General features: G+C 42.4%; 2 protein-coding genes and 1 long non-coding RNA gene across 4 annotated transcripts in view; 1 reads left to right on the plus strand and 2 right to left on the minus strand.

Annotated features, from left to right (window-relative positions):
* The first annotated feature begins 10,994 nt into the window (after window positions 1-10,994).
* On the plus strand, window positions 10,995-31,004 carry LOC137299100 (uncharacterized). 2 transcript variants are annotated; one of them, XM_067831601.1, is made up of 5 exons: window positions 10,995-12,810; window positions 12,914-13,037; window positions 13,394-13,471; window positions 28,355-28,450; window positions 28,811-31,004. In XM_067831601.1, exons 1-5 carry the CDS (start codon window positions 11,002-11,004, stop codon window positions 29,356-29,358), a joined length of 2,655 nt encoding a protein of 884 aa, XP_067687702.1. In that variant the 5' UTR covers window positions 10,995-11,001; the 3' UTR covers window positions 29,359-31,004. The 2 variants fall into 2 exon arrangements, with proteins under 2 accessions (XP_067687702.1, XP_067687701.1); XM_067831600.1 differs by having other exon boundaries at window positions 11,002-12,810; window positions 13,391-13,471.
* Window positions 31,005-32,302: 1,298 nt separating this feature from the next.
* On the minus strand, window positions 32,303-44,705 carry LOC137298478 (EGF-like domain-containing protein 2). The gene is made up of 12 exons (XM_067830761.1): window positions 44,651-44,705; window positions 43,074-43,140; window positions 42,457-42,526; window positions 40,923-41,048; window positions 39,912-40,043; window positions 38,828-39,018; window positions 36,711-36,853; window positions 35,839-35,987; window positions 35,035-35,128; window positions 34,077-34,245; window positions 33,203-33,326; window positions 32,303-32,655 (listed from the first exon to the last, which is right to left on the minus strand). Exons 3-12 carry the CDS (start codon window positions 42,494-42,496, stop codon window positions 32,429-32,431), a joined length of 1,395 nt encoding a protein of 464 aa, XP_067686862.1. The 5' UTR covers window positions 42,497-42,526; window positions 43,074-43,140; window positions 44,651-44,705; the 3' UTR covers window positions 32,303-32,428.
* Window positions 44,706-71,063: 26,358 nt separating this feature from the next.
* Window positions 71,064-72,089, minus strand: part of LOC137298546 (uncharacterized) — a 9,716-nt gene continuing 8,690 nt past the window's right edge. The window contains exon 3 of the long non-coding RNA XR_010957754.1: window positions 71,064-72,089. This exon is cut by the window's right edge and continues 65 nt beyond it. This is a non-coding gene — a long non-coding RNA (uncharacterized lncRNA).

The raw sequence follows: 72,089 nt of genomic DNA on the forward strand, positions 1-72,089 counted from the left end.
GAAAGTTAATGTTTAATGAACCAAACGGTGCATGAAGACACATGTTTGTTGATAGGTACATAAAAACCCATCTGATGTGTATGTTTATGTGTAACCAGGTCAACAACTACAGAATGAAACGTTTTTCCCCCTACAGGTAGCTCACATGTACTCGATAACTAAGTACATCTACGCTTCATTGGCTCCCACGGACGAGCATAGTTATGTGCCGTATGTGTGATCCTAGGTTCGAATCCAGCTTCGTTCCTATTGTATATAGTTTATTCACCACCACACCCTTGCTTCACTTATGAGGCAAACGTCCTCGAGTTGCTTCCCTTGGAGATTTCTTTCCAGGAAAACAGACGGCATAACTCTCAAATCGGAGTGCATCACATTAAGAAATTCTTGTAACGACCAATGGCTATGTGAAGATCCAGGTTAGATTTAATCTTCAGGACACCATGCTTGTTATTCGATGAGAATAACGGGACAGGGTGGCCAGGCTTATTGACTTGGCTCACACATGTCATCGTACTCCACAACGCTTAGATCGATGTTATTCACTGGATAGTCTGGTCAGATTCGATTGTTTACAGACCGTTGACATAGAGCATGACCACTGTTAAATGTGGCGTTAAACAACAAATATGATGTACACTGACTCGGTAACAACAATTCAGTATATCACCCTCTAACACCCTGTTACCGGGGATCGAACTCCCGACCTCCCGACCTCCCGACCTCCCGCTCTTAGAGAGAACCCTCTATCAACTACTCTGTGGACACAAGAAGTAGAGCACTGAAGCAAACGGGAAACTTTAAGCAGTCTTAAGGTATATTCAGGTCGACCAAACGCCATTACATAGATTGTTGCAATAGTTCACATAATCAATATCTATGTATATGCTCATGATAAGTTTATATTCTCAAAATGTGTAATATCCATGCGTACGGTATACGAAACGAAAAATTCGACGGTGACATCTTTTCAGGTTTTGCTCGCAAAATATAGATTTGAATAATTGTTTGGAAATGTCTGTGTGAACTACCATAGTACGACAGTCATTGCAGCTGGACCTCTTAATACATTACTCAGAGATATGACGCCACGATCATCTTGGATGATACCCGAACACGCCTGTTAACATTAGCATTTGTTTGAAAAAGTTGGCCACTTTAAGTCCACTGTAAGAAATCTAACTACCTAACTCACTTTCAGTGAGGTTCCTTATATGTAACGTTCGCAGCTTGTCGTTATTAACTGAAACAACCTTATTACCTCGTCGAAATATGAATACACGTGAAAGTGCGTTTAATCCTGTATTTGTATTTCGTTGCTTTTCTGCTCTGAACGTTTATAGTCTTACAGATGGACTAAACCCGTGACGATCAGTGTTACAATATGTCTTCTATACCTCATTTTTGTCGTAAGAGGCACCAACCGGATGGAGTGGTAAGGTTCACGGACTTGGCTGACATATACCTTATATTATCCCAAAATGCTCGGATCGATGCTCATGCTGTTGATCACACGATTGTTTGACGATTATTTACAGACCACAGGCATATAGCTGGATTATTATGCAGCATTAAACAAACAATGAAGCAAAAACCAAAGGACTAAAGTCCGAAATCATAAATCCCTTTGAAATTTATTAATCTGGACGATTTCACTACGGACAGCAATCTCCGATTGAGATATTGTTCCTATACGTGGATGTAAGCGGATCTTGGAGTAAGGCAATGATATAACCTTACGCACTGCAACTCTTTCATTCCCACTGAAAGATGAGGGAGTATATATACTAGGAAGCTCATAACGTTTTCATCACAACTTAATGTAAATGATTTAAGTCTTTGAAGGGCACTTAGAAATGAAATACATAAGAAGGAAGATTTTATGGATGTCAACTTCTTTATATGAGAACACAACGTTTCGGAGTTAATGCTTACTCCTTCATCACCCGATATCCATAAAATCTTCATTCTTATGTAAATGATTTGTTTTGTTATTAGTTGACTACAATGAAAGCAAGGACAGTGTCGCGAGAACGTATGCAGAAAGTGTCACCCTGATTCATATGTCAGTCTCCATGTTTCTATGACCTTCCCCGCAGCAAGCATTAGTCAATTATTGATTATAACCAAGGTAACCCATGCTTTCCAGATATTATGATCAATACTGCAGTTTTTTCTTTTTCAAGAAACGTTATGATCATTTGGTTTCGCTGTTATCATGCGTGGCTTTCTTGATTTCCCTTCCATCTTTTGAGGACTGTATTGGTGTAGATGTTGAAACGTCTCCCGGAGAATGGCAGGCCATACACATTGAAGAACCATTGAAGAACACAGCATTGAGGAAACAGAACAAGCATCTGAAAGGAAATCGCATGAATACAATGTCATCTAGTTGCACATATTATATATTGCAATAATTCAGTTTGTGTTATAACAATAAACCTTGAAAATCAAATGCGTGCAGATAGTTTCTCATTACCTTGTGTGATCACACAGCAGTGAGCAGGGTAGCATCTTACACTGTTACTATGTGAACATATCCATTACACTCGGTTAACATATCCCCTACATTGTTTTAATATCACCTTCATTGTGTCATATTTCACCCACTTTGTGTTAACACATAATCTACGCTGTGTAACACATAAGCTACACTGTGTTAACATATCCCCTACATTGTTTTAATATCACCTTCATTGTGTCATATTTCACCCACTTTGTGTTAACACATAACCTACGCTGTGTAACACATAGCCTACACTGTGTTAACATACCCCCTACATTGTTTTAATATCACCTTCATTGTGTCATATTTCACCCACTTTGTGTTAACACATAACCTACGCTGTGTAACACATAGCCTACACTGTGTTAACATATCCCCTACATTGTTTTAATATCACCTTCATTGTGTCATATTTCACCCACTTTGTGTTAACACATAAGCTACACTGTGTAACACATAACCTACACTATGCAACATAACCGACACTGCGTTAACATATACCCTACATTATTTAAATATCACCTTCATTGTGTTATATTTCACCCAGTTTGTGTTAACACATAACCTACGCTGTGTAACACATAACCTGTACTGTGTTAACATATCCCCTACATTGTTTAAATATCACCTTCATTGTGTCATATTTCACCTTCATTGTGTTATATTGCACCCACTTTGTGTTAACACAATATCTTCACTGTGTTAACATACCCCCTACATTGTTTAAATATCACCTACATTGTGTTACATTTCACCCACTTTGTGTTAACAATCTACACTATGTTCGTTCTTGTCACAAAATATACGTGAAACATTCCTACTCAAAGTGGAGATTTGTTAATCGCAAAATGACTAGCGGTCGATACCCACTGGACTGAATTCGCAAAACGGCGCAAAAGATCAACTCCTCTAGTTAATCCAGTATTTCCACAGAACGTTGTAAGATCGATAATCCAGATGACCATGGCAAAATATCGATATTATCGTGATGATCTTTTGGCCCTGCGAATATAGCTTATATTTAAAATTAGTCGGAAAAGATCAATATTCCGAAAGAACTTGGCCTTATATTTCCAATGTCGTATGAGATTCGTACTCAGAACGAACTTCGCCATTTGCTTATAAAATGTCTGATGAGATTCATACTCCGAGTGCACATATCCTCGGATTTAAAAAAAATCGTTTTAATTCGTTATTCTTATCATGTTTATTTTAAAAGAAACGTTAAAAATACGAACTATTCGAGTGGATATAATCCTGTGACAAAAACTGGAAAGGATGCTATCAATATTTCTCTTACATATCAATACCAGAACCATATAAACAGTCTCCGTGTAGACAATGCTGCTGTTCTTCATGTTCAAGCGTACACCGTGGAAGTGGACTGTGGGCGGCATTGTGTCGATCAATAACGTTAACGGCCGAATAACTGAAAATATTTGTCTGCCCGGGGGAAAGTTAGCTACTTTTGTACACAGGTATTGTAAGAATTGTGTAAATTTGGCATCCTGCCTAATCGAAATTTCATTGTTGGTATGAAAAATAGCCCAATGCCAATGTTGACAGACAATTACATTTTGTTTGTTGAGTGGTAACATCGCTCGGGCAATCGAAAGTGCAAAACATTATGCCATTTTCAATACTGACACGATACACCTCAGCTTTCTTATGGTGTTACACTTGCTCTCAACCCACAAAACGTATCCAAACATTGCAATGCTTTATCGACTAGTTTTCATTGCATTTCAAAAGACACGTTGCATAAACCACAGAAGAGCAGAGTGAAACAGTAACGCCATAGCAATGACTGGAACGTTGTTAGGGGGGGTAGACTATCATTTGAAGTGTTTGCTCGTCAAGTACGAATCCCCTTAACAATGTGTGAAGCTAACTTTTATTGTCTCTCGTCATTATATTGCTGGAAGATTGCTAAAGGGGCATAAAACAATACTCGCTCTCTTTGTCTTTGTCTTGTGAGTAAATGCAATATCACACGAACGTAACACTGTGCTTGATTAAAGGTTGTCTGAACGTAATTCAAGACAAGATGTTTCTTTAAGACACATTGAGAAATTAAGATTTGTTATTGTTACACATCAGTCAAATCCGACAGTGCATTTAAACTTGACGGAATGTTAACACCGACAAGACTTATACACCAAACAAAGCGCCTTCTGAGGGTAACGTAGCGAATGAAAGTTTTCGTTTCACTTGAGTGCTCGTCCACCTGCACTGACGGGGTTTGGTATCCTGGCAGCTTCGTTTCGAGCGTAGTAAACCCAACTACAAAATATTGCGCTTTCGATTTGCGATTGTATGCTTATAATTTTTGTTTTCTTTCATAATCAAAGCATATTATGTCATGAAGAAATGATAATTGTGTTTTAATTATGTTTATTTTTTGTGGCATCGAATCTTTTAAGAACAATCAGTAAATCATCTGTAAAACATATTTTATTATGTGTCATATCATGAATATGTGCCTTCCATAGTTGAATTGAGACATACATTTCCTACGATTAACATAATAAATGGGCTTATAGCATTCACATTTGTTTGTGGGATCATTGTGTTTCTTTTACATCATTTTAAACCTGTCCAAACAGCTTTAATGTTCTCTGCAGTGACCTTACAAATGCCACTGACGACTGATTAGACATATGCCGAAATAAACTATGTATCTGTATACTATACACCTGGAAATTAATCAAGCAACACCCCAATTTTTTCTATTGGAGCAACTTTGAAGTGTTCTGACAATCAAAATATGCCGGGTTGATATAGTTTGACACTTTTTTATTCAACAGACGATCTCTGACAAACAACTTAAAGGGAAAAAGTATGAAGACTTTGCTTTATTGCAACGAAATCCAAATTCTTAAAACTGTCTTAAATTCATGAAAAAATGGACACAATTTACTATTCATCCACAGACGTTGTTGTCAGGTGTATTAACACAAATGTCACATGGAAAGAAAGAACAGTCATCTGAGAGTCTGCACACCGACTTTCATCAATATCTAGTGTGTCCTCCCTGCGCACGCACCACCGATTCCAGACGCCTCCTCATTCCTTGGATGAGTCTCCGGATCTGATTCTGGGGGATCCTGTTCCACTCCTCATGCAGGGCAGCCGTCAATTCGTTGAGATTATGGACTGGTGGGTCTCTCTGCCTCACACGACGGCCAATAAAGTCCCACAAATGTTCAATGGGGTTGAGGTCAGGGCTCATGGCAGGCCATGGAATTCTGTCAATTGCATTTTGCCGCAAAAAATCATTTACAGCATGCGCCCTGTGAGGTCTAGCATTGTCGTCCATAAATATGGGTCTCGTTGCCAGAGGATGGTTCTCAAAATGAGGTACCACAGCCCTGTCAAGAACCTCCTGTTGGTATCGAACACCGTTAAGGTTGCCACGGATGGTAATGATATCCAACTTGCAGTTCATGGAAATGCACCCCCATACCATAACGGAACCTCCCCCAAAGGCCACAGTCTCCTGGATGTTCCGTGGAGCCATTGCTGTGTTCCTCTGCCTCCAGACCCGAGTACGACCGTCCACCATGTGCAGCAAGAACCGGCTCTCATCTGAGAAATGGACCTTCCTCCAAGAGGCAATGTTCCAGTGCAAACGGTCATTACACCAGGCCAGTCGGGCTGCCTTATGGGCTGGAGACAGTCTGGGTCGCTTGATTGGCCTCCTTGCCCGGTATCCTGCAGCTTTCAGACGATTCCGAACAGTCCTGTTCGAGATGGGTCTCCCTGGAAGCCACTCCTGTCTCAACCGAGAGCTCGAGTCGAAGGACCTGCGCCGTACAAGTCTCAGTAAAGCTCTGTCCTCCCGGACTGTGGTCTTCCTGGGTCTTCCTGGTCTAGGCAGGTCTTTAACTTCATTAGTGGCCCGGTATTTTTTCAAAAGTTTTGAAATTATGGAATGATGTCGTCCGATTTGAGTCCCGATTTGTCTTAGAGACATACCAGCATTCCTCATGCCGATTATTTGCCAACGAGTGGCCTCTGATAATTTCCTACGTGCCATGACATTGAAATGAATGAAAAACCGAATGCAATCGACAACCTGCGCTTGTAAACACCCCAGGGAAAAAGTGCATTTTTCGAAAGTTGAGGTTAAAGCAATGCACGTGCGCTGTGCAAGCTTCACGCGCGTCATATCAACCCATGAAAAGCTCATGCTGTATGTCAATACATCAAAATTGAATAATCAATCATCAAAATTACTTCGTTAAACTTTGTTACGTTTTTATGTGTCTTTGAATTTGGTGTTGCTTAATTAATTTCCATATGTATATAAGACGTATAAATTCTCTTTGTAACTTTAAGTTCACTGGTTATTTGGAATACGTATGCCACGGACTGCTAGGCTCACTTGGTTGATGTTTAATACGACCATCATGTCCATTTGCGTGCATTGATGCTCATGATGTCAATCACTGGATTGTTTGGTCCAGACGTTGTCATATAGATGAAATATTGCTAAATGCGGCGTTAAACGCAAAGTTACGCAAATGGAAATTTCTGTGACTTGTGACGCCAGCTTTTACAATATATCCATCACTAAACAAGCTTGTAAACAGTTCTCGCATACATGTTTGCAGATCGACCTTGTTTGCCATGTAGTGAATAAATTATTAACAGTATTGTGGTGGTTGTATCGCCCTTTAGGGAATATTACACAACTCGACATGTTCAGCATGCTGAATAAATTCACAACGGGCTGTTAGAACATAGGATATCGGAGACTATTTTTGCATGTGATATCACTGGTGAGAAACTGTGGGAGAACGCAGTCAACTGTTTCCTACAATTCGTCATTATCATGAAGGGGGGTTGAACGCCACGTGGTAGATATGAAGTCATTATATTAATGGTTGTCTATAGGCCGGATAAGCAAATCAATAAATCAATATTTAAGATGGAAAGGAAGTATCAACTGTGTCGCAGAAATACCGCTAACGTATTCACTTTTGAAATCCATGTTACTCTTGAATGGCATTTTGTGTAAACATGGGCTGTGTATCTTGAGGCTGTTTGCGATGCAGATACTAAGTGGCATAGTCTAAGGCAGGAAATGTCGCAACGATGTCCCAACGTGCACTCAAACTGTACATTATTAAATAAAACTATTCAAGAAACATGAAGGGTTGAAACAATTCTACTTATAAACTCGAAGTACCAAACTCCCTCTTGATGTTTTCAAATACTGACTGCTTGAAAGTCTTTAAGATAAGCAGTTTAAAGTCATAAATGTGAAATTTCCAAATTGGATGCATCAACGACCAACATGACGTCTGATTCACATTTTCCATGATAACTGCACTGTAGGTTTATGTTTATTCCGATGAATATTTTGATTATGATTTTGTTTGCCGTTGATGACACAAATTTAGCAAATCTTTCCTGGAACACCTAATGTCATCACCAAATGATAATGATTCATAAACGTACGCACACGATATTGTCAAAATCGTGCAGTGACGAATCCCTATGAATATAGGGGCTGATGGGTTGCCTAGTTGGTAAAGCGTCCCTTCACCACGCTGAAGACCCAATGCTCCACATAGGTACTATGTGTGATCACATTCCTGGTATCTCCCTCCGTGATATTGCTGGAAGCGTTAAAAGCGACGTCAAACCATACTCACTCCCACTCCTATTATTATGGGAAGATTTTTGTTGATTATTCCGTGCTATGCAATAGTGCGATGCTATGATATGCAATTATGCGATGCAAGGCTATGCAATTATGCGACGGTACTCTATGTAGTCATGCGACGCTATGCTATGTGTGCTATGCACATTATACAATGCTACGCTATGCAATTATGCGGTATTATTCTATGCAATGATGCTATGCAATGCAATTATGCGATGCGCTGCGCTGAGATGCTATGCTATATTCGATTCTGCTATATGCATACAAGATCCTGACATGACGACCCTTTCACTATTCCTGTCCTCCACGGCTTTTCGCATCTAGTGTTTCTAGGCTGTTGCACTGGAAGCCAAACAAACACAACCTATCCTAGATATAGCTCTTAGTTTAAACGACGCGATTGTAAGATGTCGATCAGTATGTGTGATTATGTTCCCGTAAGTTCGACTTTACAGCACGTGCTTGATGCGAGAGTGTCGTTGTGAAATCGGTTTCGATAACAGTTTAAAAAGCAGTGATCGATATAGTTTATTATGTAATTCCATTAGGTAACTTGCATGGATAGTAAAATCGATACATACGCATGTCGCTCATCACACAATATAATTTGATCAGCACAATACGAAATGCTTGCCGCACTCTACAGCACTTTCACAGTGTGCCTTTGCTTTGTTGTTTAAACGCTACATTCATCTCCGACACGTTCCATGCAAAATCGAATCGAGGCTAGGACATTTAGCGGTTGACACCGTGAGCACTTTGATACGTTTACATCTATCAGCCCGTTCGGCGAAACCTCCCTTTGATCCCGTTAGGCACTTCTTCCGACAAACATGTACGTGTTGCTGAACACCATTTCTGATCCAGACCGAAGGATGCCAAGAAACAGGCATGTAGAAAATGCTGAAGCTACTTGTACCTGTAACACGGTTGACTGACATACATGTTGTGAGTTGACTGAGACATATATAAATCCAAAAACAAACTTCACATTCTTTCTTCATGGCACTATAAAAGAACAAGAGATGCTAAGATGATAAAATTGTTAGTATTTCATTGCTGAGATCTGTGTGATGTACTCGATACACTGACAGTGTCACAATCAGTTCCATTAGACTACACCGCCGTTCCCAAACATGGGTATACAGAATGTCCAGTCACAAGAATAAAAATTCGAAATTTCTCGGTTCAGTGTTGTGTATGGCCGCCCCGCGCATATTCACCACTGCCAAACACCGTCCCCTCATTAACTGCCTGAAGCTTGTGAACACGTGGTTGGGGATTCTGCGCCATTGCTCTTGCAAGGCAGCGCCAAGTTCCTGCAAATTCTGAGGTTGGTTCCTAAGACCACGAAACCTTCTCCCAAGTGCATCCCAAACGTGCTCTATTGGATTAATGGCAAGGGACCTCGATGGCCAGGTTCAGGAGTGAGTACCTGGTCGCGGTAAGCAGCAGCTGTGCGATTTCCACGGATGACCAGAAGTCCGGAACGGTTGTTCCCACAGAAAGCACCCCACACCATGCAACTTCCGCCCACGAATCTGCCGACGTCCTGTACACAAACATTGGGCATGCTGTTCACGAAGTCGTCTCCAGACTCCATGCCTGCCGTCCGTGAATCTGAGGCTAAACCTGGATTCGTCGCTAAAGACGACTCGATTCCAGTCTCTCTAGGTCCATCTGAGGTAACGTTGGGCCCACAGCAGACGCTGACGTTGACGTTGACGTTAACGTTGACGTTAGTAAAACGGGGTCAAAATTGGCCCACGATATGGACGTCGAGAATGGAGATTGGCAGTCGATTTCGAAAGGTCTGTGAGGACAGTCGACCTGTAAACATCTCAGCCCTGATTCGTGTAGCCGGCAGAAATCTGCCACGTAGGTGACGTGGACGACCCGACCCGACCGTGGGAGATCAGAAGTTTGGCCAGTTTGTTGTAGACGACCTCGCAAGTCATACACTGTACGACGGCTGCATCCCACTCTTCTTGCGACGTCAATAACTAATCTTCCCGCTTGCAACATGCTAACGGCACGTTCACATTGCACATTTGACAATCGTGGCATTTAAAGTACCTTTAGAACCGTGGTTTAAAAGTGTTTTTTTCAGTTCTTGAGGCCAAAGCAAACACATGCAAATGCAGAAAACTTCGATGCGAAGATCACGTTATCGACTGCACGTGCTAAACCTGATTTGGCACTAACTTCATTTGCAGGACGATTGGGTGGGTTTGAGTGCTTTTTTCTAGGCAATGGTCAAAAGATCCCATTTCGGATACATCATCAGAGAAAAATTACTCATTGTTTTTAAAAATACATTTTGTGAAGTTTCTTTTTTGACAGAGTATACAATGTTCATCAATATGCCTGCTGAAACTACATGTACAGGGCTGCTGATTGACATACATGTTGAGAGTTCACTGAAAGAGAGACATACATAGCCCTTGAATAATTGTGATGCCTTCGCTCATAAGGGGCACATGCATTTCTTTATTACGTACGAGGGCGAACATATCGGGGTTCATATTTTTCATCATACGATGCCCTAGGGCAAGATACCCTATGAACAATTCCATGACGTTACGTTTTTCATGCGGCGACAGCGGGTAGCCAGCCCATGTTTTAAGTAGATTTCGGTTTATTTTGTTTAGTTTCGACTCAGGTAATAAACAGAATATTATATTCATGCCCATGACATGTCGTAAACATAGTATGACATAGGCACTCATATAATATCCTTTATTTAATCATATGTACAATTGTTGTAATATGCTTGGTCATAAATATTTAAGTGTTTGGGTTTTTCAGGTAGGACATCACGATGACCAACCCTGTGATTTCAACACGCGAGATCAAAGAGAACATTTTAAAGTGTGACAGATGCGAGCAGCAGTTCGACAGCGAGGACAGGATACCACGTGTACTGCCCTGCCAACACAGCTTCTGTTCCCAGTGCTTGGATGACGTATGGACGATTGGATCTAAACTGAGCTGTCCATCTTGCAACCAACAGTGGGATGTCCGAGAGTCAGTGGAGGAGACTTTCCCCGTGGAGTATGTTGCCATGAAGTTCGTCGTGTTTGTAGAACTGAAGGGGAAGAAAGGGAGAAGACTCTGCACCGACTGTTCCGAGAAGTCGCCAGCAACACACCATTGCCTTAACTGTCAGCTGTACATCTGCGAGGAAGGACTGCGGGCCCACAAACGATTTTACAAACAGAAAGGTCACAAGATCCTCTCTATTGCAGAAATACTGAAGCTGCCTGAGAACTACCTGACACAGACAGAAACGTGCCCTCTACATCCTGGCTCAACACTTGATCTGTTCTGTGAGAAGCCAGGCTGCATGAAACCCGTCTGTCCTTCATGCGCCATTATTGAGCACAAGGAGCGTGATGGACACGAGATTAGGGATGTACAGGATGTGGTCAAGGATGAGAAGAGGGAGGTGTCGGAGGCTCTGGAGAAGCTGAAGGAGAAGCAGGAGAGAACTGAGTCTGAGAAGTCCGAGTTGCAAAGGGAATTTATGTATTTGAATATTGAGAGCAAGAATTTGGAAGCACGAATTGAACACGCTTTTGATGAGTTCATTGATGAGGCTGAGAAACAGAAGGAAGAGCTGAGGAACAGTCTTCACGTTGCTATAGCAGACGAGCGAGATCACATGAGTGCGTGTCTCACTGCCTTCGAAACAACAGCTCGAACAGAGACTGAGTATGCAGCTTACTGCAGGAAAGTCATAGAGGAGGCTAAACCAGGCAACTTCCTCCAGGAAAACGAAAACATGAAACAGAAGCTAAATGCTCTAATCCATGCCCCGCTTCCTGCTAAGCCAGAGAGAAAGGAGATTTTTGTTGACCTCAACTCATTAGGCGAAATAACAAAAAAGATGGCCAAGGTTGGGGAGGTCATCGACCTGGATAACACGATGCTTGAGTGGAAGGTAGTCATTGAGATTACAGACTCGTTACTAGAAGGAGGGGAAACGGTGATTGTGAGAATCTTCCTCAAATATATGGGCAACTCCTTCGTCGCGCCTAAGCCTGCTAACATGAAGGCTGTGATAGAAGACTCTTCAGGATTGACTATCAATCGAGCACTGGAACAGCTTGGTGGGACTGATGACGGTGTATCAACACGTAGTGACGAAGTGGATTCTCCGGATGCCAGAAGACACAATTTTACAAAGACTAACAAACATTTCGACAGTAACGGCGACAGTGGCTACCATAACAGTGATTTGTCAGCTGATGGCAAGGGTACATTTCATCAGGAGCGATATGTAGAAAATACCAGTCCCACTGAACAGGAAGTAGAAAAGATACGGTACACACTAATAACCAGGGACACGACTCGTCTGAAACATACGGTGTCACAGAAATCTATCGGTGCTGCGTCCTCGGTAGACCTGCAAGAAGTAGAAAAGGGGAAACACCGCAGTAGGGCAAGCTATAGACAGATGGAGAGTGTGGAGTCGAAGGTCTCCTTTAACGACGACGTAATGACAAACGGCGTCCACACAAGTCCCCGAGGAGCAGGCGATCACAGTAACAATGGCTTCCTTCCGCCTGAGTCTCTACATGAAAGCAGATCTCGATCGGGAGCTACCAACAGGACTGGCAATTTCAAGGTGAATGACGTTCTTTGTCTCTTTATGCACTTTCGATCTGTACTATCTTTCTGCACAATGTAATGCAGTTGAATTTAACATGATGTAACATTGACCTTTCCAGGAGCAAGAAGCTACTTTTGAACTCCGCTTTTCTCCAAGGCATCCTGGACCACACAAGGTGAACTTCCGGCTTGGTGGATACTTGGTGGAAGACGATGCCTTCACCTTCGACAACAAGGAGCGCGGTAACTGATTTCAGTTTGTAATTGATACAGTGTAAGACTGTGGTCTATTTTCTAGATCCATTCCTTACTGGCTATGATTATATCGAAGACCAGCTTTTCATGTCATCAAATGCTACTAGCATCCAACCAGAGGTCTTCGAGTATGTGCTGTAAGCTGTATTAAACTTTAGTATTAAACTTTAGTAAACTTATGCTACCCACCTATGACATTTTAACTGCTTTCGTCAATCAACATGTACTTTATTGATCACCAATGAATCGTTCCACGAAAATATGGTGTCTGTTGAGTAATAAGCTAAATGCTTTTTTCCTAAATGAATAAATAATAATGGAAGTTTTTATCGTCTAATCAGCAGATGAGAACGGCATGGATCGATCTATTCACTTTCTGACATGGAAGGGCGAATCTGAGGTGCTGGTGAAGTCAGTCAACCGTGAGTAAGCTATTCTGCGTTATGTTTCACAGCTTATCAACATGGATTTCACTAAGCATTGTATGTCATCAAGTAGTATAGGGAATGACAGTTCTGGACCACTTTCAAGAAATGTCTCTACAAAGCCTTATTTACTAAATAAGGCTTTGGTTGGGTCATTAGCTCTTGCTACTATTACCCCTACTACTTAACGTGTGTTGGAGGTAACACTGTGCCGTACGGTACGATCAATAATTCTTCTCTTACAAATCCCCTACCCGGCCCATCCCTCAAGTAATACAAGTTAGGTTCGTCGGCTTTCATATCCACTTTATCTATGTTGTAAGTTTTGACTGACCATATAGGATCGGTGGCTCGCTTACGGCTATCGCCCTCGTGTTCCCCCGGCTGGTATAGATACCTCCCACTATAAAAAGTTGGCGGTCTATGTCATGTTTATATCGATGAAACAGTTTAACGTGAACCGCCTACGATCTCTTTGGTGTTCATAATAAAGGCTTGCTGGGCTTTTTGTATCCCCTGTTCTATGTACTTTTTTTTCTCGTCCTCGCTGATAGCAGACTTACGAGACTTGGATCGAATATCTTGTTTCATTCCGTTATATTTTTTGAGTTCAGATAGGATTGAACGAAACTCCTCTTCTGAGATCTTACTGTCAGAGAGTGCCGTGGAAATACGCTCACTCACTGTGTTCAGCTTTGCTTCGGCCAGAACCCTGATCTCGTCGTGTTTCAATGCCTTACGATGAAGTCTGCGTGATACTAACTTAAGCGCCAATCCTGCTAACCCTGCCACCCCAGCTGTTATTTCAATACCTAGCACTATAGGTGCAGCCACGATGGTAGCTAACAACCCAACGCCTGCCGCCCCTAGTCCCATGCTGGTTGCCATAAGGGTAGTGTCAGCCCCGTCCACGATATTGAAAGCTCTATTGTACTTTTTACATAGTGCTTTCCGCATGTCACGGTCTTGTTCTAGTTGGCGTTTCACATCACATAACTGCCTCAAGCGGAACCCATCTACGGTTTCCAGCGTCTTCGCTACTTCCTCTACGACTGGGTACAGACCCATCCTATAATGTATATTTTGAAAGATATTTTAATTGGGTTTCAGTTAAAAATCTATCAATGAATTTGAAGTCTACAAGTTCTAGACTACTAGTCAGGGCAATAGGTGAGAGGCTAATAGAATTTCCTGTTGTAATAGAAACCCCACGGAGGTTTATTAAGTGGTTTATAGGACCCGTGGTATCCTGTTGTATAACAATACGACAATATTGGTCTATGTAATACCAGCGTATTGACACCCCGGGTAAAATTTGGTGTACTATTGGGGGAGCTCCATCGAATAGAGCCGTAAAGAAGACTTCTATGATGAGGGTGAAAGGGGGGGATATTCTATCAAGATTACTGCTAAATGTTAATTTATTGTGTGGATAAGCACTTAACCCCTTTTTTTCGTAACCAGTAGATGGTATGTGTATTAATGTCCTCTCCGGAATGAAATCCCCGGCCCAGATACCGTTGTTCTTAATCTTAGAGACCAACCCATTATTTAATGTGATATAAGGTGAGGTGAATGTTAAGTTGATCAGCCATTTGGGCTCTTTTAAATCTGGTAATGGCACCCGTCTGTACACGTTGTCTTTGAAGTGCAGGATGTATAATTCACCTTCCTCACCAGGCTGATCGAATCCCTCCGTATCTCCCAGGTCGTTAAGCGTAGTGTTGGGACGATGACTGGTCATTATTATACTATTACGATATAATTTCCAACTGGTTTTCTGATAATAATTCAGGGGTGAACTTCATACCCATGAAGTGTATGTTGTCAGGCAGGAAGATATTGGTTAGTGATATCTTGTTTTCCACGATCACGTTGACCCCCTGCAGACTGGTGTCGGCTCCAACACCCACCCGCACGTAAACGTTGCAAACTTGATACTGGTGTCGTTTCACCCACCCGAGTTTGATCCCCTTCACGATCTCGACATCATTCCCCGATGGTTCCCCTAGGTAGACTTTGATGATCAGTGTTGAGTTTGCCGGTAGACTCTCTAGTATCTTGACCACGCCTTCGAATTCAGACACCAACTGCAATTTCACGTTTTGTATGGCCGGTTTACTCGATAGCATGTGGGCTGCCATAGTGTTGACTGGGCTGACGACTACGCTACGTCTCTGAGTTGGGACGTAAGCCACGAGCAGGGTTCCATTGTTCACGACTTTGTTTAGGTGGTTGTCTTTGTTATCAGTAAACACGTAGGGAGAGACGAGTCTAATATTGAGAAACCACTCGTCGTTATCGGGTAACAACACCCACTTGTCATCTTCGGTGAAGACGAGCATATATGGTTTGTTTTGGACGACGGTAGTGCTCTCAACATCGTCTAAGTCGAACAGTTTACCACCGAACGATGGGTATATTATCCAATTATTATCACCGGTGTTGACAAGGGCGTACTTAGTGTTGACTGTTGCTCTTGTGGTATCTATCATATCACTTAGGGTTCCACCGGAGGGGATTTCAACGCGTTTGTAAATGTTGTTTTTCAGTTGCAAGGCGTACGATTTACCATCTACTCCGGGAGCGTCGAAACCGCGCGTGTCTCCGAGGTCGGAGATCCCGATATTGACGCATTTTTTCACTCCGGGCCCTTGTGCGCTGGTCATTTTACATGAAGCGTTAAGCTGAGGTATCCTATATTTACAGGATTATGATTTATATCTAACACCGATATTGTCAGCTCAGGTATGTTGCCCTGGGTTAATCTCTTATACTGCCATGGTGAAAACGACTCGGTTCTACCGTCGTTGAATTTCTCAGTTTTCACCGGCACTGCTCTCAGTATAGTGGAAGGGTGACCTCCTTGAATGTTGTACGTTGTGCTCACCTGATCGAGATGAATGTACAGCTCTCGGTACGGTACTAGGTCGGGTAACTTCGTGCCTGTGACGGTTGTTGTTGGTTTTATCTCGTCAGGAGACATACCGAGTATCCTCGCTAATGGTCGGCCGAGCCTCAAGGAGGTTCTTCCGTTGTTGATTAACACCACTGTGCCGTTTGAGTCGTTCATCTTGAGTTCGGCTCCCAGGGGTTTGAAGACCTCGTCGTTTAGAGAGCACACGCTGTAGTAGCCGTCAGTTATCTGACTGCGAGTTCCACTGACGAACAGCTTATTGTTGCTGACGTTGATGTTAGTCCATTGCGGTAGGTAGGTGATATCACAGAGTGCGACTTCGAGTTGACCTGACGTGTTATCGATCGCGTGCGTCAGCTGAACGGCCTCACCGCTCGTTATTCCTGGAAGTGTTATGTACATGTTAGAGTATATATGCTCATTATATAATAGTTTTAAAATGTATTCCCCTGGTGTGTTTTACCCTAAACTGGACGTAGATTTCTCCCCCATGAAGATCGTGGTTGCTCCTGAGTTGTATTTCAATGCCCAGCTTTTAGATGTGTTCGATAAGTATAAGCTTTCGGTGACTAACATCAAGGCAGTCCACGCTTGGTTCAACAACCCTATGCAGTTCTGGCAGAATCAATTCAACTTTGCCGTGTGGTGCGCTACAACGGGGTGTGGTGTGACATTGGCCGACACTCGGCGTGGACCGCTGAGTCAGTCTGTGTTCAAGTTCCACGTGTACTACCAGGTCAGACGTATCCTTAAAGAGATCAGCGCCCCCCTCCCACAGGACAAAGCGTGGGACGCAACAAACAACCCGTACGATAGACGGGCCTACGAACGTATTTGTAATGAATTCGAAATAAACCCGAAGACGGATTGGCGTTAGCCGGGGCCGAACCACGGGTTGGGTATTCCTTATGATGGCGCGCGATCAGTGAAAGAAGTCAGTGATGATTTACTGAAACGAGATATACTACGCCAGGACTTTGCTTTGTCGAGTAATGAATGGAGGGATGATCGTATGAACTTTAAAGGTGGTGTTGCTTTCACAGTCCAGAAAGTGGAGCAGTCAACCGCAGACGGGTGGAAAATGTTCATGCTGGACACGTCGAAAGGATTCACTCGTGCCGGGGTAGTCAGGTTGAACGACTCGATTCGAACGTACGTGTGGGCGCTGTTGGGTGCTCAGTCGATGACGCGTTCCAACATCATCGGTAAGGGAACTGCTTTCGACGCTCAGAAACAGTTCGTTGCCAACGTTGAGGATGCTATCAATTCTCCAGTTGATCTCCCGCGGGCCATCAACCGTTACCAAAACGTGTTAGAATACGCCAGATCGAAAGTCAACTACGTGTTCGGCGTGGGGTTGTACATGGCTCCGAGTGATATGCAACTGAGAGTAAAAAAAGTGGTGGGTTATAACAACAAAATAGTCATAGCCACGGCGGATCAAAAGTTGGGTATCAACCCCGATATTAACACCCCCTATATCCCACACATCCCACCACGTGAAACGGGTATAGTGGCGCCGCCCCCGGAGCCTAAAGTTCATGTACCCCATATTCATGTGGGGGGGCCCCCCTATCAGCAGCATATTGATAATAAAACGGCCCTGGTGGTTGGTGGGGTAACTTTGGGACTTATTTGGTTAAAGATTTCTTAGCCGCTACGTACACCAGACCCGCCACGGCGACGATGGCTGCCCACAGGTTTTGACTGAGCCACATGGCAGTTTTAGACAGAGCGCTCAACAACCACGAGACGATGCTACCCAGGATGCCGGGAAGGGCTTCGGCGGCTTTACCAGCCAGTTTAGCTAGGCCTTCCCCGAGTTTTTTTATCCAGTCTTTAACACCCCCACCGCCACTTGGAGTTCCCCCGCCGCCGGCAGGCCCCACAGGGGTTCCTCCCACCAGTGACACCACCAGGGTTGATATGATGAAACCCAATGCAGTCAGAATACTGGCGATGGTGATCCCTTGCTCCCGGAACAATATCCGAATCCTGTTGGCTAAAGTTGTATCCTCGTTCAGTATTCTATCGATTGTTTCCCGAATACGACTGATCTGGGATCGAAGCTGTTCACGATTCGAGGAAGCGGCTTCCAATCGTGTACGTCTCTCGTCTTCTAAATCGCGTAGTCGTTCATTGATACGACGCTTCATATCATCGTTTTCAGTTTCGTTGAGTTTGGTTTTTTCCCTAGCGATGTGCTCGTCGATTTCGTTCAGTTTCCCCATGTTGTTCACGAGTTCTCCACGCACGCGTTTCACGGCTTCGTCTAAGCCGCGCAGTTCCCTTACCGGGAAGTCAAACCCCGGTAACGGTTTGTCCCAGTAGGTGCTCAACAGTTTTTCTATGCTGTCCGAGGCTTCTGTAGCACGCTGTGGTGTCATTTCATCTCTAGTGGTGAGGTGGGATCTGGTAGCTTGCAGATCTTCTTTAACGGCCTTAGGTATTGCACCACCGTAATCATTCATGTTTAGATTTTTACGGATAAATTCAACACCATGGCGGCTGGCTAGAGTTGACAAGGCCAGTGGTTTTTTATTGCTCTTGTTAAAGAGGTCAACCCCTGGGTCAGACTTAAGGCGTAGAACACCCTTTGTATCAATAAAAAAATTCTTATGGTATCGACCCTGTGGTTCAACGTAGTTTTTATCTCTTCTTAAACTTTCGTAATAATCATTTACCGTTGTTTCCAAGAGTTCTTGGTTCAATGGTGAACTAGTAAATGAGGTCTCCTGCTCATCATCGAATGCCTGGGCACTAGCGCCCGGCATCTCCGTCATATCTATGTCTTCATCCATTAGTATTAAAAATATATTTCTTTTATATAACAATGTACGGCAGAAAATTAGATCCTTTCAGAAGATTGAGAGAGCCATTAGGGGCCAGAGCCGTGCGACAGTCGGTGACCATCACCAACAATCCCAGCAAGATAGACCAGAATCAAACTCTGCTGGTTAGATTTCCAAACCTTGGTGAGAATGACCTCATTGTACCAGGCACTGTTCGACTGGCGTTCAATATCACGTTGACCTCCGACAACGACAAACGCGAGCTAGTGCGGAACGTGGGTCGAGCCATCATCAAGAAAACGACCGTCAAGATCAGCGGTAACGAGGTGCTGAGCATCGACGACAGCGACGTGTTTCACTGCTACAAGGATCTCTGGAAAAGCGAGAGAGAACGAGTCAATGATGTGTACCAGGGCATCAGCAAATCAACCCGGGCGCGCATAGGGTATGTCTTCACGCAAGACCAGCAAGACAAGCTATCGGACGGTGAAAAGGCCATCGCTCTAGCATACGGGAATCGATTCTGCGTGCCGCTCGATTTCGAGTTGCTCATGGGACACGCGCCGTTTTACCAGGCCGCGCTGGGTGATAGGCTCGAATACGAGCTCACGTTTAACGACTATAGCAAAGTAGTGCGTACACCGAACGGTGATGAGGCCAGTTATGCCATAGACAACATCTCTCTGGAGTTCGACATGGTCACTAGCCCGGAGCTGGCCAGGCAGGTTCGAAGCCAGTACTCTGGGAAGATGGCTATCCTGTACGATCGCGTACTGAGGCATAGATCAGTCGTGCGAGATAAGAGCGACACTGTGTGGAATATCAACCTGAACGTGCCGGCGCGATCGATGAAAGGTATCCTGGTCGTCCCCGTGGAGGATTACGATCCATTCCGGAGGGACAGCGAGAAGTTTTTCAACCCCGAGATTGAAAAGGTGGAAGTGACCATCGAGGGCGTGCCCAACCAGCTGTTCAGTCATGGTATGAGGCCACACCAGCAGTGGGATGAGATAAAAAAGCTACCAGTGGGGGATTATATAACAAAGGACCTGGACCTCGGCTCCGTGCAGATCGGTGAATACCTGACCACCAAGTACGCCCTATGGTTGGACATGCGATCCACGGATGATGATAAACTGCACGGTAGCGGGCGCCGTATAGATAACGGCAGCGAAGGGATAACCATCCAGATTACTAAGAAGGCTCAAACCGCTGGTAAGTTGAAATTATATCTGTACGTTATTATGGACGCGCAACTTAATATAGACAATGGGAGATTCGTGCAAGCCATCTACTAGTGGGGGAGACCCCCACACCCCCCAGGGGTACCCACAACTACCCACTGACCCACACTGCGCTATAGTGTGCGGGCAGACTGGCTGTGGGAAGACCGTTTTCGTCTTGGATATGTTGGAGGGTTACTACAAGGATGTGTTCGATAACATCGTTATCATGTGCCCTACTCTGAGTATGAATAAAACGTACGCGCGACCTTGGGTGATGACGGACCCGGACGTACACAAAATCGACCCTGGAACACGCCTGCAGGACTGGTTGAAAGCTCTTCACGAGAAATTTAAAGGGGAACCGACGCTGTTCATACTAGACGACTGCAGCGCTAATCGCGAGATAACAAAAAAGAGAGACATGCTATCGTACCTGGCCTTCTCCGGCCGGCATGCAAATCACAGCGTCTGGGTGCTAACGCAGAAGTTCAACTCGGTGTTGAAAGACCTCAGGGAGCAGACGCGATGGGTGGCCTTATTTCACTGCAAGGACAGGGATTCGTTCGAGGAGTGTTTGAGAGAGAACGATGTGATGAGTAAATTAGAACGGGAACGGGTGAAGAAACAGCTCGCTGAAACTAAACACGCTAAGCTCGTGCTAAAAACCGACCAACCAGTAGCATATATAGTATGCTAAAGCTAAGCAAAGCTAAGCAAAGCTAAGCAAAGCTAAGCAAATGCTAAGCATAGCTATGATATTTGAAGTATTTGTCGTGTGCAACTTAACCTTCATTTCTCTGTGTTTTGTCTGCATCGGGTATTATATAGTTAAAACTAAATCTTACTTGTTATATTATAAGATGGAGTGTGAGGAATTGCTCGAACAGTTGGGGGGTACCCCCACTGTGGGGGATTCCCCCAAGCGAGAGAAACTGGTGGCGTTGGCTGTTGGCGGTAAAGCCAAACATTACTTTGGGGACTACACTCCGGATAAAATTCATAAAATGTCAGCCGAAGAAATCGATAAGCTGTACGCTAGATACGAGTCCCGGCTCGGAGCAGAAATGACAAAGACAATAGGATCGGCTATGACCCAGATATACACCGGTATTGTATCACACTTCCTTCCCATTCCACCAGAGCGCCGACTTTACCTGTGGGAGGACCTCGAGAAAGACCCTTTTATCGAACACGCCGTGAGCTCTATCAGCTGCGGGCTGTACCACAAATATGGCATGTTGTTGGCTCCAGTGACGGCGGCGATTATCACGGCAAAGCATTGTCAATTTGAGAGAAAAAATAATAACAATAGTATAGATGGATGCTGCTCCCGAGGTGATACCCCCCACAGTGATGGAAGTGGCCCCTTCACAGGAACCCCCAACAGTGAGGGAAACCCCACTGGGGGAAACCCCCACAGTGAGGGAAGTGACCCCTTCACAAACAGTAACCAGACAGAAGAATCCTAAGAGAGTAGCTGCCGGTAAAAAACGGTGGTGTAACCAACATAAAGTGACCAACCCCCGACTGTTGTTGGCTGTAGGTGTAACTGCTGCCGTGGTTATAACATGGTTATACGTGGGGGTACCCTCCCACAGTGAGCCCCCACCCAACAGTGAGGTAACCCCCAACAGTGGGGGTGTGGGGGTATCCCCCACTATTGACCCGCATATCATGTTATAATTTTAATATTTTATATCATATACATAATGTCTGAGGGGAAAACGTTCGTCAACGACTCATACCACGCCACAGTGGTAGCCAGTCTAGCCGTAGGGTACGCTCGGTTGACTAAAATGGTGCTTAAACAACCAACTATCAAGCTAGATTTCAACCTGCAGGATATGGGTATGCTCATAATGAACCTTGGTATGGCGATGGCCACAAAAGACATCCTAGTAAAACAAGGGATAATACCTGATAATATAATGAAATAAATATAGGGATGGCCACGATAGCTACGATGGTCGGTGGGGCGTTAGTGAATGCCCTGGCATTTTCCGGGAGTAATTTCCTCTTCTTGAAACTACGAGATGATCACGCGGCTGAAATACAGGAAGAAAGGAAGCGGCACGATCTCGCTACTGAGAAATTACAAAGAGCACAGGCCGAGTACGCTAAAAAACGTCTCCAGAGGATCGACTTTATTAACGAACAACTCCAGCGTGAAAACCATGCCGTTCAAACATTCAACGATGTCGATGAAGCAATGAAAGAATACTATCTACTAACTGGTAAACAATTGGAACCGCTCAATAAACCCACACTCGCTCAGTACTACACACCATCCAAGGGACAAATGAATCGTGAACTGGGCTTCATAGTGTTGGGTATAGCAGCTACTGCGTTGGTTGCGAAGCAATTAAATTAAAATACCTATATAAGTAAACATGAGACCCGCTCCATACCGATGCGAATACATACTTATGGGGAAGACCGAGGCCTGTGGTAGGAAATGCAGGAATCAGGGGTTCTGTTGTTTCCATATGGGAAGTCCTAACTACACGTGTTCTGTGTGTGGTATCGGGGTTAAAGGACACTACTGTCTATGTAAAGCTCACGGAGCGAACGTAGTCAGACATCAACTCATCTACGAGAATAAAAAAGGCTACATAAAAGAACGTAGGCGACTGCTCAAGATAGACTCCAGTGTGTGAAAGGGTTACCTCCCCTTACTGTGAACCAATTAGACATTGGTTCTCTTAGGTGTAAACACGATGTCTACTGTAAGCGAGCTCAAGCGGGTCGCAAAACAGAGAGGTGTGATCGGGTATTCTAGAATGCGGAAGTCAGCATTGTTGAGATTACTAGGTTTAGAAGCCCCTCCTACAGTAAAACAATTAAAAGCTCAAGCAAAACAGCTTGGATACACGGGTTATTCAAACCTTGGGAGAGCCGGGTTAACCGCATTGTTATCACATGCCCCCGTAGCACGTCCCACTGTAAAACAACTGAAAGTCGAGGCACACGATTTGGGTTTAGGCGGGTATTCCCGTATGAGAAAACCACTGCTTTTTAGAATTATTACGACAGAATAGAGCTATTGACCTACAGTTCGTGCGCACTGAGCGCGCTGTAGGCAACTATTTGAGAGGTTGGCGCATGCACGTTGATAGAAACATAGACATTACAGATATCAAGCCTCTGATAGCTGATAAGGTCAACCAGGAACTAAATAACCTAGGAAGTATCAAGTTTCAGATCACAGTGAAAATGTCGCTCGATAAGCAGGTTGGGAGTACCACTGAGTATGTTCAGCCTTACTTCCGAGGTCAACAAGAGGTCGCCACACATACAGAGACCATTGACGCATCAATCGATACCAATTTTCAGCAGATACGAGAATACCTAGAACGCTACACACACTTGGGGTAAGGGTGGGCTGTAGATAAAATCGATAATGTCTATCTAGACATAGCTAACTACGTGCCGTTCAGAGGCGGGTCATACCTAGCCTTGCCTCCCTACTATAGGAATAAACATGCCATAGTAAACGTTAAGAATAGAGGAAACGATTGCCTGAGGTTAGCTATCAGGTCAGCCTTATTTCCAGCTGGCACTCATTCAGATAGGCTTTCTAGCTATCCCCAAGACGATGGGCTCAACTGGGATGGTATAGATGAACCCACCCCCATATCCCAGATCACTAAAGTAGAAAAACAGAATAATCTGGCTATAAATGTCTTTGGGCACGAAGGTAACACAACAATAGTACACAGGGTCAGCCCGGTGAAGGATCGCCAAGTTATCAATATATTCATGATCCAACTAGGTGAAAAGTATCACTACACGTGGATAAAACATCTCAGCCGGTTGTTGCACGACCAGTCGAAACACGATGGGGAAAAACACTTTTGTGTACGATGCCTACATGGCTTCACCCGAGCTGATTTATTAGAATCCCACCGGGATAATTGTCAAGGTGTGGGGCAGACGGCCATACGAGTCGACATGCCTAAGGAAGGTGACAATATCCTAAAATTCAGTAACCACAAGAATCAAATGTCTGTGCCTTATATTATATACGCCGACTTCGAAGCCTTAGTGGCTGCCGCCGGCGAGGCTCCCAGTGGTGCCGCCGGCGAGGCTCCCTTCACCCACAAAACACAAGAGCATAAAGCCTGTTCGTTTGGATACATTGTCGTCCGTTGTGACGGGGAAACGAAAGCTCCGGTAGTGTATAGGGGGCCTGACGCGGCTGAAAGGTTTCTAAAGTGTTTGCAGGAGGAAGAAAAAATTATTAGGAATACATTGTATAAAATCGCTCCCATGCGTCTGACCCGAGTCGACAGGCTAGCCCACGCTAGTAGCACTAACTGTCACGTGTGTGAATCACCACTTAACGATGATTCGGTGAGAGATCACTGTCACATAACTGGTAAGTATAGAGGCGCCGCTCACAACGCGTGCAACCTCAAGCTTAAAATCAACCCTAAGACAATAAACATCCCCGTTGTCTTTCACAACTTGAGAGGGTACGACTCACACTTGATCATGCAGGCCATCGCGAAAATCGATGGTAATATAACGTGCATCCCCAACAACATGGAGAGATACATCTCCTTCAGCTTAAACGGACTTAGGTTCATTGACTCGTTTCAGTTCCTCCTGTCGTCACTCGACAGTCTGGTCAAGGCCAACAATACCTTCCCTATCACCGATCGATACACAGACGCCGAGACTAGACCCCTGCTTATGAGGAAGGGTGTGTACCCCTATGAGTACATGGATAGTTGGGCTAAGTTCACCGAGACCAGACTACCCCCTATTGACTGCTTTTATAGCAAGCTGAATGAGGCGTCCGTCTCACGAGATGATTACTCGCACGCGACTAACATATGGAATAAACTGGGTTGTAAGAACCTGGGTGATTATCACGACCTGTACTTGAGGACAGATGTACAGCTGTTAGCCGACGTGTTTGAAACGTTTAGGCGGACATGTTTCAAGCAGTATAAACTCGACCCCGCATGGTATTACACCAGCCCAGGTCTGTCGTGGGACGCCTTGCTTAAAAAGACCGGAGTTAATTTGGAATTGCTCACAGATTACGACATGCACCTATTCATTGAGAAAGGTTTGCGAGGTGGGATTTCCATGGCATCCAAACGATACGCGAAAGCAAATAATCAATACGTGAAAGGTTACGATCCTAACAAACCAACCAATCACATTCTCTACCTCGACGCAAACAACCTGTACGGCTGGGCCATGAGTCAGTATCTACCTACAGGGGGATTCGAATGGGTACCCCACGTTGATGTTATGGGGGTTGCACCAAATTCGAACAAAGGGTATATCCTCGAGGTTGACTTAGAGTATACCAAGGAATTACACACATCACACAACAGCTACCCCCTGGCCCCCGAACGTATGAGGGTTAACCCAGACTGGATGTCTGAGTACCAACATAACTTGTCAGGTGGTCGTGTGACAGACGTTGAAAAACTCGTGCCTAACTTAATGAATAAGACCAAGTACATCGTTCACTATCGCAACCTACAGCTGTACCTGTCGTTGGGTATGAGGCTGACCAAAATACATAGGGTGCTCATGTTCGACCAGAGCCCATGGATGGAGCCCTACATCAGAATGAACACAGACCTACGAAAAAAAGCCACCAGTGATTTTGAGAAAAATCTCTACAAGCTCATGAACAACTCGGTGTTTGGTAAGACTATGGAGAACCTGAGGAAACGCGTGACCGTGAAGCTGGTTCGATCGAGTGAGGAAGACAAGCTCAGGAGATTGATAGCCAGTCCGGCATTCAACCGTAGTAAGATATTCACAGACAACCTGGTTGCCCTACACATGAAGAAAAGCCACATAAAATTCAACCGGCCTGTTTACGTGGGGATGAGCATCCTCGATTTATCCAAACACCTGATGTACGACTTTTACTACAACGAGCTCAAGAAACAGTACGGCGACAGGTGTGAAGTGCTGTACACTGACACGGATTCCCTGCTGATGGAGATTCGAACCGAGGACGTGTACGAGGACATGAAAAAACACCTCGATTTATACGACACCAGCGACTACCCTAAGACCCATGCCATACACAGTACAGTATATAAAAAGGTCCTAGGTAAGATGAAGGACGAGTGTGCTGGCACGCCCATAGCCGAGTACATAGGTTTGAGACCTAAGATGTACTCCATACTGAAAGCCGACAATAGTGAGATCCGGAAGGCTAAGGGGGTTAAGAAGTATGTGGTGAAACAACACATCAAACACGCCAGATTCAAGGAAGCCCTGTTCAAGACCCGTACCTTTAGACATAAAATGAACACACTTAGAAGTGATGGACATAAGATATACGGACTGACTATAAACAAGACGTCCCTGTCGCCTATGGACACGAAACGTTGGATAGCTATTGATGGGATAAACACATACGCATATGGACATGAAAAAATTTGAGGCTATTTACTACAGCCCGCGTGGGTACTGGAAAGGAGCTAGCGCAGTAGATAAGCTAGCTAAAATAGCGCGAGTACCCCCGGAGGAAGCCAAAGCGTGGCTTGAAAAACAAGCCCTGTGGCAGATCTATTTGCCGGCACCACGCTACGTGCCTAGAAGGAGGTTCGGTATTAACATACCTAATAGCGTTCACCAGGCAGACCTACTGTTCCTACCCCACGACAAGAGGTACAAGTATGCCTTAACCGTAGTGGACGTAGCCAGTCGTTACAAGGAAGCCGAACCCTTGACCATGAAAGATTCGGCCCAGGTAGCCAGAGGATTCGAATGCATATACAAACGCAGTCCGCTGACGTGGCCAACAGAGCTGCAAGTTGACCCCGGACGGGAGTTCATGGGTGCCGTGTCACAACTGCTAGCCAAACACGATACAAAGGTCAGGCGTGGCACGGCCGGAGCCCATCGCAGCCAAGCCATAGTTGAGAGATTTAAGAGGACTTTGGCTGAGCGCTTGTTCGGCCATCAGTATGCTAGGGAGATGGTCACCCCTGGAAAACGATCGACTGAATGGGTCACGAGGTTACCCAAGGTGGTGTCGGCAATCAACCATGAAGTCACCCGTCTCACCGGTAAGAAACCGGCAGACGCTATCAAACTAAAATCAATAGTTGCAGAGTCGGCCGCTCCATTGCGTGGGAAGGAGAAACAGATACCAGATAGGGCCCTAGTGAGGTATCTATACCAGCCGGGGGAACACGAGGGCGATAGCCGTAAGCGAGCCACCGATCCTATATGGTCAGTCAAAACTTACAACATAGATAAAGTGGATATGAAAGCCGACGAACCTAACTTGTATTACTTGAGGGATGGGCCGGGTAGGGGATTTGTAAGAGAAGAATTATTGATTGTACCGTACGGCACAGTGTTACCTCCAACACACGTTAAGTAGTAGGGGTAATAGTAGCAAGAGCTAATGACCCAACCAAAGCCTTATTTAGTAAATAAGGCTTTGTAGAGACATTTCTTGAAAGTGGTCCAGAACTGTCATTCCCTATACTACTCATCATATGTTTATAAATGCAACCGACACATTTCGTTTAGGGCAACATATAATCAGACCTTACCGTATTTGTCCACTTAACTCGGTTCCCTGGCGCTTATGATTAAAGCGTCTGCTCGCCGGAGACCGGGGTTCGATTTAACACACGGATACAATGTGTGAAGCATATTTCAGGTGTCTCCCACCGTGATATTGTTGGAATACTGCTAGAGCGGCGTAAAACCACACTCTATTCAATTTAGAGAAGAACTCGATGCTTTTGCCCTGTGGTGTAAAACAGGACTTTATAAGCCGGAAGTCAGCCATCATGCTACTACTGTTTGGATTGTCGGGGTTTGCAAACAGGTGACAATGGAAACAACCATATATGGATCCCATTGACGGAATGGATAGTGTATATATACAAGAAGAATATTTGTTGGTTGCTTATTGAAAAGTACTTGTTATTTTGTGCTTCAATAGTGCCCCACATCACTTTGTCGGAGGATAAGTTGAACCGGGAGCAGTGTACCATCACCACTTCTGGCAAACTTGTCAAATCACCTTCAGAAAGGGGAGGTAAGCAAAGTACCCTATTTGTAGCATACGTATGCTAAGGTACATCTTGTAAATTTCAATACAAATCATTGACCTCCGCTTCGTATTATACTGTCATTACCAATGCTGCAACGTTGACGTGGCTTGCTCCAAGCTCATGGAATCCTCATTCTATATCTGAGTATGTGTTCTAATAGTCTGACGATCCCTAGAGGAGTCCTGTTTAGAAGCCATCGTTGTCTTAAGGGCAATCTAAATGAACAAGAAGTAAGTCAAGGTGAATTAGATCGTGGGTCCATAATATCAATAATTAGTTCTCATAATATCAACCACTTATCTGAATTCATGCTCAAACATATGTCACATGTCAAATATTTTTAGGTTCAGCTGGATTCAGCAATTACTGCGGAACTACCGGAAATCGATGTATCTCAGGGAAGGGCATCCATTATTGGAATGTCACATGCAACGTCCGAGTCCTGGCGAAAGTGTCGTCCTTTGGAAAGATGATTCTGGAGGCTGCTGTAGCTCACAGTGACGTCTTGGACAACTCCTACTGCGTATGGGAGACGCCCCGAGCATGGAGCCTTGTCGTCAGTATCTGCTCAACACATCGAGCAGTCTGTGTCAAGGTAGTCTGTAACTCCAAGGTTATGTTTGACACTCCCGTCATGCAGTGCGAGGAGGAAGCCACAATCGACCTTAACATGGGTGTCTTGCTTAACCTCGACCTCCGCAGTCTTACGTTCCTGGATGCAACGACTGGTAACGTTATGTGGACTTTCCACGACATCGACACCACCAAATCACTCTGGCCAGTCTTTGGTGTCTACAACAGATACCACTTCAGCGTTGAGCTCGGGGTCATTTCGGGTGTTAATCTAGAGTTGAACTCGGAGGTGTCCAAGGCTGTAGAGGCACTTTTATGAGAAGAACTGCACAGAGTCGCTACGTGCCATCGTCACAGGTATTTCAGGACATCGCCTCGGGCCTATCAGAAATGATCTTAAAGTGTTCAAATGTCCGCAATATCTGCTGTAAATCAAGGGCTCTAATTGATCTACTCATACTACTCAGTATATTCTAACAGCAGTCTGATTCTTTCTCTGTGGACTTATTCCTGACTCTTTGGTAGAAAAGGTACAATTTTTAAGGATTTATTTTTTCAAAACCATAACGCACTCTCAATAAAAACATAATGTATATTTTCATCAGTTTCTGACTGTACTACGTATCAGCGCACAAAGGGATGGACGTAAATACATCGAGTTGAACACAATCGTACATTGAGGAAAACTACAAAAAAGTAACAGAAGTGTCCTAGCGTTTATTTCGGAACAGCCGTTTATTCGACTCGGCAAAGTTCGACACTACGGTATTTGACAATAATAGATAGACCCCATTTGTTTCAGAAATCCGTTTGCTTGATTGCTGTTTATTTCCTGCTTTACAAAGCACAGATCTGTTTAGTCTTCTGCTCTGTACAAAGGCACTCGTCCTGTGTATCTTCTTTTGTGTAGTCTGTATTTTACAAAAACACGAATTCGTTTGGTCTTCTATTGATTGTGCCTTGCTTTTCAAAGGTACATATCGGTTTGTCTTTCTATTATGTATTCCTTGCTTTACAAGGCACATTTCTGTTTTGCCTTCAGTTGTGTATTCCTTGCTTTACAAAGGCACAGGTCGGTTTGGTCATCAGCTGTGTATTCCTCGCTTTACAGGGCACAGGTCGGTTTGGTCATCAGTTGTGTACTCCTTGCTTTACCGGGTACAGGTCGGTTTGGTCATCAGTTGTGTACTCCTTGCTTTACAAAGGCACAGGTCAGATTGGTCTCCTTTTATGTACTCCTTGCTTTACAGGGCACAGGTCAGTTTGGTCATCAGTTGTGTATTCCTTGCTTTACAGAGCACAGGTCGGTTTGGTCATCAGTTTTGTATTCCTTGCTTTACAGGGTACAGGTCGGTTTGGTCATCAGTTGCGTATTCCTTGCTTTACAGGGAACAGGTCGGTTTGGTCATCGGTTGTGTATTCCTTGCTTTACAAAGGCACGGATCAGTTTGGTCTTCTATTGTGTATTCATACATTCATATACTACCTTTTACACAATGTGCTCTGTGTATTGGAACGTGGGAAATGAGCCAGCTACTGTGTTATCAGACTTGTAACATCAGAAGATCATTTGTTTATGTTTAGTGTACATTTGAGGTAGGGTCATGATCTGAAATAGCCAGATTAAAGAAAGCACAACTGTGAAAGCTTGACATGGCTAAGCTACAACAAACGCTTATAGAACTTTACTAGCCTGAAAAGAGCCGCCGACCCAATATATATTTATACACTTGAACACCTCTTTATACCTGAAAGCATCACGAATCTGATCCCATGTTTTGTTTGTTTTGTTGTAGACACTATCCAACATTGGTGCATACCTTCTTTAACCAAGTAGGTGATATTTTTATGTACAGGTTGCGTGTGTTGAGCTGAATATATACGCTTATTTTGTACTTTGTAAGTTCCTCTCTCCAATGAAATCATGTCCAATGTACCTAAGAATTAAAACAGTATTTTCTTGTTCGTTGGTTCGAGGTTTGTGGATACTTATGCACTGTTAAGTGTGAGAGTTTAATTTTAATTTGCGCTCTGTAAGTAATCGGACCAGACAATCCAGAGAGCAACACCATGAGCATCGATCTTCGCGATCGGGATCCGACGACACGTGTCAACCAGGTCAGCGAGCTTGACCATCCTATCTCTTAAATCGCCTCTTACGGCAAGCATGAGTTGCTGGAGATACATTCTAACCCAGACCTTCACGGGTCTGTTTAGAAATATTATAGCATATACAGCCGTTTACTTTGAAAACTGATTAATAACAACGAAAAGACACTACAAAGAAATCTCTGCCCAAATTCTACTTTACGGTTCCGCCTAAATGAGGATGTTGTGTTTATATAGTGAATGAAATGATATCAAGTGAAATGATGAGCGTATCTTTCCATAAATATGTTATCTGTCACAAACACGTGCAAAGACAAGTCAACTGTTCACATGAAAATATATCACCGGATATGTATGGTATTAGTCAATAAAACATACGCAGTACATCACTTTTGTCAGTGACATTTTGAAATTTTTTCCTCCGGTGAGGCATTGAATGTTGATTAAACATCTGGGCAATAAAATGTTTGACGCGGTTTGAATTGTTCGTAGAAAAGGCATGACAGTTGTGCATCACAAGTTGTGAAATGTAAATACCAAATGCTGAAACTGCAGGAAAAGTGATCTACAGACAGGTAAAATAAAAGACAAATTGGAAGGTTATCTCAACAGTCATGTGGAGATTGTTAAATCATTCACAATCCTTATAAGGGGTGGTGTGTTAGGATAGTGGTTAAAGCATTGACGCGCCACGCCGAAGACCCGGGTTCGATTCCCCACATGGGAACAATGTGTAAAGCCCATTTCTGGTGTCCCCCACTGGGATGTTGCTGGAAAATTGCTGTCTAAAACCATACTCACTCATCGAAGCCTTATGTGTAGATATATATATGTAACAGGTGATGTGGTGCCTTTATTTCTACTTCATGCAGCGGAAAATGGGTTATAGCTTCTTGTTTATGTAACGATATCAAATAATAAATATATCCTGTTAAAATTATGACAAAACAGCGCTGTATTGCCAATGTAATGAGAAAATCTTCATGAACATGAATATTTTCATCAGCAAGACGATGAAAATGAAGTGTGCACCCCTTTTTCTCAAAAAAGTTATATCCGAACACTGTCAAAAACGGCATGAACCAAATTCACTTTTAACATATGGCAATACCAGATTAAACATCCAGACGTTATTAAAAACACGGAAGTCAAAATCTTGGTGACATGCAGTGGTTTGTTTATTTCAAATAATGAAAAACAAAATTCATGTTGGTTGATCATGGTTAATGGAGTTTAGAGTCGTGATCAAGATGTCAACAGATTGAGAAGTAGGTCACCTTTCACATCTTGTTGCTGACAAGAGTTGGGAGGTGTGGCAACTGGGTGGTGGTGCTGCTGGTGTCGTCACGGTAGACGGTTTTGCGTCTGAGGATGGCCTTGACGATGAGGATGATGCAGAGGAGGAGCACCAGGAGAAGCCCTACAGACAGCGCCACCACGACGGTGATCATCTCCGAGTCCATCGTACACTCCACAGTCTCTCTGGTCTCAGTTGTCTTCTGGTCAGCTGCAAAGATCATCGGAAAATATCAAACACAGACACCTAGCTTATACTATATCGCCACGCCAAGTTACACTTACAATACAGAACGCGTTAGAAGATGCATTTAATAAGAAAGTCTCAAAGTTATCCAGATTTCACTAGGCTGTATCCTAAACGCTCTGGGTGAATGGTAGAACAACCGGTTACGAAATACACCATTTCCTTTTTGTTTTATTTTATTTAAGGCGTTAGTTTACACATGACACCATGCAGTTTCACTGGTTGGGTGGTTTGTTGTGTACCGCCGCACTCAGTATTATTCAAGGTCAGTGAATAATCGAGTCAGACAATCAAGTGATCCACATCATGAGCATCGATGTACGTGTCAACCATGACAGCGAGCCTGGTCATCTTATCCCGTTAGCTGCTCGACATCATGAACATCATGGTTTACTGAAGACAAATTCCAACTCGGATCTTCACGAGTTCAGTTTTACTGGGCCCATCCCGTATGTGGCCCCCGGGGTTAGCTATGCATGGCACCAGGGGTTAGCTGTGTATACCCTCTTACCGGTGGTTCCTGAAGCCGTGGGCTCTCCGATAGTATAGGACCCTCGAAGCAGCTTATCCACACTTTCGTCAGCCTGTCGCTTTCGTCTTCCATATCCTGTGTCAACGCCCTCTGTGCAGTTTAGCTGTAACGACATTCAGTGGATCCCATTCTCCTTAATCTACTAATACTCTCACCAAATGTTCTTTTATGAGGAATATATCACACGCAGCTATTAAAGCAAAATGAACTTAACTTTGAAGGTAGCCGTACTTCGATATTGGTATTGGTATTTCCTTTCAGTTTATGACTCACCTTAAAAATTAACCTCACATAGTCGAACAGTTCTGCGCTTCACCTACATACGTATACTATATTGACTGGGCAGAAAATGAGAGCACAAAAATTGAAACAAGCGGTCATAAAAGGTACCAAGTACGTTTAATCGACGGTTCATTCTTGCGGCGTGTCCTACGCTTCTGGGACAAAAAGCGAAGAAAGTGACGATTTAAACAGTGTGAGTGAGTATGGTTTTACGCCGCCTTTGGACAAATGAAGCAATAATCCACAACAATACGACATGGGGCAACATGATATTTGTCTTACATTGTATCCAGATGGAGAATCGACCCTGGGTTTTATTTCTGCCGAGCTTTAGACTCAAGGTTACCAATCTGTGGTTGTACATATTCTGACGTCTCAGGGGGCGGCGGGAGTAGCCTTGGATAAAAGTGTTCGCCCGTAACGCCGAAGCGCCGGGTTCGATTACCTTCATGAGTGCAATGTGATAACCCCAGGTTTAGTGTTCCCCTCCGTGACTAGTGATGGGATATTGCTAAAAGCGGCATAAAACTAAATTCACTCACTCACTGGCGTCGAGACACAGGGAACGTACCGGGGCGCATGCTGATGCTATCTGGCAGGTTTTCACGACACACGTGATATCCACGGAATTACCGAAGATGAACTTGAATGCGGAGAATCCGTAAGTAACTTGTGGTCCTCCGGTTACTGTTCCGTTCATGTCGTCCACTATCAGCAGACCCAGTTCGCTTGATTTGCAGCTGTGGACAAAACGCGGCATATTTAGTCGCCCAAGTGCTGTCATGTGTTAGTGAGTGAGACGGGTTTAACTCCGCTATGAATATACATGTATATATGTATCAAGCATGCTGCAGTATTACGGTCTAAGCTATGGATCTAAATTGTCATCAAGACTGCCGAAAACTACTGTAACCTCGGTCATGCGTGCTGACAGACCAACAACTCTTAACCACTGGAAACACTTGTAGCATTGTCACATTCACGTCAAGAGTGTTTGAGTATGGTTTAATGCCGCTTTTAACAACATTCCAGCAACACGACGGGGACACCAGAAATGGCCCTAAACAGAAGAAACAAGAACTGCCAGTGAAATTCGCCTTACAAAGAACTAACAAATACCAAGGACTGCGTTTACATTTTCAGTTCGTCATTTGTAAATAAATATTCATTTATCTTGGATCCATCATGGGTGTTGTCATTTAATTTCGTTTACAAAGCTAATACCATCGAAGCTGTTCAACCAAGACCGTCCCCAGCAACTCCGATAATTCGTGGTTTTGCCGTACCCAGGAAATAGGATCTGGAGTGAGTGAGTCTAGTTTTACGCCGCACTTAGCAATATTCCAGCTATATAGAGGCGGTCTTTAAATAATCGAGTCTGGACCAGACAATCCAGTGATCAAGAGCATGAGCATCGATTTGCGCAATTGGGAACCGATGACATGTGCCAACCAAGTTAGCGAGAGTGACCTCCCGATTCCGTTAGTCGCCTCTTACGACAAGCTGAGTCGACAGGATGTGGATCTTACCTTCCTTCGATGAATTTGGCATCCTTATAGTTAGCTTGAGTTTCCGACATTGTATTTGTGGCCACACAGCGTTCAACTCGGATGCTTTCAAAGCCTGAAAAAAAACCCCAAATCAATTCAACTGTGCATTATTACATACTACGTAGACATACAATATAAGATCAAGAAGTCGAACAACCACACTGCTCTTATATAGTGTTATTACACTGGATCCGAACGGTAGATCACTGGTATGCTTTGAAAACGTAAACCATACAGCATTTCCTTCACAAGTTGGATGGAATAACAGGAATGACAGATGAATGTGACGTAAACCATCAACGGTGTTCGAGACCCACTCAACATGCCGAATGGCCTTGCGAAAGGGACGAGTGGTGCCGAATGCATAAGTGAACGTCTCTCATATATCTCGAGAAGTTCAGCATCCAGGTACACCCGGTGTCTATTCCGGCGTACACATGCACTGCGCTGCCGTACTGCGTGATGGCTGGTGGTTGATGAATTTTGTTGTGTTTGGCTGATGTTTCACACCTTACTCACGAAATTTTCAGCTATATTAGAGCAGTCTGTAATGAATCGAGACTGGATCAGACAACGTGATTGACGTGATTGGGATACAATGACACGTGTCAACAACCACCCCCTAGCAGCGTATGTCGATGCTCATGATGTCGAGCACTGGATTGTGTGGTCCAGGCTCGATTGTTTACAGACCGCCTCAATATAGCGGCGTTAAGCAACAGACAAACAATTACATGCATGTTAATGCATGTCATCATTACGAAAAAAACCCAAACAACTTACGTTTAAGACCTGCCTCTGTGAGAGAGATGTTGACAATGACGAGGTCACCGAGCTGAAGTGGGGAGGTGATGACGGAGGCGTTCACGTACAGCGCCATGGCCACGTCCGTGTCAAGGGGACTGGTTCCAAGAGTACGACTGTCAAGGTCACTACAGGGAGACAACCGAAGAATTTAACCAGCTCCATATCTTTAGAACAACCCAACATCCTCATACAGTCATATATGCAAATACCCAACTTGTTAAGGAAAATCCCGGATGGGACTTAACCCACCAAAAGTACTAGTATATGGGATACATTTCACATGAGCTCGTAGTAAAAGATAATCGTATCTGTCATATATTAGCATAGACCTGCGAAAGTCCCAGCACTAAGATAGCTTTGTGAAACGGGCCCCTGTACTTTACTGAGAAAGTGTCATACAAAATATCACATGCGTTACATGTTTAAGCACGGTCTTTCGATTGTAGGTTTAAGGCTACTGCTCTTTGCTGCCTTAATCAACAAATTGGTTACTCTTATCTGTGTTTGTGTAGCATGTATATCATTACTTGCATAGATACCATGGAAGGAGCATTCCTGAGCGTTGTGCAAACACGTCTTATGACGTCATCTGAGTGACACGTGCAATCGGCAGAGCAGGATCTACTATTTAGCGAACACCCGGTGCCAACGCTAATTTACAATGATTCACATACCCATCGTCAGTAATTTTCCATGCAAGCCCATTGGAAACTATTTAAAAAATGATCGAGGCTGATTGAAGTTTTGAATTTACAGATGATTTTATCTTTACATCTGATAATCGGTCGATGAATTATTATGCAAAGTATTAGGGGAAGGTTAGGTATTGCATATTTAATCCTACACACCCGTCTATCACAGTTACATTGACGGCACCAACGGTCTTGTTGACGGTGTCACCAGCTCCACACACTGCGCAGATCCTCTGGTCACGTGACGTGAATGTATTCGGATTGAAGAGGACGTAGAAACATCGAGTCGTGGTTCCTGTCTGTAGAAGATGGGTAATTTGATCATTAATATCACCAAAAACCCTCTTCCATCTCTTGTTCATGCTGCATTCCCCAGAAGAAGAAGGAACCCTTATGACTATCGCCTTAGGTTCGGTACGGGTGCTATGTTCCCCAAGAAAGTTTTTGTATACATTGTTTACCCTAAACAAAGTAAAAAACGTAAAACATAAGCGTACACTGTACCCCAAACGGCGGACGAGTCAATTTGCTTCAACCCCAAACCGAACCCACTTCAGCAGCGCCCCGTCACAATTCCCGTTCCGATTGATACTGTGCATCGCAAAATGTTCGTCACTGGTATAGCAATTCCGATCAAGAAATCCGTTCAGAATGGACCCGTCCTAATGTACGTTTCTGTATTCTGACTCTGGTACGGGTACGTTTCTCTATACAGACACATACCTGGGGTACATATATGTAGTACATGTGCCGGTAACGACCCCTTCGGTCAAACTGACTCACAGAGAAGATTTTAAAGAGTGTCTGACAGACCGCGAGACTCGTTACGATATTTCAATACCAGTGGTATTATAACGATCTTGTCGTAAAGAAATCTGGTGTCTCCCGCCGTGACATTGCTGGAATATAAAAACAGCGTGAAACTACGAGGGTTGGGTGAAAAGTTCTAAGCCTCACTGTGAAAAAAGTTACAAAGTCCACGTTTGTAATTTATTTTTCTACATAGTCCCCTTCCAAGTTCACACACTTTTGCCAGCGATGCTGCAAGGCCCGAATCCCGGTCAGGAAGAAATCTTCTTCAGCTACCCTAAGAAAATCAGTCACAGCGGAAATGACGTCATCATTACTTGCAAAATGGCGACCGGCGAGTTCCTTTTTCATTTTGGGGAACAGGTGGAAGTCAGAAGGAGCCAAATCAGGTGAATAAGGAGGATGGTCAATGAGTTCAAAGCCACAATCGCGGATTGTTGACATGGCCACCACCGATTTGTGAACAGGCGGATTGTCTTGGTGGAAGATGACACCTTTAGCGATCATCCCTCGTCGTTTGGCTTTGATTGCTTCTCGCAACTGGTTCAGTAGATCAGCATAGTATCTGCCGTTGATACTTTGACCTTTTTCAAGATAATCAATGAGCAGAATACCCCTGGAATCCCAAAAGACTGATGCCATCACCTTTCCAGCTGAAGGAACAGACTTGGCTTTCTTCGGAGCTGGTGAATCAGGATGCTTCCACTGTTTTGACTGTAGTTTTGATTCTGGTTGAAAGTGATGTATCCAGGCCTCATCCATGGTTACAAATCGTGCCACAAAATCATCGGGATCTGCTTCAAAACGACGCAGATTGTCAAGGGACGTCTGGTACCTGACACGTTTCTGTTCTGCTGTCAAGAGCTTTGGCACCCATCTTGCAGAAACTTTAGTCATTCCTAATTCGTTGGTGATAATATGCTCAACCCTCTCATGAGAGATGCCCACTACACTAGCAATATGTCGAGTAGTCAATCGTCGATCATCCATCAACATATCGAGCATTCGCGTGATTTTCTGATTTTCAGGAGTGGTTGCTGTTGAAGGCCTTCGTGAGCGTGGGTCATCATTAAGGCTTTGTCTGCCACGCTTAAATTCTGCAGCCCACTTCTTTACTGTGGAAAATGAAGGAGCATCATCCCCTAGAGTGGAGACCATGTCAGCATGTATCTGTGTTGGGGACATCCCTTTCTTTTGCAAGTACTTGATGACTGCCCTGTATTCAGTTTTGTCCATTTCTGATGATTTCAGAGGGTAGGTTTACCAAAAGAGCTGTAGTTCAGATAAAACTATTAGTACGTTTGTAGTTCTTGTGTCTATGATTCACTAAATGATTGTCCTCATTGGTGGCAAACACCTGTCTCTACCTGGTGGGGAAAAAACACTCAGGCTGAGAACTTTTCAGCCAACCCTCGTAACTTCACTTACTCTCGTGGAGAAAGAAAGTGGCTGACTATACTCACAGCGTTGTCATACCCAGCATTGCCGCAGTCGGCGTCCGTGTTGTTGATGATGATCTGCTGGACACCGCTGTTGTCTGTGAAGGTACAAGCGGCTTTCCCCTGGTTTCCCTCCACGAAGATGGACCCCGAGAAGCTGGGAACAAACGGCGTGATGCCAAGGGCCATGGAGTCTGGACTGCAAATCACTTCATCTGAGAAAGGAATGGGGACTTTGAGGCATCGATGTTCTGCGTATGTTCTGTGCTTGGCTGTTACTGTTACCGACAAATGTGGGGCAGATGTGAATCTTGTCAGATAGCAGACCAAAGATGTGGACTTGCTTATTACACAGCACAGGTATAGGTTCAAATTCCGTATGGGACTGTAGGGTAGCCCAATGGTAAAAGCATTCAAAGAAATAGTTTCGATTCCCCACATTTGTGAGCCAATATCGGGTGTCCCCCGCAGTGATATTGCTAAAAGCGGCGTAAAACTAACTCACTCACTCATATTCCTTATCATTATGTTATGATAACAAATTTTGAGACATATGATCTTATTGTTATATATCAATAAATTTTGACAAATAGTGAGGAAAATCTCTTCACGTTGCCATTTCCTTTTATACTATACAATATAAGTTAGATCTTCGGTCTTACCTTGTTATGCTAACACAGAGTGAACTATATGATATCTTTTAACTGTACATTTTGATAGATAGTGACAAACCCCATATCATTCTCTTACAATGGTAAATGGTTTGGATTTTCATCTTATAGAGTGCAGATGATGATGTTCCTCTTATTCTGTAATATGGACGACCATCGATATAGTGATATATATGGGAACGTCTGATCTACGTATAGAGTAAGTATGAGACATGGAGAGAAACTCGATGGATCCTTATCATTCGCTTACAGTGATAAGGTATACTATTTCCCTATTATATAGTAAAGCTTACCAATGCTTACTAGTCAAATGCTTACTACTCATTGTACGGCAGTGTAGGACTTTAGACAAAGCATATATTCTGTGACAAATTCGACTGAGTGTCGTCGCTGCTGCTGTTTGGTCTGAAGCCGTTATGGCGTAAAGATTTACTTACAGCGGAGTGTGGTACAGTCATTCCCAATATATTCCTCCGCACACAGACACGTGTATGTTGTTCCATTGCTGTGACATGTGCCCCCGTTCTGACAGGGTGAGGACGGGGTACAGGGTCCCTGGTCTACTTCAGCTGTAAACGATCGGAAAGTTCCATAAATACATACAGACGTAACCATAACATACAAGCATATGTACAGCGGTCGCATGTTACGGGTATGGTACACGCACGCACGCACACACGAGCGTACATACACATGTATGGTACATGCATGCAAGCGCATACACATATACGTGCACACGTATGGTACACGCACACACGCACGGGTGGTCTTACCTGGCTGCGACATGTCATCGTATCATATCTGTGTGGATGATCATGCTGTTGATGACTGGATTGTCTAGTCCAGACTTGATTATTTACAGACCGCCATCAAGGCGAGGTATACCAGAAATGGGCACACATTGTACCCATCTGGGGTATCCCTTGAAAAGTGCTGCGTAAAATTAAACTCATTCACCCATTGTTAGGGTTGGGTCGGTGCCAGGAACTCGATCACCACAAACCAGGAAGTCAACTGGCGAAGAAACATCGATTACCGTGTAAACCAATGAGCACCCAGCCTAAGGGACTCAGACCAGCCGGCGTCAGCGACCCCGGCAATCTCCCCAGGTGATGACCAGGTGTTTTTCAGCCAGGTTGGGGGTAACACAAATCACTTGTATGGTCGATAAAGTCTTTTTTTGGAGGTGACTTGGTGTTGTTCAACTAGGACGTACTGTAGCTTGCCATGACAGCTCTTCATATTCCGTGTAATTGACTTTGGTCTGTTTCATCAAGGTAGGGTCTGAGACAACTTACCCGTAAGGGCACTGCAGTCTTCTCCAATGTAGGTGGGCTCATGCATTTTAATAAGGTAGGGAGTAACACAACCTACCCGTGACGGCACTAGTCATGTCCCATGCAGGCTAGTTTGTTTGATCTATACAGGTAGGGGGCAACACAACTTACCTGTAAGGGCGCTACAGTCATATCCCGTGTGAGTGACTGCGCACGCACACACTCCAGAAGCAAGGTCGCAGGTACCACCGTTTTGACACAAACCGTCACCCCGACCACAGTGGAAATCCCCAGTCACTGAAGACAAAAAGTCAAAGATGAGGACATTATCCCAACCAGGGCCACGTTCCCTAAAGCGATGGCAGTGTAAAGATGATCGTAACTCCCATACTTTAACATACACTTATGACTGTGGCAGCACTACGCTCGCTTTGAAGAACGAGGTTCGGGAACCATCTCCACTCTGTTCTGTTCATGACGTATCACCATACGTTTTCAGTCAGGCGGTATGACAGCATTAAATATATGGGGCGGGATTAAATAAGCCACAGGACAAAAACAATATCAGGGCCTAGATTTTCGAAGCTCACTCAGCGCTAAGAGAGTCGTAATTGCCATTCATTAACCGACAACTATCTTAGCTCCATGGGACCTTCGAAAATATAGGCCCAGAACCGTAACCTAAATTCGTGGATAACCTGGATTCGTGGAACGGAGCAATTGAGATAAATAACCCAAGGTCACTAATGCCACCGATGCCAACTTTTATTCTTACAAAATGTTAAGTAAAATAGATAGCATTAGCACCAACCTTCTCAGATCTCGTCTTCTGCTCTCCTAGGTGTCAATACTTAAAGCAAGGGGACGTTGTACATATTGACTAACTACGTATTCCGCGAAACAAAGTGACGTCACATTTTATGGGTGATGATATGCAAATGACTTCGGTAAACAAACGTTCCATCCACGAATGGAAGAGTAGTCGTTTTCAGTTTGCTGAATCAATGAACAAAATAATCAATGAATATACAAAATAAAATCGCGCATTTAAAGTATGTTTTCGCAGTACATCCCTTATATCCACGAATGAAGGTTACGGGAGTGTACTCATGCTGGTTGATGTTGGTGAACATTTAGCGTGAATGTTAACCTCTCCGACATACTGATGGGTCAACGGCGCACAAACCGTATCAGGTATCGGCACATCACACCCAAATAACTGGTTCCATCCTAACAGGGCATATCAGCTGAACTAAGTTTGCAAACACATTTTTAAGCATCGAAGATAAATTTATATGAATTCGTAGGCGACGCAAAAATGCTGTACTGCCGTTAACCACAAGAAAATGTGTGAATAACATGGCCAAATGGCCATTCGTGTACATTGCAACCCGCGGAGCTGGACACCAGGCTATGCTATTTTGAAACACGTTCCATGCATCAGGTAGCACGAATATAACATTATTTCAACTGTTTTCTCGTTGCTTTGAGTATTTTCTCGCTGGTTCAAATTTTCTTTCAAAGACTTAAAATTTCGAGTGTTTGAAAGAAAACTGAAGTAACAAGGAACTATTTTAATTAACGCAACATTAGTCGAAATGTCAAGGTGTTGAAAAATATTAATTGTTTTATGCTGCAAAATTGACACCTTTAGGCTTTTTGTCAGCACATACGATTTAGAAAAGAGATTCCGACGATGACCTACCAGATGCTACCAGTACTGCCACAAGGATAGGGATCTTCATACTGGTGTTGTCGGACCAACAAGGCAGACACTAGTATAGAAAAAATACAACAACTTCATTTACAGCTCGGCATGATAAGAAGAATGTCTGCATAATCTGATTATGTACAAAACCAATGTCCGAAATAAGCACTGGCCCGTTAGCTCGTGGCTGGCAAAAACTCACTCGGCCTGTATATCTACAGTCACTTGCCCAACTGGCTAGCGAATTATCATAGGATCATTTTGTAAATATAACACACCGATTTGTTAACAAGATTGTGGCCTTATAAAAATATTCACCATAATTTATAAGCAGCTTAATGATGACACCCGTGTCTTCGTTCAGATTTCGGACTAGTTAACTCTTCTGTGGGCTAGTAACGTTCAGGCATAGCTAGCCCGACTGGCTAACAAAAAATGTGGAAACTATGTCACACACTGTGTACAATACTTTCAATATAATTTTTGTCATGAGCAGAATTCTACGTCATTTGTTAAAACAACAAAGGGACAGACTGTAATACTCTCTTCAAACAAGAACAAAAGTAAAAAGAAACAAGAAACATTATTTCAACATATACCAGAACCCCACATACCGTTTATGGGATCGGTATACTCTCCTCAGGTCGATCCAAACTCGTCCGAGAAGTGGAAATCGAAGACCTACAATGCATGAACAAAATACCTTCATTCGGGCCTTTCATCTGGATCTTCGACAAGCTACATTCACAGAGACTGCTCGGCGCATGTTTGATTTGACGACTGAGTGAATGAGTTAGTGAGTTTGGTGAGCAATATTCTAGAAATATCAAGGCGAGGTATACCAGAAATGGGCACACATTGTACCCATCTGGGGTATCGAACCCGGCTGCGACGGTGTGACGAGAGAACGCTTTACCCTTTAGGCTACCCCACCATCCAATTGGTATGGAGAGAGTAAAGGACGAAACAGTAATGAATCGTTAGTGAGAGTTGGAATTACACCGAGAGGAATTATACTTGTGTCCAGGTTGAGACCTGACATGGCCTCTGAGATGCATAGACTCTGAGATACTAGAGTCCACTTTAGTGGTCACGTTTTCCCCCAACACCCTGATGGAAGACAAACGAAATGAACATTTTGCGCCGAACAATCCGAGAGCAAACCAGATTCATCAACTTCACCTTCAGATTATCAGTATATCCGGATCTGAACCCGAAGAATCATCTGTGGGATAACGTCGATAGACGTGTACGTCTACCTCAACATACACCACATGTACAACGGACCAACACCTAGCAGCAAGATTACAAAGAACCCACAGACGTAGTCGGTCTGTACCCAGGAGGAGAAGAGCAGTGCTAAAAGCACACGGAAGTCACACACTGACCGGCCGTAACGCTCCTTGAACGTGTACATATCTCGTGACTGGACCATCAGTACCGCCACAGTGTCGACGCTGCACTATGCTAATTTCAGTCCTGTATTAATCAGTCTTTGAGAAATATGCCTATATTATTGACACATTTCAAACCTAGCCTATCCGTTTGATGTTTTGAAGAACACGCAAAGCGACCTCGGAGAGTCATTTCAGTGATATTATAAAATATTCCAGCGATATCACTTCGGGAAACACCAGAAATGGGCCTCACATGTGGGGAATCGAACCCGGGTGTACTGTATGACGAGCGATCGCCTTAACCACCAGGCTAACTCACCGCCCCTTGTGCCATTATACATGATATATGGAATTATTAGGTACAGAGAGAGTGGGGCTCATATATAGAGGCAGATCCACAGACATCATAGGGGGTCATGCTGATTACTGCTAAATGACATATTATATAACAAATGAAGTTACTGTCACATGCACGACTCGCCTTTTCTCGACAAAAACACAGAAAACCCTTTTTTGCAACATGAACAATTTTATAAACTTAATGTGAGAAACGAATACTGTCAAAGGCGTGGAATACTGTCAAAGACGTGGAAGGCATATTTTTTACCATGGACATGTTTCCAGGCCAATAATACACTGTAGCATATTGAGTGAGTGAGTGAGTAAGATGACTTAAACGTTGACGTATTAAAACTGTCACACATTTCAAAACAACGCGTTTGTAATACACATACATAGTTACAATGTATGATATAGACCGTTAATTACACCTTGTTGACAACAAGTATACTTACCACTGGAGACTTCCCGGCCTTATGCTGTTAGGACTGACATGTGCGTCTTCTTATGTGTGTCGGGTATAATAGGTATATTAATAGCTTTTCGCTTTTATACCGCTTTATTATCACAACATCACGTGGTGGAAACATGCATTTCGATTTGTACTGCTTGACAGGATGATGATATAACTTGAGTCACGTGGGTGCATACAACCCGAACCCCTGAACGATCATCGGACCATGGCCCTGCAGTACACCCTCATCATGGTGTTGTACAACATTCTCACGCCACTGTAGGGGTTACTGTTTCACATGAGCCCACGTAGACAGGTGATCAAAATTTCAACATCATAAATAAAAGACAGTTAGTCTCTTTGAAGATGGCATAACGTGAACCCCTTGGCATAATTAAATTGTTGATAATGTCCAGACAAATGTGCTTATATTGTGCTTATGACGTCCCCTTCTGTCATATGGTTCGGATGGTGATGGAATTGATTCACTGAGTGTTTATCGCATTACTCAGCCATACTTAAACTGTTACGACATGGAAGTAATCAAGTCTGGACCCACCCACCAAACAATTGACTTAACGTGGATCGGTCAAATAATTGTTTAATTTCATCCATATTATGAGCCTACGACCACTCATGTATTACGGAAGTAAACACAATATAAAGATTGTTTTGGATAAACCGAGTGTCCGAGTCTATGCAAAGCCTTTAATCATCTCTAATGACTGCCATTTCTGCTGTATTGCTGGAATATCGGACTGCCGGAAAAAGTATTCATTAGCACTGAACACTGATTCAATGCATAACGGCATGGATCAGGGTCAATCCAACAGACAGGGTATCAAATATGAGGACAGAGTGCAACCAACTTACCTCCTTTTGGATGGGGATTCCGGTGGAACTGATAATTCCCCTGATTAATGAGGAGGGAGGATGGGCAGCACAGACCCTTGTGTCATTGCGAGGATAAAAGTTAACAAAACCCCCAAACAACAACAAGACAAACAAACAAACAAACCGAACAAACAAAACCAAAACAAAGCTAAATAGGCACACTTTTTGTTAGATGACCCCCGCCTCGAAATGATTCATGGTATAAATCATGAATCAAATAAATCATGATTCAATGCACCGAGAAAACACGCATGTGTTTGGAGGAGGTGTCGTATAATGTGCCACCTAGGTGACTCGTATGTGTCATCGTATACCGCAATCAAAATATATGTAGCTGCTAATGCTACAAACGTCCAGCCAACCTTGATATATACAGACTCCGGCGTGGCATAGCCAAGAGGTTAAAGCGTTCGCTCGTCAAGCCGAAACCCTGGTTCGATTCCCCACATTGGTATGATGTGTGATGCCAATGTCTGAATTCTCCTGCCGTCACTTTGGTACACCTACGCTCGCTTAGACACTTTAGATTTCATTGTTTCCACAAGTCGTTATATTCTTTAGGCTCCTGTTGTAGATTCAAAGGGCCGTCCAAGACAAGTAATCGTGTACTGTGCTAATATAAAAGACTTAATAAGATATTTAAGACTTGCAACCCATATTTGTCCTAAGAGGGGAGTCTAATGGGATCAGGTGGTCAGGCTCGCTGACTTGGTTCACACATGTCATCGTATCTTAATTGCGTAAATCGATTCTCGTGATGCAGATCACTGGATTGCCTGATCTCTACTTGATTATTCAAAGATAGCCGCCATGTGCACTCATGGGAGGTGAAATATCAGATAGCGAGGGATAAGTGAATTCATGTATTTACTATACCCCTGCCCTTCAACGAACTCCGTTTCATTCTGCAATTGCAGGACCCTAGAGAACCATGCTCCATCGAACACCCAGTGAATGTACACCGTGAGAGGCACTGTATGAATAATTCATCGTCTCTCACAAAGAGAAGACGACGACAGCACAGTCGACACAAACTATTCATGCCCCAGGGCCTGAGAAATAAGTTTATGACAGATCTGTTGCATAGTGACTATCACAATAAGTGCAACTGAGGCCATTGTGGTCACAACGTTAATCTAAAATTAAATCACGCCGTTTGGAATTATATTCAGTATGTAAGGAAACGTAATTCACCGGAATAAGTCCAGTTATATTATATTGTTGTAAAGTGCAAAATTTACATACATGAATTACATATCGTGTGAATAATAGACACACCCAGCTTATATACACTGAACGCATGTATATTTTTCGATGAAATATTAATATCTTTAACATGATGTTATTATGAAAGTGAAATAGGAAAAACAGCATAATTTTTTTTAAACTTCATGAAATCACGCAATATATAGTGGATGTGTACTGTTACAAACACAAATAACTAGTTCGGGTTTATAGAGTCATTCCTATGTGAAGCTGTTACGGGTCTATTACGGGTATATTATACCGTTCCTGACTCTCGGGGTACCCAGCAATGGAAAGTAATTACCAAGAAGTTTCAATGCCCAAACAACAGCAATATTCCAGCAATATCACGGCTGGGATCGCCGTATCCAAACGTCGAACGTTGGTCTTCAGCATGATGACCAGACACTTTAACCATTAGGCTACTACACCGCTCAAAACACAATGCAACTATCATAAGTAGCTAACCTATTTTGTGAAATTATTTTCTGCTTATTTCTGCTCTTTTTTGTGTCTGTTTTGAAATTGGCCCATCTTTAGAATATTCAACACCATAAGTCTCACAAATTCTTTACAATGTCATGTGACGTTTTATTTTGACAACGCATCGGCAAAACAATGCTCTGTGACGTAAGACTTTGCTGAACGCTTTTGAAAGCTCTTCTCGGCCACCTGTAATAGCCACACACAATCATTGTGAAGCGATACTGAGAGTTTGTCGTTTGAACACTAAGTGCGAGTTCGAGTCTCGCGGATGGGACTCAGCTGCCCAAATGCTAGAATCTGTATTTTAATGAGGAACGTTAACCCCAAATACACCACATGTTACAGGAGGTGGTGGGATGCAGTTGTAAATGACATCACTGGCCTTGTGCTAGTGGTTGTGCTACAATCAAGGTTGGTTTTCTCAACAAAAGGAACACACTGGATTTGTTGTAGTAGCATTGACATCTTCCATCCCACCTTACATAACAGATTATACATGAAGTACTTTAAAGATATTTAACTGGCACAGATGTTCATCACAAGTAATTCATCAACACTGGTGGTGTGACGTTACACAGTTTTAAACTCCAGGGTCCTAGTGCACCAAGCTTAATGCTGTTCCGATAGTCTCCTGCATGCGCTACTACTGCCGGTCTGGGTGATCACAGGTCCTTCTACAGGGAAATCCCATTTTCACAACCATCTTTCCCTCTTTCTGCCTCCGGTTTGATGAGTTGATCACCTCAGTTTGGTGACCACCTGTTGTTTGCTTGAGGGTAGCCTCGACCATCTTCCTCTGCATGACGTTGGTATTGCTGGACATACAGCCAAGCCTTACAGGAGATACCATAGCAAACGTCCCACCTTGACATTCGGCTTTAACTAGTACATGGAGGTCCCCGCATCCTGGATGACTGAAGCCATCTTTCAGGTCACCGGCCACCTGGACATGAGGCTGGGAATTATTCAAGAAGCTTTTGTCCTCGTCACCTGTAGTATTCAACACGCTGTCGTCATCACCGCTGCTAAGTGTTGGAGCAGAGAGTGCCTTCTTCCCCCTCCGCCCTCTGCTGACAGGATTACACTCCCTGCATCTGCAGCTCAACACCTCAATGTGGTCCCGGTGTTTCTTATACTGTAAACTTGACAACGGACGTCTCTTGTAAGAGTCGCTGATTCCTATCTGTTCCTTAACGTTTGAAGTGGAGAGGCACCTGCAATCGTCTTCGCCAATAAAGTGTTCAACAAGCTTATCTACACACGTCCTCTTTGGCAGACTATTTGCAAGCTGAAGTGATATTTTCCAGTCCTCTTCCAGGGGCCCGAGGACCAGGCATACGGAATGCTCAGGGAGTGGATGTTTGGCAGAGAAGGGTTCCAGGAATGCCGACTCTGTGTATAGGTGTGGTCTTTTGGGGTCATCCCTGACCATGCCAGTTGGTGTCACGAGGAAGAAGCCGGAACACACGTGTCCAGTGTAGATGGTGGTGACGACGTGATCGCTCGAGTATGAAAGATAAGCGGGAAGGCTGGATGGCACACCATGTTCAGTTTTTAGGAAGGAGTCCTGGGTCGTGAAGCAAATTGTGAAAATAGTTGTCCTTTTTGATGTTGTGAAGGTGTCCGAGACGTTAATCTGTGCCCCAGCAGCATAGAATAGCTGGCCAATGTCCGGAAACCAACATCTCAGTGCATTGGATGTTGTCTTTGGTTCTAACTTCATATGTCTCAGCAACCCAATCGATCCCAGAGCTGCTGTTTTTTTATTAATCCTTGACTTGGTATTGCCATTTGAAGAGTACATACTAGTATTTGGTTCTGCTGTCCTCAGGTTTCTGCCAATCTTATTGTTAGATTTGTCACCACTAGCTTTGTGGATCTTGTTATCTGCGTGTGTATTAGATTGGGAATGATCACATATACAACCTGAAGCATTTGCCACTTTTCTCCGGATTACAGTGATGCCTGTCGATCCCGTGCAGTGATGCTCTGATGGCAAGTCCCTACAGTTGTATGGTATTTCAGTACACTCCTGCTTAACAAGCTGCTTTCGTGAATTGATTTCACGAGGGCATTCATTCGGTATAACCCACTCAGGTGATTGCAGAATGACTTTAAAGGGCTGGTTCATACTGTCTTCACATTGTTTGTTGCCTCTGATGTGATACTGTGATATCAAGGATGTCATCCTGTTATGATCTACATATTGAAGCTGATCTGGTTCCTGCTTTATCGCAAGTTTTCCAGCTTTACCCAACTTAGGACTTGTTTCAGAACAGGTAACTTTGGATTTGGGCAAAGAGCTACGTTTGATATGAACCTTTGTCCACTGAGATGAAGAATTGTGGCCTTTATTTTGTTCTTTGCATGTCACCGTGTCATGTTGTGTTTTGAGATCCAGCGTTAGAGTGTCGGGTAATGACTTCCTGCTTCCCATATCAATGTAACAGTCCTTTAGCTGGACCCCCTGCGAACTTGAGACCTTTGTGTTGTCCTTGTGTTGTGCATGCATACGACTTATACTACAGAGAATGTCACTGAAACCATGACCACTCACAGACTCTGCACTTCTCGCAGACTTTGTTGCGTTGTCCTGAACAGAACTGGCGGTCGATGATTTCTTACCGGTATTGTTTTCAGAATTCATAGACAAAGATTCGGAACCTGTCTTTTGTCTGTGTTTGGTCGACCCAGCTACAGTCCCCTTACCTTTGGGTGCTACATTTCTCGGGTGTACTTCAGTTTTTCTTTTCGGTCTCATGATGACAACTGGGATGGTGTCAGAGCTATCCTTGATGCGGTTGACCAGCTTCTCTGATGTACCCATCAGCTGTGCAGCCTGCAGACTTAGAGGACTTTTCACAGACTTTGGTTGAATAGCTACTAACCCCTTCTGTACCCCTTCTTTCATAGTGGTATGACCATCACCAGTTTCTGTATCAGGCACATACAAATAAAGTTTGTCATTGTGGTAAAACCCAAATGGTGACCGACTAGTGCTGCAAAGTGCATAAGCCGTTTGGTCAAAAGGTATAGAACCGTCCGTAGGCAATATGCATTTAGTTGAAGGGTCCGTTTTGTTGGAACATGTGGCTGATGTTTTTGAAAATTGTGGAGATGGTGAAGGATGGGGCGCTGCATCTTCGGTTGTCTTTGGCTTAGGTCTACCTCTCTTGGAACCTCTTTGTCCAAAGTGACAAGCTGAGTTTAACTTGGAGTCATCGTCTTGATTCTGTGACAAGACCGATCTGCCACTGTTAGATTCTTCGAGGTCTGTAGGCTTAGCGTCACATGCTTGTAAAGTATTAGGTTCAGACTTTATGACATTATTGGGTAAAGATGAAAATTGTCTGTCAGTCATGGCCCGTGCAGTCTTCAGAAATTGTGGACGTTGCAGCCCAGCACCTAATGGGTCTTTATCACCCTTAACACTGATGTCACTTGTGTCCTTACCGGTGGGACTCCTTTTTATGGAAATTGTATGACAAATCTGCACAGGCAGGCATCGAGAAAGCAGGGTTGTACCTATGAACCCCTCTAAATCCGCTTTTTCCTTAGGCTGTGTCGGACTCGCAGTTTCAGGAGGTAGAACTGGATCTTTTGTGGGCAATGTTTTTACAAGTGATTTCTGCAGTGACCTGGTTGTATGAGGCTTGAGAGTGACTACAGAACTCCCTGCAGACTGAGATAGTGTCTCAGCTTCCAGCGAAACAGAACCTTCATATTTGTCGAGATTTATATCAAGGTTATGAAATGGGAGGATAGTTCCAGTGCTGTTAGTGATATCTTGCGTATTTTTGCCAGGTACACTACAAGTTTCTGACACTGAATCCACGAGCTTGTCTGCACAAAAACTACCAGTAACAGATTGGCTTTGCTGACAACAAAGGTTGTTGACGGACTTCTTCAGATGTTTATTGGGACAGACTTTTGATAAACGTCTTTCTTTAAAGCTCTGAGTCGGATTAGCACCATGACTACTTGTACTGACGTCCCGTCTCCGAGAAGTTTTTCTCAAGATATTTGGCTTTTGTGTTTTTGTCCGACTGCTAGGACAGTAAGAATGTAAGTGAGATGATTCTGGAGAAGACATTGTCCCAACTTCACGGCGAAGAGGTTGTGTCAGGGAGGTCATGTGACCTGACACGGTGGTGTGGTGCTCAGTGGGGTTAAAGCTGACATAGCGACTGTAATGAGTTGGTGAAAGTCGCACACCTACCTCGTCTTTGATGTCGTTGCGAACCATGACGTCGTCGTCACCGGCAAGGGCACAGCTGTAGGTGTGGGCTACTTTGAAGTCACTCATTATGGGTTGGACGACGCTGTTGGTCTTGCGCTGTCTTAACTTGCGCGGTTTAGTCTTACTGCCGCTTGTTCTGTTTCCAAGAATATCTGAAAAGTGAGTGAGTGAGCCAAAGGATATCATTACTGTAACCACTGAAGTCTCTTTTCGCCATCAAACATCCATTTTTGCGAAGGATATATATGATATAATAAGATAATCTATGTGAAAAACGAACGTCACTTATCATTCAGTGAAAGTGGCCTGCACTTTCAACATCTTGCAATAACAGAATTTACTGACACCAATATAATATATGAAGCGCTTTTGAGGACATGGACCCATTCAGGAGAGCGATTTAGGCGCTCCAACTATCATTACCCTAAATATGCTGAGTAACCATTGTAATTGAACTGACCCGGACAGGAGCTTTGATATTCAGTAATCTTCATGACGCATATCGTTTTTTTCAAATGTTGAAAGCTCAATCTTGCGCGAAATACCTGACTTGTATATACATTTTCATGTAGAATATTTAATTTTCTATGCTAGCGTATATGATTTAATAACTGCAAGGCGTGGTTCGACAATGTATTGAAATAACCCGACCGGGAGAGAAATGGGGGAGGGGAGGGGGAGTGTATCTTCGATTTTACGTCACCTGTCTATGCCATGTGAGAGAAACAGGTGTGAAATAGACAATTACCAAGGCGCTGTATTGTACTCTTGCACATATATACATGTAAGTATTCGTCTCTCTCTAGGAGGTACCCTTATCAATGCTCCTCTAACGCCCGAGCCTTCTCACACCTCACTTACTCGTGGTCTATTTCGGGTGTCAGATAGGGTCTTGTGGGTGATTGTGGGGGAAGGTCTACAAATTTATTCCCAAATACATTTCCAAAAGTTCTTATGTAAGGGAATAAGCCATTTTCTAGTTTTGTGTGGAGATTTAAGTTTCACAATCTGCTTTATCTTCGAGATAAGGTTTCATGGTCACCAACTGACATGAAAATGTCATCACGACAAAAAGTTAAAACTCTCGACCTGCATCTGGTGAGCAATCGATAATTTATACGCGTGAATAACACCTGTCAGATATTTTAGATGAAGTGACAGCGAGATAACGAAACAGAAGCTGTTGATGGTTATTTTTCCAGAAAACATACACATTATCAAAGTTTTACAAATAAAACCATGGATGGTGTACAAGTTTAATAATTATTCTCAGTTTTACTGTGTATAGCATTAGTTATGTTCGTGTGGCAGCAGTAAAACCGTCATCTGCATCACATGGAGATCAAAGGATTTAAATGTGTCCAGGATTCCCTTGTTTACAACACTCAGGTGTCGGCCCATTCACGCCAAACCATGTGTTCTACTGTGGCTGTAAGTATGTTCTTTCCAATAAATGTAGCAGGCGTTCAAGATGTTATACTTTCTAAATTAACGTAATTTCGTCATGATCTGTCACGAAGATCTTATCCAGGGGCTAAATTTTGGAAGCTCTGTTATAGCTAAGAGAGCTTCGAAAATGTAGGCCCTGATTATTAACTACTTTAATATGCTTCTTATCGCTGTCATTTAAATATATATGAGGATGGTACAGTATGTTATCTGCATTTAATGTCTACCCGCGAAGATACGCACGGTATTCTGTACGTGCACCAAAGTAACATCTAACTTGTAATGGTTTATGCATAATTGTATTTTTGGTATCAATATTTTAATAATGTCACGCTCAGTCATGAGTATCAAATTGAAAAAAGGTACACTTACAGAACACCGAATACCTAGTGTCACGACACTCTAACCCTAAACCAAACCCTAACTCTTACCCTAAACCAAACCCTAACTCTAACCCTAAACCAAACCCTAACTCTTACCCTAAACCAAACCCTAACTCTAACCCTAAACCTTAACCTAACTATAACCAAAAAACTCGCTTGCTTTGAAAGATGGCAGAAGGTGACCGGTATTCTGCAATCTAGCCTGAAAAGGTAATTCATGAACATCATCATCATTTAGTTCGTTCATTTAATCTCATTCTAGCAGGATGATATAGGCCACATGGGCATTCCCTTCGATGAATATTTTGAATGTCACATGGTAACAGAATAGACAAAAATAAGAAAGAAAAAAATCCACGTGATTCGTGGAAATGTACGTATATTACACCGTTACAAATAATACACCGCCGTAGATATTTCCAGATTTAAACGATATAGGCCTTGTTGTCTCTTTGCGTTCTGGAACCAATTACCATAAGTAATATACCTACAAATCTGGTTGCATCACATTTCACAAGATAGGGTACTCCGTTTCATCTCTTGTAACGTTTTCGTATCTTGAAGTGACAACCATGTTTCAAGTGACGATGAAACATGACAGGTTCCTAAATGACGTCATACAAATTGTATGACGTCTTACGAATTGTATGACGTCATACAGTCATACATTGTATCACATTGTAGGGAATATTTGATTGAACTGGATTCAGAATACAAATTGAGAATTTGCAGTCGTTTGCTGAGCCGTGCACAATCCGAAAAGATGGGTGTAGCAGTCGGGTCTTTATCAATACTGACCCTGTTAAGAATTGACTCGATTATTTACAGACATGCAGCTACAATATTGCTGGGCATGGCGTAAAATCTCATTCACTCACTCTTCTTTGCCGATGTATCAGCTCCCGATGGAATTCATAAGATAATTTTATTCGCGACTTGCACTGACAGAATATGATTCCAAAACAAAGCTCTTTAAATTGTGAAACAATATCTTATTGTCGTAACAATAGTCATTGCAGAAGCATTTTTATGTGTACAGTTGCAGGAATCACTCGAGTAGCACATATGAAATAGCTGGAGGATTCGGAATCTTACTTTGATAAATATTACATCATGAAGCAAATTCACAACTAGACATAATGAAAAAACATTCAGTGTCTACTTCTGACCTTCAACTTTGTGTTGCAAATGAGAGTACCCCTCCTTGAAATGACTTGTAACATTGTTTGACTGGTTGTTTGTTTACTGCGCACTGTTACAGGTATGTGGGGGCGATCTGTAAATTATCGAGTCTTGACCATACAGCCCAGTGATCAACATCATCCGATCAAACAACGCGATTGGTATACGATTACACATGTCAACAAAGTCAGTGAGCACTACCGCTCTATCCCGTTGCGCGTAGATGCCTGTTACGACAAGCAAGGGTAGTTATAGGTATTTTCCTGTCAACCGATGTATTTCCATAGGAATTTGGATCTCCCGATATATTGATGGCTAACGGTAAATGTAACTATGTTGTAATGGCGTTGGTCCATGTTTCCATCTCGGGACGATTTCAGCCATGGGGGGCTTGGTCTTACCCACACCTGTCAATGCCATATGATAGCAACAGCTGTGGAACAGGCGCTACATTATTTATATCTCACTATACTATGAAACACAAAGACAAGTGTCATCGTAAGTATTCGCAGTCTCTCTCTCTCTCTCTCTCTCTCTCTCTCTTTCTCTCTTTCTCTCAATTGTCTTTCATATGTTTTGTTTTACGCACTACATTTCTCTTCTCCAAAAAATCCCATAATGCGTGGGAACGCTTTCCCCAATAATATCTACTGCACATATATCATGGGATTTCCAACGTTTTGAATGAGATCAGAAGGTTAACCGCTTTTGAGATACAAACAGCTATTGCAACACTATTGTGTTGTAATAAAAAAATATATTGCGCGTGAAGGATTATTTTGATTTCTCCTAAATGTATTTTCTTTTGGGGTGTTTTTATACCGTTATTACTTCTGTTTGCAATAACGTTGTGAAGTGTAAGCTTGAGGAATGAGACTTTTCGGGCAGTTGTAGATAAGTCCATGCAATTATATTTTTGTCTGCAATTTTCCGTTTACGTCATGGTTGAAACACATTTTTTAACATGTTGTGTTGTTAGCTGTATTTTTTTTATTTTAAGGAAAAGCCTTAATTTTACAAGTTATTTTTGTCACATTAACAAGAATCCCGGGGCGGAGCTACTACTATTAGAGTGAGTGAGTTTAGTTTTATGCCGAACTCAACAATATTCCAACTATGTGGAAGCGGTCTGTAAATAACCGGGTCTGGACCAGACAATTCAGTGATCTAAAGCATGAGCATCGATCTGATGACGTGTCAACCAAGTCAGCGAGTCTGACCTCACGATCTCGTTAGTCGCCTCTTACGGCAAATATAGGTTGCTGAAGACATATTCTACCCCGGATACCATTACCAGAAAAAGGTCCGGGCTTACACATGATTGCAACTAAAAAGTAGAGTTGGGCAAGCCCTTAATGTTATCCAAATAGAAAGCTTTGCAGCCTATTAGTCCAGTAGAAATCGACATGAAATTAAGCTGAACTGGACGTTTATTATAACAACCAAAATCAACTTGAAAACGTACATCAATGATGTGCTGAAATTATATATGACATCAGTTGAATGATTAGGGTTATCTGAGTTATCTCCCTTCTTGGTAACAGCCCAAACGGCTGACACTGTTGTGACAACAGTTTTGAAACGGAGGGTTTTAAGAATGCTTTTCTGTAGGGTCATAACTGTTGGCAGTTGTTAAGAACATACAGCATTGAGAAATGCTATTAATCACTTTTGATCAATGAAATTGTTAACAGGTTAAACAGAATTCTTACTGAAATTATAATCCTCAAGTCTGATTAATACCATGCTTTTCCTACTGGCTGTTCTTGTCCTACAGTGATGGATTAGATGTTTAGTATGTTCTATAGCATAAATCAAATCAAATCTAAAGTGAAATATTACCTTAAAAACTTTATTTGAAAATAAACAGAACCACTGGTTAAGCTACCAATGCATTCCTGTTCATACTATTTTCCCTCCGACTCATTGCATACGATGAAGGTGACTGTTGATTATAAAGTCTTTGAATAATTTGTAGTCAATTACAGTCAAAAACATCTTTCAGACATAGGCTTTCAATGAAAATATTTTATTTTTGGTCACTATGCAATACCTACCTACCATGCCTATATTAATTAATACACATTTGGATAGGCAGATTTTATTCTGGTGTGTTTGCTTGATAAAAAGTATAGAATTAATTCACAAACTATCAGTCTAAAGCAGATACGTTTTACCTGCAAAATATTGTCCAAACAACAGATTTGTAATACTTCAAAAACAGAACTTATTTAGAAATATTAGAAAATATTACAGAATGCAGTAAGTGAGTGAAAACTGTGATCACTTTGCCAAATTCTTCAACAAAAACGTTTACCATTTCCAATAAACATGAATACAAAAAGTCACTTGTAATGAAACACTGTTGTTTGAATCATCCCTAACTTACCACCGTTGAAAACTAATGCCATTTTATGTTGAGTGGGTTAGTAAATAACGCTACATCTATTGGAATTTACCTTATTTATACCAATATTGTGGAAAGCTTTGAGTTTTCCCAAGGTTTCCCCTCACCAACATATTGTTTACTGCTTCCGCGTGACTACATACTGTTCAATGATTCCCCTAAATAACATGCATTTTACTACTTCAACTTATGTATTTATATACTTGATTAAGTTAAACGTTCTTGCTAATGTGTCTGATGTATTTAAAATTCACATCGTGTACAATGTACATATGTAGTGGCTAACAAAGATACGTTGAGCACCGATCGGACAAATGACCGGTATTAGCATGTATCCGTGCCACCCACTGGCCATTGCGAGCGAAGGGGTCCGAGGTTGTCCGCGATCAAGGGTAGTTGCTACGCCGACCGCGTCCAGCGAGCAATTTCATGCACATGCAATAGCCTGCATCTGCTCTCCCAAACCAAATGGGTTTACTTATTGCCATGCACCACCTACTTCTCGTTTTCTCTGGTCCAAGTTATTCTTGTTTGTCAGTAGTTGTAAGGTATGGGTTAATGTATGGCGGTGTGTCAAAGATGCGACAAAATGAAAAAATTACAGGGACTGGGATAGAGAACTTTGACAATGGGCCATTTTCGGCATTATTACCCATTTTCTAAATTTAGAAGACCAGGGTAAAATAAGGCTTCAGCAAGCTATGATTGCCAAAAAATGGCGACTATGCTTATTGTAAGAGGCACCTGACGGAATCGGGTGGTCAGACTCATTAACGTGGTTGACACGTGTCATTGGTATCCATTTACGCAGATCAATGCTCATGTTGTTGGCTCGATTGTTTACAGACCGCCGCCATATAGCTAGAATATTACTGAGGCGTAAATCTCATTCACTCACTGAATTTAGAATGGGCCATTGCTCTTGTATCAACAGTAAAGTTCAGCATGTTAATGGGCCATTTTTCATTCAAATGTGCAAAATGACCCAAGGCCCCCGCTTTTCCCAATCCTTGGATTTAACAAACATCAGTATTTGAAAATAAAGTGTTACTTTGAATGAAAAATCCAGACTTGCGTTTCTTTTTACTGGTCAGTATATTATTACGAACTCAAAGCGACACTTAGTTCGTTATAATAGTTGTTCCTTATAAGCATTTCGACTGAAATATATGGCACGTTGTCCAGACAATGCCACAGGCGGCTCCAGAGGCGGGTGTATGGGTAATGGGATGTGTGGAGTGGTGGTGGTGTTGCAGGGGTGCCCATCCCTAGAGATTACTACTTTGGTCATGACATTTCGCTTTAAGACCGTTGAAACTAGGGTGAAAAAGAAGTGCACACACACACCTACATCTTTTCTCAATAGTATGAGTTATAAGCATTATTATATTAGTAGTCTCCTTTATGTAATTACAGCGAACCAGTATGACGAGGACAACGACGACGACGATGATGATGATATGTGCATTCCTGGTCATGTGGGCGGTTACTCTGTCCGCCTCCAACCACGACTGCAGTGCGACCTCTGCTCCATGTAACGTACTTGTGTATTTAAATAAGCAAATAATCTTTGTATACTTAGCCTTAAAAGTAAGGGATGTATTGTTTCAAATGTACTTCAGTACATGGGAATTCAAGCAAATGATTCATATTGCCAGACTGTTAATATATTTTGCTAAACACATGATTATTACCTTTCATATATTTGAATATCTCGTGTAAAAATGTACTTCTCAGTACTTGAGTTTATATTAATTCATAAATGTATGTGTAAATAGATGTTATTCAGGCTTACATTAATTGACGTGCATTCTACTTCTGAATTTACAAAAGTCATATATAGTTGTCCACTATTGGATTCTAAATCTAAATCCAGAACGCTTCATGATCAAACATTCCTTTCAAAGCAGAATGAAATGAAAACATCAGATAATTACTGGAAAGAGTTTCATGTCGTTTGTCTCCAAAATAAAAAAGTTACTTAACAAATTACTATCAAAATGGTTTGATTTTCTGTGAGAAGTTTTACGAGGGTTAAGGAACATTAGACTGAAATTAATACATGAATCCATAAAATCACAGTATCTGTATCATTAATACGAAGGAATGTAAACTTTATAGTACCCGTACAGACAGACACGTTTATTCAGTAAAAGGCCACAGGCCCATCATACATTCATTTACATATGGTGTTGGATTTAGTGCACATGCTGTTTAAAAGAAGCAATTCTAGTGCGCTGAAGTACATAGTACAGAAACATACTAACATCTTTCATAACATAGTCATTACATATTTTCATAACATTACTGAAATTGGCATTTGGATCAAAATCAGTCAAATATTTCTGAATATATCTTAATCTTAAATCCGAAAAACGTTCACACTTCAGGAATACATGAAATTCATCTTCAACAACATTTTTGTCATTTACCCATACTACTCATATAGTTAACAATTTGAAAATTTATAACCTAGGTTATTGTATTGTGTCCTTCCAGCGGCCTCACCAACACAGGGTGCACTTACAGGACCGGAAATCGCCGTGGCGTCGTTCGGTAGGACCGTATTTGCGTAATTTACCATCTGTTCTGTGCCTAACGGCAGTGTTTGAAAGTGGTTGTTCTCTGGAACATTGGCCGGGTAAAGATGTGTTGGTCATCAGTCCATCACGTGGCAGGTAATAACGAACCCTGCCTCAGTGACGCGCAAGAGGGTTGTTCATAAAACCCATATCCAAATCAGCTGATCCTTGTCAGACAAATTTGTTTGATTCTAATCTGTGTGTTAGACAGGGAGATCTTGGTCTGAGATTTATCTGACATAGAGCGATCTTGCTCTGAAATGTATCTGACATAGAGCGATCTTGGTCTGAGATGTATCTGATATACAGCGTTCTTCGTCTGAGATGTAACTGACATTGAGCAAACTTCGTCTGAAAGGTATCTGACATTGAGCGAACTTCGTCTGAGATGTATCTGACATTGAGCGAACTTCGTCTGAGATGTATCTGACGTTGCGCGCATTTCGCCTGAGATGTATCTGACATAGAGCGAGCTTGGTATCAGATGTACCTAGGATAGAGTGTGCTTCGTGTGAGATGTATCTGACATAGAGTGTGCTTGGTATCACATGTACCTAGCATAGAGTGTGCTTCGTGTGAGATGTATCCGCCATAGAGTGTGCTTCGTCTGAGATGTATCTGACATGGGGCGAACTTCGTCTGAGATGTATCTGACATAAATAGTGATTCGCCTGATATGTACCTGACATTGAACGTACTTCGTCTGAGATGTATCTGACATGGAGTGTACTACGTCTGAGATGTATCTAAGATAGAGCGTGCTTTGTCAGAGATGTACCTAGCATAGAGCGAACTTCATCTGAGATGTATCTGACATGGGGCGAACTTCGTCTGAGATGTATCTGACATAAATAGTGATTCGCCTGATATGTACCTGACATTGAACGTACTTCGTCTGAGATGTATCTGACATGGAGTGTACTACGTCTGAGATGTATCTAAGATAGAGCGTGCTTTGTCAGAGATGTACCTAGCATAGAGCGAACTTCATCTGAGATGTATCCGACACAGAGTGTGCTTCGTCTGAGATGTATCTGACAAAGAGCGAACTTTGTCTGAGATGTATCTGACATTAAACGTGATTCGCCTGAGATGTATCTGACATGGAGCGAGCTTCGTCTGAGATGTATCTGACATTAAACGTGATTCGCCTGAGATGTATCTGACATTGAACGTGATTCGCCTGAGATGTATCTGACATGGAGCGAGCTTCGTCTGAGATGTATCTGACATTAAACGTGATTCGCCTGAGATGTATCTAACATAGAGCGTGCTTCGTGTGAGATGTATCTGACATATAGCGTGTTTAGTCTGAGAAGTATCTAACATAGAGCGAGTTTGGTGTACCTAGGATAGAGCGTGCTTTGTCCGATAGGTATCTAATATAGAGCGTAAGAGGTAAACTGGTATGACTACAATCAGAGAACGAAGTGTTTAGTCGTGGGTGTTTTCATTTCAGCGACCGCTTGTCAACAGCGATGTATCCGTAACGACTTAGTGGCAAGTCGATGCGGTGGTATGTTGTTATCCGATGCCTGTAACAATCTAGATGCTCCAGCAGTTGATGGTCAGTATACCTGCTGCCAAGGATAACCCAGGTGAGTCTCAGAATGCTTCTCACGGTCGTGTTAACACAGTTGTAATGGGTGACTTCAGTTATTTTACACTCAGCAAAATCTAAGCTATATGGCGGCGGCTTGTTAGTAATCTAGTCCAAACCAGACAAACCAGTGATGAAAAGCATGAGCATCGTTCTATTATGACATTTCAGGGAGCTTGACCACCCGATCCAAATGACTGTCTACCAATGATGGTGACAATATTTAGTTTTGACATTAAAATATTATTAGAACCGAAGCGCGGAGAGTCCGTTGGCAACCTTTGCTTGCATACAGGATGATTGCTAACTGTTTTCTTTGTTGAGAGCTATTTGCTTGGTTGTGAGAAACTGGGTGAACCATGCGCAGAAAAGACATTCTCTGACCAGGAGTAGTTTGGTATTTGGTATTCATGCACTTCATGACCTCGGGGATTTGAAGACCTTGACAATTATGAGCTTTTCATAGCCAGGTCTGACATTTATCTGACATCCTCGTGACTGAAGATAATCTTACCATGGCAATGTAAATAACGTTTGCAGTTTCAAGAGTCCATTGTTATTTGCTCCTTATGGTAAAAAAATCTGATATGATATCTTGATTGATTATTTAGCCAGTATGTGCCCGTCACCGTTAGCCTGCGACCTCGCTATATCGCTGGACTGGACATATCCGTAATCGTAAATATTATCTTGAACTTAAATCGCCTATATTATTGTGAAATCCTGTTAACATGACATTTATTCAAAGCATTTGTGAAAAAGTAATACTTGTACTTTGATAGTGTTTAGGCGAGAGCCAATAGACAAACGACGCCAGTTAATAATTACTCAATCGGATCGCGGTAAGCATCAAAATTCATTCCCACGGTGATAAATATAGCCCATGACATCACTTCCGCTATACTTCTAGCAACAATGATATGCAGACAATATTGTTCAAATTGACAAGGGTCATATGTGAAATGTAAAACAAATGTAAATATGTGAAATGTATTACAGCAGATATTTGATGGATGGGGGTCAGACTGATTCCAAAAGAGTCTAAACTTTCATGTTTATATTTCTGCTGGATAATACTTACGGAAATTCGATACATCCTACTGGTTTAAAAAAAGTAAACAAGCCAGTGACGCCTGACTGTCGATTTACATATGCAAATCATCTCTAGGGGGCGTGTCTTGCACGGAAAACCAGAAATGTTGTTTGCGCGATACCATGAATGCCGCGATACAACTCCGCGATACAGGAGTATTTATCCTGACATGGTCCTTTATGTGCAAACAAATATGTGCACCCATTAAGGACTTCGATAATGGTCATCGCTTAAAAAAAGAAGTCTACTGTTATTGCGTTCGCTGATTCTCCACGATCTGTTCAGCTTTAGGACTGACGTATGCCACTCGGGAAATTGCTCATAAAACGGCGATCGAACTTAAGCATGGCTGCCTCGGTGTACGTATTGAAATCGTCATTTGACGTATGAATTTATGATATGTGGTATGACAGCTTGCGTTAATATGGCAAAATGTTTAATTGAACCTTAAATGAGCCCCATTTTTCTAGTTTTACACTGAACCATCTGACGCGGCCGTGCACACAGAGAAATCCGTTTCATGAATAATTCAAATCATGGTGTCTCTAAAGCTACTCACAAAATTGCAACCAAATATTCACACGTGATATGATATATTCTATATCCTGTTTGCACTGATGATAATATAGTCTATAATTTTTTATTTTCAGATGATACCTCATCTTGAGATGCTTAACGCAGTAAACTGTGTAATACTACATTTCTTGGGCGAAGTCGGTTGAAGTCTGTTGAAAACCTTTGTTATAACAAAATAAAATGAAATATAAAATATATTTATCATGCGTCAGCGGACAACTTTAATGAATTCTTGAAAGAAAAGAAATATATCATGGGAGCAGGTTGCAACTCATTATGCTTATATCAGCTAAATAGAAATACGAGTGGTTTCAGTTTTCTTACATCTGGCTTCTTCTCCAACGAGAAGTGGAGAATGGGGCGCCCAGTGGCGTCTACATACAACATCTCCACATGGAAAATAAAGTGAAGCTTATCACATAGTAGCAATATTGTGGCGGCTGGGACTCAAAATTATGTTAAACCTTGCAACATTGGTCAGTATTGGCACTGGTCAGGGCTACAACAATGTATGGTAATGAGCAATCTAGCATGTGCTACAAAGATGTACATAACTGTTCTAAGCATTGGCATCTTCGTAATATCAGTTATGAAAATATGTACTTGTTGTAATTTCAGCAGTAATGTTTGATCTTTTAAACGCCTAATCACATGTCAATGAATAACCAACTTCATCTCAATTTCAATTTCCGCTTTAAAAAAATACATTCGAACTTTTAAATTACTAATTGTTTGAATGTGTTACGTTGTATCAAGATACTTTTTTGTCAGAATAAACATTAGTCATATTGTCACTCATCTGGATTATCGGTTAACTAATGCCCATTCCCTGGGGTTGTACTAATTGAATCATGAACTGCCCCGTTTCCGGGAATGGGACAGAGCGGTTGCTCAAACCCAGGTAAATTTCGGATGAGGTATGTACCCTTCGATTGAAACTGTCCAGTAGATTGGCAAAGTCAAAATGTCCCTATACAGTTTTCATCGTCTTTATATGATCAATCAAATAACGATATATTACGTTCCATTATGTTAATGTTTTTCTTTTGTGGAATCTGATTTCACAAAATATAATCACTAAAATGAAGGGAAATGCAAACTATCCCAGGAGGTAATTTGGTGTGAAAATGACTACTTTCACCTGTCAATTAATTGCGTTTAATTAAATCACTAATTGCCTTCCAAATCATACGGTAAACAAGTGCCTCTAGCTACGTCCTTCAACGTCCTTGCTGCCAGAGGGCGCGTAATAACAACAAGCACCATCAACTGGACAATTCAGTGAGGAAGAATACAAAATACATTTCATCAATAATGATGAATAGGGATTACATGGTTCCTGTTGTCAGAATTCCCAGAATTAAAAAAACCCGACGCGTCAGAGCATCAAATATGATTCTGGCTTCTCTGTTCATGTAATTCACGAGATTACATTAACTTTATAATGCAAAGCACTTATGAGTTAAAAGCAGTAACGTCATTGCGACACAAACCGACTATCAAAAGTTAAAATGATCAACAGCATGAGCATCGGACCGATGACATGTGCCATCCAAGTCAGCGAGCCTGACCACCCGAACCCGTCGCCTCTTACGACAAGCATAGTCGCCTTTTATGGCAAACATGGACTGTTGAAACTCTATTTTAACCCGGATCTTCACGGGCACGTCACTGAAAGGACTCTGTAAAATTAACTATGACCAGTGCAAACAATATAATTGATTAGAGTATCCTATTAGGTTAATATTGGTTGTTCTTCACAGAGCAAACATCTGTTAATTGGGTTAATTCCGTCTTTCAGATAAAGTCAGTATGATTTTCCATTTAAAGAATATATAATATATAATATATAATATATAATTTATAATATATAATATATAATATATAATATATAATATATAAATAGACACGTGTAGCAGTTTAAGGTCCCATCAATGAATATGTGAAACAACCATAACTTTGAAAATGTAAATATAATTTTGAATATCATATAATTAGCAATTAATTTGTGTAAAGGGAAGATACCATATGTTGGTGGTTGTTAATCAATTCGGATAATTATATCAGTTAATTTCCAGTACGGTCTGCCATTAAGGTCCATTTCTGTCCGTCTCTTGTATCCATCACTGCAAGTCATGTATAGAGAAATTTAGCACGGTTGTTCCGAAGACAATAATCTTAAACTTCGAAAACTTCAATTTAAGTCTTGGTGTCCTGTCTTCTCTATTACGACCCGTCTCTACTCTTGCACCTACATTGGGGGGATGTTTTTCACAACCCCTTACACTTTTTTCTGGATGAAACCTATTTCTGTACACATATTAATGCCACACATGTGCTTTGTATACACTGCATGGAGTAAACCTCCCAGATGATTGAACTCGCTGAAAATAACTGCAAGTGATGGGCTTGCTGCATTACATGTTTCTTTCAATGTTTTCTTGTAGTCACAATATTCATTAATCCTCAAACCAAGATGTAAATATTCTGAACAGTAGTCAATATCAACATTTCCACATTTGTACTGAATATTAGATCTAGGTGTTGAAGCTGTTCTGTAGTGCATAATGTTGGCTTTTCTCTCTGTTCACTGTTGACTTCCACTTGTTAGACCACTGATGTAGACTCTCTAGGGGCTTTCGTTACTTTTCTCCCGTGTTCACAATGAGAACAATAACATCAGCATACAACAGCAATTAGGTGTTTTAGAGTGAGTGAGTGAGTTAATATTTAACGTCACATCGGCAATATCTCAGCCATAGCGTGACGAGAACACTTAAATGAACACTTAAATGAAATATATACATATTCTAAAAATCTGTCAACGAAGTACAGTAAAACAACGAGAATATCACAATTTCAATTAAAACTAGCATGTAAAGTTAAAACTAATATCACTATTTAGACAATACAATATGAAAACAGGCTATAGATCGCCAACAACAGAAGGTAGATCACCATACTAGGGACCATGGGGACTTACAGTACCTTTGCTACCTGCATGGATCCTAGCTGGATTTACACCCTCCCTTCAGCTGCTGGCGAGTGTACAAAATGCTAGCCAAAATTAAAACAACAAGAATACTACGATTAAAAACCTGGTAGATTTAAATTTACATCGAATGTTTTGGGACTCTCAGGAGGACAATAATTTTACAATACTTCAACCCCCCTCGACGGCACAGCCACTAACAATCTCAGTTATTAATCTAGACTACCAATAATAAAATATTTATCTATTTACAATTCTGATAACAAATATAATTATTTTAAAAATACAATAATTAAATAAGAGCTGGTATTAGTAAAAAGATCCATCATTGCTCGTGAATTAAAATACTGATCCCTTGTGATGGAATACTCAACACAGTCAAGCAGGATATGCTTGACTGTGATTCTTTCATCACAAGGGATGCAGAACGGAGGATCCTCACCTTTCAAGAGGTATTCATGAGTATATCGTGTATGGCCAATAAGACATCGCCGCAAAATGACCTCTTCAAATCTGGACTGACAACCCAAGTGGATATACCCAATAGATGCATGTAATTTATTTACACCCACTTGGGTGTCCCACTTCTTCTGCATCAGATCACGGATATACCATCTAATGGTAGCCTTATAATCAGTGTAAGGAATAAGAAGCGGTGTCACAGATTTGTTTAGGGTGTCTTTGAATATATTTAAGAGCCGTTAGTATGGCGTTAGCTTCAGCTGTGAAAATAGAACTGTTGTCTGGTAATCTAGAAGATATTGTTCTGGATCCAATGACAGTGGCACAAGCCACTGCACCACCGTCCCTGGACCAATCTGTAAATAATGCTCTATAATTGCTATATTTATGTTATAATTGATTATATTCGTGTTTATATTGTCATTCATTAGTTTCTGAATTTTTAAATGTGGTTAATGTTAGGTCCACTTGGGGCCTGACCAACTGCCAAGGAGAAGAAAAAAGACGGGAGGGAGCTATGTTTTCCAGCTCAGTGCCAGCCGAAGAAAGAAATGGTTTAATTCTGTGCCCAAGAGGTGGAACAAGAGAAGCCTTCTTGTACAAATCCTCATAAAGTGGATTGAACACACAGTTATATGCAGGGTTAGATTCATTAGAGTATAATTTAGTGATATATTGTAAAGACAAGTTTATACGACGTTGTGTAAGAGAAGGTTCATCAGCCTCAACGTAGAGACTGTCAACAGGTGAGGTTCTGAAGGACCCAAGACAAAGTCTTAGACCTTGGTGGTGGATAGAATCATGAAGTTTCAGGTTGCTTTTACAGGCTCCACCATATACGATGGAGCCATAATCAAGTTTAGATCGTACTAATGATCTGTATAAGTGAAGGCTGTTAACTTGATCCCCTCCCCATTTTGAATTTGAAACAACTTTTAACAAATCTAGTGCCTTCAGGCATTTAGCTTTAAGGGATTTACTATGTGGTAAGAATGTTAAATGAGAGTTAAAAATTAAACCCAAGAACTTGGCCTCCTTTACAACGTTGATAGGGGTGCCATTTAAAGATAATTCTGGGTCCTTATGAGGCTTATACTGTCTACAAAAATGTATACAATTCGTTTTGGAGTTAGAAAATTTAAAGATGTTTTCAAGATACCATTTATTTATTTTGTTTAAACATAGCTGTTGTATGCATATTTTTACCACGACAGGAAATATTAAAATCATCCACAGTTAGATGACGGCGAAAATAATGTTCTGCCTTTTCCCTAGCTTTTCTGACCTGTCTACAATTTGCATTGAACCATGGTTTTCGTACATGTGGAGTCGTAGATGACTTTGGTATACACTCATCAGCTATTTCATTTAAAATGTCAGAAAAAGTTTGAATGGGATCAGTTATGTCACTGAAACACTCAGGTCGCAGTTTTTGATTCACACATAGTTTGATATAAAGACCAGTTAGCCTTCGAAAAAATCCATCTCGTAAACGATGGAGAATCAGATGGAGTAATTTCTGAGAGGATAGTTGGGCAGTGGTCACTTCCACAAAGGTCATTATGAACAGAACAGTGACATTCATTGAGGACGTTAGAATCTGCAAGAGATAAATCTGGAGAAGAATAAGTGCCAGTTGAAGGGTGCAGATAGGTGCATGAATCATCATTAATATGCGCAGATCATTATTTGAAATGAAATTTTCAAGTATTTTGCCTTTAGTATTAGTGTTAGTACTGCCCCATAATGGGTTGTGACAGTTTAGGTCACCTATAATAACACATGGCTTCGGGAGTTGGTCATAGAGTGATTGAAGATCAGTCTGTTCTAGTTTTGAAGAAAGCGGAATATACAGAGAGCATAGTGTAATTGCTACTCTCAGAATCAGTCGCACAGCAACAACTTGTAGATTAGTTTTAAGTGTAACAGGGCTGTGAATAATATCCCGTCGTATAAGGATAGTGGAACCTCCAATGGCCCTATCACCTGGAGGGGAAAAATAATGATACCCTTCAAACTGACGTAAACTAAAGTTATCTGTCCGTTTCAGATATGTCTCTTGCAGACAGAACACTGATGGTGCTAAATCCTAGATTACCAATTGTATTTCATTAACATTTGTTCGCAGTCCTCTACAGTTCCACTGCACGATATGCTGAGATGGACCTATCTTTTAGGTGGATTAATAGGGAATCTACCCCGTACCTTTTTCGAGGGCGGCAAGCTATGTGCCCTAGAATGGACGTTTTCAGACACGTCCATGTCCTCAACTGATCCGTATCTGTTAAATAATCTGATCTCAACATCATCTGATCTTTGGGGCCCTGTCACTTTGCTTTTTGAAAGAATCTGGCTTCGGTTTGGTTTTGCTTTTGACAACTGGTTGCACGTTTCTGTTAGACTGAGTCATTTGAGATGCCTGAGAAGATGTGCTACAAGCAGACGATGGTTCTGATTGGGTTTGGGGCGTGTGAGGAAGTGGTTCCACAGTTTGTGTAGATATTACAGGCGGTAGCATCGTAGGAGATTCGGTTTTATGTTCGTTTGACAGCTTGCAGATGACGTGGTTACTGTAGGGGTTTTATCAGACGGTGTTTTTTTGCAATGGAAGCACGCGTTTCCTTAATCCCAGAACCTAAGACAATCTTTTTTGCATCAGAGAAACTAATGTTTTGAGTACATTTGATCTTGTTGATCTCTATATGCTGTTTCCAAACTGGAGTGAGCACCCGAGCAGTTGGAACATTTCTTAAAAGTACTCTCGCAATCTTCTGTTGTTCACCACAATGAGCACATACAACGGACAATGTACAAGTACTAACACCATGACCAAATTCCTGGCATTTGAAAAACCTCAAAGGATTTAGTATGTAGGTGTCAACGGTCATGTTACAATATCCTGCCTTTATTGATCTGGGAGCACTAGGAGAAGAAAATGAAAACAGGTAAGTGTTCGTCTGAACGGTTTCGTGGTTTTTTTTCTTTAGGGGAGTTTCGTAATCCATGTTTAGTGTTTTAAGATTCATCATCCGAGCTCCCCACCCACCACGGAGTATCATGAAGATGATGCTAAAACCAAGTAGGTCTCCAACTTGCAGCACCAAGGATGCTCGGATGATATACTCCAGCAGAAAAACCAGAAGAATAATTCTTCCACCAGACTGGCCCATGCGCCACCGCCTTCTGGGCATAAGACTCTAGGCAAAGTTCATGTTAACAAAATTCAAGTTAAATATTATTCCATAATCCAAGGGTGCCAAGACCAAAATACAGACAATTTCAAATCCCATTTTGTGCAATTATATAACATCCATGCACAGGACTTGGCATGACCAGCCGATTGGTTGAACCGGGCCCATTCAACCACCCGTCTAGGTGAAGCCAGGGCCAAAGGGGTGTGTTGAGCAATAGGAACACTGGTCCTGCTCCCGTTGCCCTTAACCACCAGGATCCCCTCCTCCACCGACACAGGGCCGCAACCCACTGCAAACAGGTTGGTGGACCAAATATTCCTCCGGGTCCACAACGGGGGTGAACGGCTCTCAGCGTTACCCAGCACCCACCACGGTTGGCCGTTCACGGGTGCCGAGATGTTTTAGAGTCCGTGAGATGTTGATAGAGTCATTGACTCTATTACATATACATACATGCCTGAATGCATGTCTGCCTGCCTGCACGCACGCACGCATGCACACACGCACACACATACATACATACCTACATTACATGCATACACACACACACACGCTTACTTACGTACGTACAGACACACACACACGCGTACGTGCGTACGTACAGACACACACACACGCGCGTACTTACGTACGTACAGACACACACATACATGTATATACATACATACATACATACATACGCGTACGTGTGTACGCACAGACACACACACGCGTACTTATGTACGTACAGACACACACATACATACATGTATATACATACATACATACATACATACATACATACATACATACATACACACGCGTACGTACGTACGTACAGACACACACACGCGTACGTACGTACGTACAGACACACATACATACATGTATATACATACATACACGCACGCACGCACGCACGCACATACATACATAATACATACATACATACATACATACATACATACATACATACATACATACATACATACATACATACATACATACATACATACATACATACATACATACATACATACATACATACATAATACATATTGTGTGAACATCCATCACTACATTGAGGTGGCTTTACCCATGCATATGAATTCTTTATCCACAGTACTGCACATTGCTTTACACATAAACGTTCAGTGCCTCGGGTGTTTTTTTACATTTACAATCGACCTTTTAGGACGCATGTAAATCGAAGTAAGTCATGCATACTAATCTAACTCACCCAACCCTGACCTAACCAAAAACAATCCCAACCAATCCTACCCGTACTTTTGTTCACTTCCACCATTTCTCGCAAACTTCAATATTCAACATTCATTAAAGGATTAAGTATCACACCTGCCTCTAAATGTCACTCAAAGTAATTTATGGAATGAATTTTTGGCTTTCAAATATTTTGATGAAATGATCAATCGATTAGAACAACAGGCAGTCCCTCCTGGATTCCGCGGCAAATGTTTCAGAATTCCGCGGCAAATTTAAGCAAATTCTGCACTCCATTTTTCAATATTCTGCAAAACATTCTGCGGTTACAACATTTGAAAAAAACCCAAAAAACATTATACAGACTTTCATGGTTTAATTCTCAAACTCAAACACAGATATAAAGTTAAGTCAACAGTACACATCACATCTTGAGCAAGTTTGATGACAAAGCACCCACACCCTTTTCCGTGTTTCAGAATTAAAAACTCGCTGAAAGTTATTTTTCTCCTCTCAATCGTAACTTTGATGCAGACAAACAACTTCCGGTTTCTTGCAAACAACAATTGTATACCTAAAAGAAACGTGAAATAATTTCAATGTGGGAAAATGTCAAGAGAAGTGATCACTAATTTATTCTTCCAAAAGCAAACATGGCGGAGACACTTTCCAGCCAATCAGTGGCCTGAATTTCCATCGATGCAGTTGTCTCAGAGTTAGACTATGGCCAAGTAAATTTATATCAATGTGACTATCAGACTTACTTCCGTTAGACCGTTTTCAAAGTGAAAACGTCTCTTAGAATAAATAGTCATATATGTATGTGCCACATTCGCCAGTGACCAAACATGATCATATTCTCATAGATACGCATATGAACACTGTCATACGAAACTTCCCTGAAACAGAAATGAAAATGTGAACTCAGAGGTGAACGGTAATCAGAGATGGGCTCAAACTTAGACACATACAGGTAGAATGTGCTGAGTGAAGGGTCTCTCATAACAACAGACACCCCGGGGAAATCATTGCTGAATGTGGTTCACGGGAGGACAAGAAGATTAGACTCGAGGCAAAGAAAATCCTGAGAGAAAGTCGTAACTACAGTAGTGTTTACATCATGAGCGACCAAACCTGGCAACAGCGAGTCTTCGAGTCTCTGAGGCGATGAGTGACAACATCAGGATGCCACGGAGCGGCATGCTGCATAGAGCCGACAAGAGTCGAAACGACAACATGCACAGGAGAGACCGCTACAGAAACTACCACTGGCAGAGGGACGATTCGGAGTGGGGCGATCGGGGCTGCAACGACGACAAAGGTGCGAGAAGAAGCAATTCATGCACAGACGACAAAGGAGAAACGCGTGGAAATGTTTAACAACATAGGTCACGTGATGTCACTCATTGCACCAATCAGCAGAGACCACGCCACGGGGTCAGACGTCAGGACAAC

Source organism: Haliotis asinina, chromosome 10, assembly GCF_037392515.1.
Source record: "Haliotis asinina isolate JCU_RB_2024 chromosome 10, JCU_Hal_asi_v2, whole genome shotgun sequence".
Classification (NCBI taxonomy): domain Eukaryota; kingdom Metazoa; phylum Mollusca; class Gastropoda; order Lepetellida; family Haliotidae; genus Haliotis; species Haliotis asinina.

Bases quoted from the DNA above. Each gene is read 5' to 3' on its own strand.
- LOC137299100 (XM_067831600.1), top strand. From the start codon at position 11,002: ATGACCAACCCTGTGATTTCAACACGCGAGATCAAAGAGAACATTTTA. The intron at 13,472-28,354 runs GTGAGTAAGCTA...GTGCTTCAATAG, and splicing joins GCTGGTGAAGTCAGTCAACC to TGCCCCACATCACTTTGTCG. The intron at 28,451-28,810 runs GTAAGCAAAGTA...AAATATTTTTAG, and splicing joins ATCACCTTCAGAAAGGGGAG to GTTCAGCTGGATTCAGCAAT.
- LOC137298478 (XM_067830761.1), bottom strand. From the start codon at position 42,496: ATGAAGATCCCTATCCTTGTGGCAGTACTGGTAGCATCTG. The intron at 35,129-35,838 runs GTAAGTTGTTTG...GTTTTTTTTCAG, and splicing joins CACAGAGGCAGGTCTTAAAC to GCTTTGAAAGCATCCGAGTT. The intron at 33,327-34,076 runs GTACGTTCCCTG...ATGTCGTTACAG, and splicing joins TAGCATCAGCATGCGCCCCG to CTAAACTGCACAGAGGGCGT.